Genomic DNA, 72089 nt, shown 5'->3' with positions numbered 1-72089 from the left:
CCTAGGACCCTGAGGGATAAGAACACTCCACCACCGACGCACAGTAGCAGCAGTGTATACCATCTACAAGATGCACTGCAGGAACTCACCAAGGCTCCTTACACAGCACCTTCCAAACCCACGACCGCTACCATCTAGAAGGATAAGGGCATGAGAGGCATGGGAACACCACCACCTTGAAGTTCCCCTCTAAGCCACTCAACATCCTGAATTGGAAATATATCGCAGTTCTTTCACTGTTACTAGTTAAAAATCCTGGAACTCTACACAACCAGTGGGGTGAGGTTGCATCAAGCACCACTGACAACAATAATAGAAAGAGGTCCCCAGTGGGAAACCCAGAGGTGCTAGATAGGTCTGTACAAACATAAAGATAAAAGCAAAATACTGCGGATGCTGGAAATCTGAAACAAAAACAAAAACCACTGGAATAACCCAGTGACAGATAAGTATGACCCTTGTTAAGAGCTCTGAATAAAGGTCATACGGACTTGAAACGTCAACTCTGTTTTTCTCCCCACAGATGCTGTCAGACCTGCTGAGTTTTTTCAGCATTTTCTGTTTTGTTTCTGTGTAAACACATTTGTCTTAGCAAAAAGGGACAAAAATAAGCTTTATTTTTAGAGTGGCACTGGGTTTCCCTAGTCACTGCACTCAGAGCAGCCACTTGTCAAAGGTGCATCACTTGGGATGCAGGTTCCTGGCCCCTGAGTGTTTTACGTTGGTCATGATACATCACCTACATTGTATGAAAGGAAGATTTCCACAGGAGGTCTCTCAACCATGATATCAGTGGAAAAGGCCCAGAAAAGTGATGTAACTAGCAAACATGCTTTTACAGCTAATCAATTACTTTTAAAGTGCAACCAATGTTTTGAGATGTTTGATATGAAAAGAGGGACTATTTCTTGTTAAATTTTAATTGTTGTACTCATAATATCCAGTAGAGGGCTCTGATACATTATAAGCCACACGTTCTAAATTAATAACAAAACAAAAATAAAAATACCTGGAAAAACTCAGCAGGTCTGGCAGCATCTGCGGAGAGGAACACAGTTAACATTTCGAGTCCATATGACTCTTCAACAGAACTAAGTAAAAAATATTTGCTCCACAATGCATGTATGTTGAGTCCTTGCCAGAACAATATGGCACTGGTCAACCAACTACAACCAGCCAACTACAACCAAAAAATCTCAAATTTTTGAGGTGTCTTTTCCTGAACAACAGGTAGCTGTTTCACACTGTCACTATGCAGTAGCAACAATGAGTGGTATTCACCACTAACAGGATACTGCCATCAAGCCAAAAAGATGATCTGCCTATCACACAAATGGGTAATGTGGTATATGAATTTCAGTGCCAGTGTGATGTAGGTATGTAGGTCGTACATCCCAAAGGCTGGTGGATCATATCAAACAGCATGTCCCAGCTGCTGTTCACAACAGGCAAGGTACAGACCGTACCCACCCAGCCGTGCTTGCAAAACTCAAAACACATTGTCCAACATTAGGTGTGAGTCCATGATTGGACAACATTTACTTAAATAATCCTCAGTGTGCTAAGAATTACACTGACAACTAATTTAACACTGTCACTTGGGCTCGCAGTGTGGCGCATTTGCAGGTACTGGAAGTTACATATATTAATACACAGGGCCCTGATCTTTGCAGACAGAAAGAACATGTACACAAACTATGCCTGTTTCAGCTAAATAAAATAAATGACAGACATTCGCTGACTCATTTCTCAAGGAAATGCCTTGACAAATCAGGGTCAAGCTGTCTGGTTTAAATTTCAAGCAATGCTTGACAGTTAACTGTCAGTCACCATCAATTAGTGCATTCTCCATGGCAACGCCTCTACCAATCAGAGTCCACTTGCGAACCAATCAGCACTTTCTTCTCACACAGTAAAATTGTTGTTTTTCCCTTATATTGGTATTCTTGTAAAGTGTCCTGCTGAGTGCAAGACAAAAATCTTCGACATGTCTCTTTTTTCAGCAATACAATGAAAAGTGCAGCAGAGCATGTCAGGAGCAGCACCGGGCATACCTAAAAATGATGTGACAACCTGGTGAAGCAACAGCACAGGACTTGCGTGCCAAACAGCGGAAGCAGCATGTGTTAGACAGAGCTAAGCGATCTCACAACCAACAACTCAGATCTAAGCTCTGCAGTCCAGCCACATCCATTCGTGAATGATGCTGGACAATTAAACAACTCACTGGAGGAGGAGGCTCCATAAATATCCTCATCCTCAATGATGGTGGAGCCCATTAGTGCAAAAGACAAGGCTGAAGCATTTACAACCATCTTCAACCAGAATTCCCAAGTAAATGATCCATCGCAGTCACCTTCTGAGGTCCCTAGCATCATAGATGCCAGTCTTCACCCAATTCGATTCACTCCACATGATATTAAGAAATGGCTGAAGGCACTGGATACTGCAAAGGTAATGGTCCCTGACAATATTCTGCCAATAGTGCTTAAGGCTCAAGGGTTCCGCCAGGGACACTCAGCTCCTGACCTCATTACAGCCTTGGTTCAAACATGGACAAAAGAGCTGAACAGCCGAGGTGAGGTGAGAATGTCTCCCTTGACATCAAGGCAGCATTTGACAGAGCGTAGCATCAAGGAGCCCTAGCAAAACTGGAGTCAATGGAAATCAGGAGGAAAACTCTCCGCTGGTTGGAGCCATGCCTAGCACAAAGGAAGATGGTTGTGGTTGTTGGACGTCAATCATCTCAGCTCCAGGACATCACTGCAGGAGTTCCTCAGGGTAGTATCCTCGGCCCAACCGCCTTCAGCTGCTTAATCAATGACCTTCCTTCCATCATAAGGTCAGGAGTGGGGATGTTCGCTGATGATTGCACAATGTTCAGCACCATTCACAACTCCTCAGATACTGAAGCAGTCCATGTCCATACGCAGGGAGACCTGGGGCAGAATTTTGCCCTTGTCGGGTGGGCTCGGCGGGGGCGGGTGGGAAGCCGACTGCCGCCCGCGATTGGGGCTGGACTGCGATTTCACACAGACGGCCCAATTAAGGCCCACCCAGCGTGAAATGCGAAGGGCAGGTCTCCAAAAAAATGCAAAGGCCGCTTGTCCTTTTCACCTGCCCGCCAACCGTAAGGTTGGACAGGCAGCAAAAAATTTCTTTTAATTACCTTTTTAGTGGCCTTAATAGGCCTTTTAATTGTCGGTGGGCACTGCCGACTGAAATATCGTGCGTGTGCGCAATGACATCGGGACGCTCACCCGACGTCATCGCACACCATTTTACACTCGGTCGGGTCGAGCGCAGGACCACCTGATGAGCTAAAATTCAGTCCTTAGGCAATATCCAGGCTTGGGCTGATAAGTGGCAAGTAACATTCGCGCCACACTATTGCCAGGCAATGAGAGAGAATGTTAACATCTCCCCTTGACATTCAAAAGCATTACCATCACTGAAACCCCCACAATCAACATCCTGGGGGTTACCATTGATCAGAAACTGAACTGGCCTGGCCATATAAATACAGTGGCTACAAGGGCAGGTGAGAGGCTAGGAGTCGTGTGACAAGTAACTCACCTCCTGACTCCCCAAAGCCTGTCCACCATCTACAAGGCACAAGTTAGGAGTGTGATGGAATACTCCCCACTTGCCTGGATGAGTACAGCTCCAATAACACTCAAGAAGCTTGACACCGCCCAGGACAAAGCAGCTGCTTGATTGGCACCCCATTCACCACCATTAACATTCACACCCTCCACCAACAACGCACAGTAGCAGCAGTGTATACCATCTACAAGATGCACTGCAACAACTCACCAAGCCTCCTTCGACAGCACCTTCCAAACCTACGACCTCTACCACCTAGATGCACAAGGGCAGCAGGTGCATGGGAACACCACCATTTCTAAGTTCACCTCCAAGTCACACACCATCCTGACTTGGAAATATATCGCTGTTCCTTCACCGTCGCTGGGTCAAAATCCTGGAACTCCCTTCCTAACAGCACTTTGGGTGTACCTACACCACATGGACTGCAGTGGTTCAAAAAAGCAGCTCCCCACCACCTTCTCAAGAGCAATTAGGGAAGGGAAATAACTGCTGGTCTAGCATGCCCACATTAATGAATGAATAAATTTTTTTAAAAGGCCTACATTTTCCATGCAACTGAAAACTTCCATTTAAAGCATCCGATGGAACATACAAACAAACCTATGATGGGACATATTCTGCACACACATTGGGTGGAATGTAATGCTCTCCCTAGAGCGGGCTAGGAGGCAAAGCAGGTGGCTGTATAATGGGACGGGAAGGCTCAGTGGGGACAGACTGTCACCATCCTGGCAACCCCCCAGTTAAGACCTGGCAGGAAGAGTCAGGAGCAGCCTTCCTGCCCAGCGGCCAGCTGAGGGCCACTTAAGGGCCTCATCCCACTTCCACTGGTATCCAACCAGCGGCGGGCAAGGGCCATGCCATGGGGGTGGTGGTCATGCTTGCAGCCTGGTGAAGGGTCCTTCCTTCTCCATTTGTAGAGCTGCTGCCAGTAGTGGAAAGCTGCCAGTCTGTGATTGGCCGGCAGCTCTCAGAGGCAAGCCATCCGCTCTGCAGGAGAAATTCCTACGGGAAAATCCCCCTGCTGGAATGATATCCCTGACTGCAGCCAGCAGATTGGCTGATTGGAATTTAATCCCATCAGGGCTCCCGGAAATCAGTGCAGCAGATTTGCCACCAGCTCTCCAGCCAGTGGTCAGGCCCATCACAGTGACCATTAAATTCTGTCGATCATTTCTACTGAACAAAGATGTATGAGTGTCTAGTCTGTGCTGCGGCCTAGTTTGGCGATTTGTCCATTACTACCTCAGTAATAGGAATATGTGAGGTGGCTGCCTGCTCTGTGTATGAGCCTCTTGGACTAGGTGGCCATCCAGCAGCTGAGTTCTGAGAAGAATCTGCTGCAGTTTGTGACATATCCCCTGCTGTGTGGGCAGGCTGGTTTGTGGGGTTCACAGCATCTGTGCTAGCATCAGGAGGATTAACCAAAGGGTCCTGACCATTATAGCCATGTCCCAGCAGCAGAACTTTAGTGGTGGCATTCACTGATGAAGAAGTTTCACTTCTTCCATCTCTGTGGCCACATCCAAGAAATACATCGAGCATCCTGAACTTCTTTCATGTGGTGGAGTAGGAATTGTAGACCCCTGCTCCTGACCCCACTGGAGGGTGTGTGGGACCTTCCGCAGGCCTCCTCAGATCCTTGTTCCCTGACTTATGCTGGGAGTGCACCACAAGCATTGAGGAAATTTGGGGGAATTCACACAGCTTCAAAGGAGTTTCAAATGTGATGAAGCAACATGCCTGTTCCTTTAAGCTGCTGCAGGAACGGGTGATTTTGCTGCCACCAATGGGTGAGCTCCTAGTTACTGGCATTCTTCATACATGGTGCCCACCCACAATACCACAGTGAGGATGATCCCAGGAATACATACGTGATCAGCAAACTGAGCAGGCCTGATTCTCACACCAGCCTGCTATGCTTGTGGGCTTATACCCAATCAGAAAACCCATATTAAGGCATGAGTTTCCTCATCAGATCTGTAAGGAAGCAGTTTCCCTCCATCCTTTGACTTTTCCAGGCATTCTTAATGGAGATCAAGGGTGGAAAAGCATGTGAATTCACATAATCCCATTAGGTCTCTGGGGCAGTACACCACTCCAAATATTAAGACAGAGATAGAGGAGCAAATCTGCTCGGAATTCACAGAGAATTAACAAAATATTGATCGGGATCACGTTAGAATAAAGGGAAAGAAGGGGAGGAATTTCTGAATGTGTTCAGGAGAACTTTCTTGACCAGAAGGTTCTCCTCGGTCCAATGAGGAAGCAGGGATTGCTGGATCTGGTGCTGGGGTATGAGGTGGACCAAGTGGGCCAAATGTCTGTGGGAACAGTTGGGTACGAAAGAACATCGGTGTACAAGATTATGAAAGATTTAGATAAGGGAGACAAAGAAAAAGCTGTTCCATAAGTTGATTGGACAAGGACTAGAGGATGTAGATTTGAGGTTTTGGGAGAGGGGTATGGTGGGGTATGAGGAAGAACCTTTTTAGACAGGAAGTGGTAATAACCTGGAACTCTCTGCCTATAAGAGTGATGGAAGCAAACATGATCAATGATTTCAAAAGGAAATTGAATGTGCACTTGAGGGAAATAAACTTGCAGGGCTAGAGGCATAGAGTGGGGAAATGGGACTGACTGGATCGCTTGACAGAAAGCCGGCATGGACTCGATGGGCCGAATGGCTCCTTCTGCACTGTAATGACTATGGCACTGTGCTATCATTACAAAGGCGCTACTCAAAGGTTGTATAGACTATTTCATAATGGTTTGATTACTTGGTACTTGTTATGAGTTTAAAATGCTGAAATTGTAGAATCATATTGTTAACATAGGAGCCACTTTATTTTTGGGCATTTCCTCCCGAATTTTCTTCATTTAGCCTTTCTTTCTTTTAGGTCATGGATCATATTAGACATGACTTCATGAGTGGCGGCAGCCTTTTGCTACCTCTCTCAATCTGCCAGCCTTCACTTGTGCTTTGCTGGATAAATATTAGCAGGCCATTTATTTTGGTGCAGGGTTGGAGAGGAATTAGAGCTGAGCTTGATCCTCTCCCCTCCCTAATACTACCACCTAGGATTATTGAACATTAATCAGGAGCAGGAATTCTTGAAGACGGCAATCCCCTCACTAATCTATGGGCATGGAAACAAATTGCCCTTTAAAATTCATGATTTAGTGTTTACATTGTTTTTCTGTGACTCGGAGAAGAAATTGAGCTTCTTAGTGAATGCTTAAAGAGGAAAGGAAATAATTAACCCCTTTGTGCTCAATAGTATTCCCTTTGTGCTAAAAGATACATACGTAAATATGAATTTTTACAGATCCTTATTCAAGATCCTTCACACTCTCAATTATGAGATGAATCCTTTAAATATACAGATAGAGGGCTTATAGATTTTTACAGAAGCTAGACAAATAGTATCTGAATATAAAATATGCTCTAATCTCCTTTCTTAATATATTTTGTACAATGTGGTAGATTTTTTTATTGTCTTCACTGCTCAGAAATAATCTGGTAGAGTGGATTTACTGTCCTTTATAGATTTCAAATTGTCAAATTGTTGCCCAGATTAAAACCTATCCCAATGTGTCTTCAAAGAAGATGGGCAAAAACCCACTTAATTTATTAAATACACATGATAGGTGTGTCATACTAGTCTCAGAGCAGTGGCGTTGGAAAAATTGAGTATTTTGTACACAGAAAGGTCTATTTTGTATGTAGAAAAATATGAGGTGCGCCATCTGAATGAAATGAGTTTCATGTAGAAGTCATCTTCTATCTCAGCAACAGTACGGAGACTCATCTGTATCCTAGCTGTAATATGTGGTACATTCAAAGTTTACAAGGAAACTTAGACAAACATCTTGGGAAACAAGTACCTTTTAAAAATTAACTTGCAACTTAAAAGTATGATTCTTTGGGAAATTATCTCTGCCACAAAAATTTTGTTTTATTTCTTCGGACAAGAGGCACCATGCTCGCTAGGCTCTAAATAACACTAGGCTCTAAATATTTTTTTAAAGTATGTTTGAATCATGTTTTCCGTGACACCGTGGCTTTCATATATGAAGCAAATTTATCAGCGGTGGGTTCTCTCCCATGCAGAAGGAGGGGGTGGTGGTATAGTGGTACTGCCATTAGAGTAGTAATCCAGAGTAATGCTGTTGGACCCAAGTTCAAATCCAACCATAGCAGATGGTGAAGTTTGAATCCAATAAAAATTTGGAATTAGAAAATCTAATGATGACCATGAAGCCATTGCTGATGGTTCACTAATGCCCTTTAGGAAAGGAAATCTGCTGTCCAGACCAACAGCAATGTGGTTGACTCTTAAATGTCCCCTGAACAATGTCCCCTCCAGGCCGGTCATTCTGGGCGGTGACTTCAACTGCATCATCGATGCGGCTGGACGATCCAGCAGGGCCAACAGCAGATTGGACGCTATGTCCAGATCCCTGATGGAAACAGTTAAGGATGCCAAGCTGCACGACGTCTTCAGCAACCCTGCAGACGGAGCACAGCGTAGATACACCTGGTCGCGGCCAGACGGGTCCATTCGTTCCAGGATAGACTTCCTGTTTGTGTCCCGTGCATTCACAGTCAGATCCACTGACGTCAAGCTGGTGTTCTTCTCTGACCACTGCCTCCTACTGGCGGACTGCCACTTGGAGAAGGACCTGAGGGTGGGCAGGGGGGCATGGAAGCTAAATGTGCAACTGCTGACCCCAGAGAACATTGAGGAGCTCAAGAGGGATTACAAAGGTTGGAGAACCGTGAAACCCCTCTTTGAGTCCCTGACACACTGGTGGGAAACGATCAAGGGAAACATCAAGAGGTTTTTCATCCTCAAAGGCACCCAGAAAGCTAGAAAGGAACAGAGGGAAATGTCCCGACTCCAGAAAAACATGCAGAATCTGCTCAGGCTGCAGTCGATGGGGGTCGATGTCAAGGAGGAGCTCCAAGAGGTGAAGAGCCAGCAAGCCTCGCACTTTGCCTCGGAGGCCTCCAAGATCATCTTCCGTTCCAGAGTCCACTCCGTGGAGCAGGATGAGACGTGCTCACGTTTCTTCTTCCAAAAGGTACACAGAGAGACTCTGTGATCAGCAGCCTGAAGGAAGAAGACGGCTCAGTAAAGTCATCACGGTCCGACATTTTGAGGATCAGCAAATCCTTTTATGCCGGATTGTATGACGTGAAGCCCACGGACAGCACGGCCTCCCAGTCCTTCCTGTCCTCTATCACGGAGGTCTTAGACGACAGTACACGGGAGAGCCTGGACAAACCGCTAACTCCTGATGAACTGACTAAGGCCTTTGAGTCCTTCGAGAAGAGTAAAACTCCCGGAAGCGACGGCTTGCTGGCGGAGTTGTATTCGGCTCTGTGGGACTTGATCGGCCCAGACCTGCTAGGAGTGTACGAGAGTATGCTCCTGGCTGGTAGTATGTCAGAATCCATGAGGAAAGGCATCATCACCCTCATCTACAAGCACAAGGGGGGAAGGGAGGAAATTAGAAATTGGCGACCCATTTCACTGTTGAATGTGGACTATAAGATTCTGTCCAAGGTCATCGCCAATCGGGTCAAATCCACTCTGGAATTGGTGATTCACCCTGACCAGACCTGCACTGTGCCAGGCAGGAAGATCTCTGACAGCCTCGCGCTGCTCAGGGATACGATTGCCTATGTACAGAACAGGGGTGTGGATACCTGCCTCATCAGCTTGGATCAGGAGAAGGCCTTTGACAGAATATTGCACACCTACATGGTGGATGTGCTCTCCAAAATGGGGTTTGGGGAGGGAATTCGAAATTGGATCCAACTGCTCTACACTAACATCAGTAGCGCAGTCTCAATCAATGGGTGGGAAACAGATAGCTTTCCGATTAAATCTGGAGTCAGGCAGGGCTGTCCTCTCTCGCCTGTTCATTTCGTGTGTTGCATAGAACCCTTTGCCGAGTCCATCAGGAAGGATCCGGGCATAAGAGGAGTGACGATCCCAGGCAGCGGAGGCACTCAGGTAAAAGCCTCCCTGTACATGGACGACGTCGCCGTCTTCTGCTCGGATCCGCTGTCGGTGCGCAGACTGATCCACATCTGCGACCAGTTCGAACTGGCCTCGGGAGCCAAGGTAAATTGTGGAAAGAGCGAGGCCATGTTCTTTGGGAACTGGGCTGACCGATCCTTTGTCCCCTTCACTGTCAGGGCTGACGGCCTGAAGGTGCTGGGGATATGGTTCGGAGGGACCAGGGCATGCGTTAGAAACTGGGAGGAGCGAGTGTCTATGGTGAAAAGGAAACTGGGCATGTGGGAGCGATGCTCCCTCTCCATTGCGGGTAAGAACCTGGTCATCAGGTGTGAGGCACTCTCGCTGTTGCTGTACGTGGCGCAGGTCTGGCCCATTCCACACTCCTGCGTGGTGGCGATCACTCGAGTCATCTTCCGCTTTATCTGGAGGTCAAAAATGGATCGTGTCCACAGGGACGCGATGTACAAGCCTCTAGATAAAGGGGGAAAAAACGTGCCCAACATCGCCCTCATACTGATGGCCACCTTTGTGTGTGGCTGCATCAAGCGGTGCGTAGACCCTCAGTACGCAAACACCAAGTGTCACTACGTGCTGAGGTTCTACCTGTCCCCGGTGTTGCGAAGGATGGGTCTGGCCACGCTGCCGCGGAACGCTCCAAGTAGTTGGACCGTGCCGTATCACCTGTCCCTCGTTGAAAAATTTATGCAGAAAAACACCTTTGACCACAAGTCCATCAGGCAGTGGTCAGCACGTAACGTCTTAGAGGCCCTGAGAGAAAAGGAGAGGGTGGATCCTGTGGGATGGTTCTCCAAGCAGACTGTCAAAGTCATTTGGCAGAATGCCTCATCGCCAGAACTTTCCAACAAGCACCAAGACGTGGTTTGGCTGGTGGTGAGAAAGGCCCTCCCCGTCAGATCCTTCCTACACGCCAGGAGTCTCACCCCCTCTGCACATTGCCCTCGAGGTGGCTGTGGTGGGGAAGAGACCGTTGTTCACCTCCTTGTGGATTGTGCCTTTGCAAAGAAGGTCTGGAGAGAGATGCAGTGGTTGCTGTCGAGGTTCATCCCGAGCAGTTCTGTGACACAGGACTCTGTGCTCTATGGGCTGTTCCCAGGGACTCACACCGAGACAAAAATCAACTGCAGCTGGAGGATCATCAACTCGGTGAAAGACGCGTTTTGGTCTGCCCGAAACTTGTTGGTCTTCCAGCACAAAGAGTTGTCCCCGATCGAGTGTTGCGGACTGGCACAATCCAAAGTCCAGGACTACGTGCTGAGGGACGCACTAAAGCTTGGGGCAGCTGCCGCAAAGGCGCAATGGGGAAGGGTCACTGTCTAAGACCTTTCTGCCACAGTGCACCGAGGGGCTGGGAACTGTTTAAACCCCCTCAGGCTGTACATCTCAAAATGAAAGGCTGTAAATGATTGTAATATTGTTTGTACTGATGCACCTGGTGATACATTTTGTAAAAGTTGAACCGGATTGTACCCTTGTAATGGTGTTTTTGGAATGGTTTGGAATGTGATTGGAGATGTTTTATGAATAAAGTATATTTTTGCAAAAAAAAAAGTCCCCTGAACAAGGGCAATTAGGGATGGGCATCCAGCAATGCCCACATCCCATGAACGAGTAAAAAAAAAGAGTAGGAGGGGGAGACAAAAAGGGTGTAAATTTCCAGAAGAGGATGAAAGAAGCACTTTAGAGCCACTACAGTACCTTTTGAAGTGCTCTGGGGTGTTCAGATTTATGTGTCAGTAGATTTCTATGCTGTGTTATATTGATCGACTTACCAGAAAGTTATTTTTATTGTTCTGTGTTTATTTTTCTCAAAATTCCGTGTGCCTTTGCTGAGCTGAACAGTCTTGTGCACGCTAATATTAGCAGGAAGTCCCCCACCCCGCACAGGGAACTCTGAGCCGAGGCGAGGGGGAATAGGAGGAGGAAGCTTTGGGAATAAAACAACTCGGGAATAGGAGGCGGATAAGCATTGAAAGCAACAACAGGCTGGAGTCCAACACACGTGATAAACCTGTTTATCAAACACTATAAAAGGGAACAAAGCTATCGCGAACAGAGCGAGTGGTGTGCGAGGGCTTAAAGTGTCTTTCAATTCGTGACTTCGTTAGGTATTAATCGGAGGGGAAAACGTCAGCATCAGCTGGTGGTAAGGTTTCGGGACAGGTTTGGAGAGGGTAGCGCCTGAAGCACTGTTGAAACTGACAGTTCCCGGGCTCCAGAAACCTGGCGGAATGGCCACTGAACTCTTCAGCAAACAGCGAACCATTCAACTCCGGCAAAGGCACATCGGGTGAGTGCATCCGTGACCACTTTATAGCCTCTACTTTCCTTTAAACTCTACTCGTTCTGTCCCACCCCCGACGCAGAGAATGACTTAAAATGTGTGTGTGTGTGTATAATATGACCTCGGGAGTTGTCCTCCCGTGTTTGGTGTGTGACCGTCCGGGAGTTGCTGCACTATTTAGAGCTCAGTACAAGTGTGAGCAGAGGAGTGTGCAACACAGAGATAAAAACAAAAAGCTAAAAGCTTTTTAGCTTTTTTGCAACACACACTGCTTTCACCTTCATTGCTCTTTTCTGCTGCAGACGAGTCCCTGTTGTCCCCTTCATCTTCATCCACATTACAGGAAGGACATAATTGCTCTGGAGAGAGTACGGAGGAGATTTACAAAATCATTGACAGGGCTAGAAAATTGCAGCTATGCATTGGATAGGCTAGGGTTGTTTTCCTTAGAACAGAGGAGGCTGAGAGGTGACCTAATTGAGGTGTACAAAATTACCAGGGGCCTGTAATGTGGTGACCAGAACTGTACACAAAATTCCAGCTGTGGCCTGACCAGCTTTTATACAGTTCCATCATTACATTCCTGCTTCTGTATTCAATACCTCACCCAATAAAGGAAAGCATTCCATGTGCTTTCTTTACCACCTTATCCACCTGGCCTGCCACCTTCAGGGACCTGTGAACACGCTCTCCAAGGCCTGTCACTTCCTCAGCCCCTCTCAATATCCTTCCATTTATTGTGTATTCCCTTGTTTGTTTGCCCTCCCCAAATGCATTACCTCACATTTCTCTGGATTGAATTCCATTTGCTACTTTTCCGCTCACTGAACCAAACCATTGATATCTTTCTGGAGACAATAGCTATCCTCTTCACTATCAACTACATGGCTAACTTTTGTGTTATCTGCAAATTTCCCAATCATGCCTCCCACATTTAAGTCCAAATCATTAATATATATACAACAAACAGCAAAGGCCCCAACACTGAGCCCTGTGGAACACCACTGGAAACCATTCACAAAAACATCCATTGATCATTACCCTTTGTAATGTATGGAATCTGTTTGGGTGGAGCTCAGAAACAGCAAAGGGCAGCAGACATTGGTTGAAGTTGTTTATAGGCCACCAAACAGTAGTGGTAATGTGGGACAAAAACAGAATTACCTGGAAAAACTCAGCAGGTCTGGCAGCATCGGCGGAGAAGAAATCAGTTAACGTTTCGAGCCTTCATGGCCCTTCGGCAGAACTGAAGCATAGTTAGAAGAAGGGAGAAATATAAATTGGTTTAAGGTGGTGGTGGTGGGAGGAGAGAGAGACACATTGAGGGTGTGGTGATTGTGGAGATGAGCAGATAATCAAAAGATGTCACAGACAAAAGGGTCAAAGAGGTGTTTTGTCTGAGAAAAGTGCTAATTAAGAATGGAGGACAGGATATTCAAAGTACAGCTCTAGTGGGGGTGGGGTGGAAAGGCTAACAAGGTTTTAGCTTTAGATTTAAAAATAATGGAAATAGGTGGGGAAAGAAGAATCTATATAAATTATTGAAAAAAAAAAGCGGGGGGTGGGGGGGGGAAGAAATGGGGGGAGGGGGAGTTTAAGATCTAAAGTTGTTGAATTCAATATTCAGCCCGGAAGGCTGTAAAGTGCCTAGTCGGAAGATGAGGTGCTGTTCCTCCAGTTTGCGTTGGGCTTCACTGGAACAATGCAGCAAGCCAAGGACAGACATGTGGGCAAGAGAACAGGGTGGAGTGTTAAAATGGCAAACGACAGGGAGGTTTGGGTCTTTCTTGCGGACAGACCGCAGGTGTTCCGCAAAACGGTCGCCCAGTTTGCGTTTGGTCTCTCCAATGTAGAGGAGACCACATTGGGAGCAACAAATGCAGTAGACTGTTAGGGGAAATGCAAGTGAAATGCTGCTTCACTTGAAAGGAGTGTTTGGGCCCTTGGACGGTGAGGAGAGAGGAAGTGAATGGGCAGGTGTTGCATCTTCTGCGTGGGCATGGGGAGGTGCCATAAGTGGGGGTTGAGGAGTAGGGGGTGATGGAGGAGTGGACCAGGGTGTCCCGGAGGGAACGATCCCTACGGAATGCCGTCAGGGGGTGGTGAAGGGAAGATGTGTTTGGTGGTGGCATCATGCTGGAGTTGGCGGAAATGGCTGAGGATGATCCTTTGAATGCGGAGGCTGGTGGGGTGATAAGTGAGGACAAGGGGGACCCTATCATGTTTCTGGGAAGGAGGAGAAGGCGTGAGGGAGGATGCGCGGGATATGGGCCGGACACGGTTGAGGGCCCTGTCAACGACCGTGGATGGAAAACCTCGGTTAAGGAAGAAGGAGGACATGTCAGAGGAGCTGTTTTTGAAGGTAGCGTCATCAGAACAGATGCGACGGAGGCGAAGGAACTGAGAGAATGGGATGGAGTCTTTACAAGAAGCGGGGTGTGAGGAGCTGTAGTCGAGGTAGCTGTGGGAGTCGGTAGGCTTGTAATGGATATTGGTGGACAGTCTATCATCAGAAATTGAGACAGAGAGGTCAAGGAAGGGAAGAGAAGTGTCAGAGATGGACCATGTGAAGATGATGGAGGGGTGGAGATTGGAAGCAAAATTAATAAATTTTTCCAGGTCCCGACGAGAGCATGAAGCAGCACCGAAGTAATCATCGATGTACCGGAGAAAGAGTTGTGGGAGGGGGCCGGAGTAGGACTGGAACAAGGAATGTTCCACATACCCCATAAAGAGACAGGCATAGCTGGGGCCCATGCGGGTACCCATAGCCACACCTTTTATTTGGAGGAAGTGAGAGGAGTTAAAGGAGAAATTGTTCACTGTGAGAACAAGTTCAGCCAGACGGAGGTGGATGGGGATTGTTGGGGCCTCTGTTCAAGGAAGAAGCTAAGGGCCCTCAGACCATCCTGGTGGGGGATGGAGGTGTAGAGGGATTGGACATCCATGGTGAAGAGGTGACCTGCTGAGTTTTTCCAGGTAATTCTGTTTTTGTTTTGGATTTCCAGCATCCGCTTTTAGCTTTTTGTTTTTATCTTAGTGGTAATGTGGGGCATGGTATTAATCAGGAGAGGAGAAAAGCATGTAGCATGGGCAATACAGTAATCATGGGTGACTTCAATGTGCATATAGACTGGGTAAACCTATTGAGCACTAATGCTTGTGGAAGAAGAGTTTCTGGAACAAAAACAGAATTACCTGGAAAAACTCAGCAGGTCTGGCAGCATCGGCGGAGAAGAAAAGAGTCGACGTTTCGAGTCCTCATGACCCTTCAACAGAACTGAGTATAGTTAGGAGAGGGGTGAAATATAAGCTGGTTTAAGGTGGGGGGCGGGGGGAGAGAAGTTGGGGGGGTTGGTTGTAGAGACAAGCAAGCAGTGATAGGAGCAGATAATCAAAAGATGTCACAGACAAAAGGATCAAAGAGGTGTTGAAGGTGGTGATATTATCTAAGAAAATGTGCTAATTAAGAATGGATGGCAGGACACTCAAGGTACAGCTCTAGTGGGGGTGGGGTGGAAAGACTGACAAGGTATTAGTTGTAGATTTAAAAATAATGGAAATAGGTGGGAAAAGAAAAATCTATATAAATTATTGAAAAAAACAAAAGGGAGGGGGAAGAAATGGGGTGGGGATGGGGGGAGGGAGTTTAAGATCTAAAGTTGTTGAATTCAATATTCAGCCCGGAAGGCTGTAAAGTGCCTAGTCGGAAGATGAGGTGCTGCTCCTCCAGTTTGCGTTGGGCTTCATTGGAACAATGCAGCAAGCCAAGGACAGACATGTGGGCAAGAGAGCAGGGTGGAGTGTTAAAATGGCAAGCAACAGGGAGGTTTGGGTCTTTCTTGCGGACAGACCGCAGGTGTTCTGCAAAGCGGTCGCCCAGTTTGCGTTTGGTCTCTCCAATGTAGAGGAGACCGCATTGGGAGCAACGAATGCAGTAGACTAAGTTAGGGGAAATGCAAGTGAAATGCTGCTTCACTTGAAAGGAGTGTTTGGGCCCTTGGGCGGTGAGGAGAGAGGAAGTGAAGGGGCAGGTGTTGCATCTTCTGCGTGGGCATGGGGAGGTGCCATAAGTGGGGGTTGAGGAGTAGGGGGTGATGGAGGAGTGGACCAGGGTGTCCCGGAGGGAACGATCACTACGGAATGCCGCCAGAGGGGGTGAAGGGAAGATGTGTTTGGTGGTGGCATCATGCTGGAGTTGCTCTGTTCTCCGACAGGATTTCCGCCTGTCTCTTCTGCCTTGTTCACCTTCATTGCTTTCCATTTCTCTCCTGGTGTTTGACAAGGTGTTTACTGAAACCCGCTTTCACAGCCATATTTCCTTTCTCAGTGACTGTCTCCGTCTCTGACTCACCCCGCATGGATTTCAACTGAAATTCCATCCCTCTTGTTTCGAACCCACCCAGGATTACAGGTATCTCTGGGACATAAAACATTTCTCAGACTGCTGTTCCCATCGCATTCAGTCCCTACAACCACACAACTTCTCTCCCCCACCCCCCCACCCTCCCCCCACCACCCCACCTTAAACCAGCTTATATTTCACCCCTCTCCTAACTATACTCAGTTCTGTTGAAGGGTCATGAGGACTCAAAACGTCAACTCTTTTCTTCTCCGCCGATGCTGCCAGACCTGCTGAGTTTTTCCAGGTAATTCTGTTTTTGTTTTGGATTTCCAGCATCCACAGTAGTTTTTTGTTTTTATGAAGCGTTTCTGGAGTGTGTTACGGATGGTTTTCTAGAGCAGTATGTTGAGGAGCTGACGAGAGTACAGGCTATTTTAGATCTAGTATTATGTAATGAAAAAGGGCAAATTAATAAGCTTGTTGTAAAAGAACCTTTAGGGATGAGTGACCACAATATGATAGAATTTTACTTTGTTTGAAAGTGAGGTAGTTCACTCTGAAGCAAGGGTACTAAAGTTGAATAAAGGAAATTATGATGGCATTTGGGACAAATTGGCTGAGGTGGATTGGAAAAATACATTAAAAGGCATGACTGTACTTAGGCAATGGATAGTCTTCAAAGAACTATTACATAGCTCATAGCACCTATACATTCCTTCAAGGTGCAAAAGCTCAAAAAAGTCAGTCAACCGTGGCTGACAAAGGAAGTTAAAGTTTGTAAAAGATTAAAAGAAAAGGCTTATAAAGTTGCCAGTAGTAGTAGTAAACCTGAGGATTGGGAGGTTTTTAGAATACAGCATAGGAAGATTAAGAAACTGGTAAAGAAAGGGAGAAATAGAAAATGAATGCTATCTAGCAAAAAACATAAAAAAGGACTGTAAAAGCTTCAATAGGTATGTAAAAAGGAAGTGTTTTGCTAAGACAAATGTGGGCCCATTACAGGCAGAGTCAGGAGAATTAATAATGGGGAAAGGAGAAATGGTAGAGAAGCTAAAAGGTTACTTTGTGTCTATTTTCATTGAGGAAGATACAGGTTTCGAGATCTAAGGGACTAGGGAGAATGAGGGGTTGAAGGAAATTAGTATCAGTAAGAAGGTTGTATTGGAGAAATTAATGGGACTGAAAGTTGTTAAGTCCCCAGGACCTGATATTCTGCATCCCAGAGTGTTGAAAGAGGTTGCTATAGAGATAGTGGATGCATTGGTGATCATTTTCCAAAATTCTATAGATTCTGGAATGGTTCCTGAAGATTGGAAGGTAGCAAATGTCACCCCACTGTTTAAGAAGGGAGGGAGAGGGAAAACGGAACTACAGACCTGTTAGCCTTACATCAGTAGTAGGGAAAATGCTAGAATCTATTATAAGGGATGTGATAAATGGATACTTGGATAACCATGATCTGATTAAACGTAGTCAGCATGGATTTGCGAATGGGAAATCATGTTTGATAAACTTGTTGGAATTTTTGTGATGATGTTACTAACAAAATTGACAAAGAGTCAATGGATATAGTATACTTGGATTTTCAGAAGGCTTTTGATAAAGTATCCCACAGGAGGTTGATTAGTAAAATAAAAGCCCATGGGATAGGAGGCAATATACTGGCATGGATTAAGGATTGGTTAACAGGCAGAAAACAGAGAGTAGGAATAAATGGGTCATTCTCGCGTTGGCAGCCTGTAACTAGTGGGGTACCACAAGGATCAGTACTTGGGCCCCAGCTATTCACAATATCTATCAATGATTTAGATGTGGGGACCAAATGTAATATTTCCAAGTTCGCAGATGATACAAAGCTAGGTGGAAATGTGGGTTGTGAGGAAGATGTAAAGTGGCTACAGGAGGATTTGGACAGACTTAGTGAGTGGGCAAGAATATGGCAGATGGAATATAATTTGAAAAAATATGAGGTTATCCACTTTGGTAGAAGGAACAGATGTGCAAAGTATTTCCTAAATGGTAAGAGATTAGAAAATGTAGATGTACAAAGGGACCTGGGTATCCTTGTCCATAAGTCACTGAAAGCTAACATGCAGGTGTAGCAGGGAATTAGGAAGGCTAATGGACATTAATGGAACATCTTTGCCTCAGGGAGATTTCTGCGCTCTTTCGCGCGTTTGTGTGAAAGAGTGCGCTCCCGACTGGGGCAACCCGCTTCTGGTCGCGCGTCACGCTGGGCAGGCCTTAATTGACCTGCCCATGTAAAATGGTGGCGCAGACCCGCTCCCGCTCCACCCACCTGACAGGCAGAAAATTCTGCCCATAAGTTACCCTGTACATCTTTGTTAGGCCCTACCCTTTCCTGAGTTATCCTCTTGCTTTTAATGTACTGGTAAAACATCTTTGGATTTTCTTAGATTTTACCTGCAAATATTTTTTTTGTATCTTCTCTTCGTTTTCCTGATTTCCTTTTTTACTTCACCCCTGTACTTCCTATACTCCTCTAGGCTTTCTGTAGTATTAAGCTTTTTGTGACTGTCATAAGTTTTTTCTGCTTTATTTCACCCTGTATGCTTCTGGATAACCGGGGGGCTCTAGATTTGGCAGTACCATTCTTTTTCTTTATGGGGATATGTCTACACTGCGCCTGTAGAATCTCGCTTTTGAATACCTCCCACTGATTTGACACCATTTTCCCTTCTAGTAGCTGTTTCCAGTCCACTTTCGCCAGTTCACCTCTCAGCTTTGTAAAATTTGTTTTCCACCAATATAGAACTTTTACTCCTGTTCTACCTTTGTCCTTTTCTATAATGATGCTAAATCTAACTTGTATTATGGTCACTATCTCCAAAATGGTCCCCCACTACTACTTCATCTACTTGCCCAGCTTCACTCCCCAAGAATAAACCTAGAATTGTGGCCCCTCTCGTTGGGCTTGTTACTTGCTGGTTGAAAAAGTTCTCTTGAATGCAGCTCAAGAATTTTGTGCACTCTATGCCCTTCACACTGTTCGTATCCCAAATTATATTAGGGTTATTGAAGTCTCCAACTATTACTGCCCTATTGTTTTTGCACTCAGAAAATTGCCTATGTATTTGCTCTTCTAGCTCCCTTCCACCATTTGGAGGTCTATAGTATACTTCTAGCAATGTGGCTGCCCCTTTTTCATTTCTGAGCTCAACCCATATGGCCTTGTTTCATGTTTCATTTAGCATACCATCCGTCCTCACATCTGTAATTGTTTCTTTAACCAATAATGCTACACCCCACTTTTTTTTTTATCCCCCTCCCTATCCTGCCTGAAAACTCTATATCCATGGATGCTGTGCTGTTATTTTTGCCCCTCTTTAAGCCAAGTTTCCATTATAGTGATGGTTTCATGCTGCCATGTATCTATGTGTGCCCTCAGTTCATTGGCTTTATTTGCTATAAGCCTTGCATTCACATGTACACCTTTTAAAACTGCCAAATTCCCATGCTGTACACTATTTAACCTGTTTGTCTTCAATCTTTCAGGATGACACCAGTTCTCCATCTCCCATTCCCTGCTCTGAATTTGCCCTCAGGTCCCAGCGCTCTGCCAATCTAGTTTAAATCCCCACCCAACAGCACCAGCAAATCTTCTTGCGAGGATATTCATCCCAGTCCTGTTCAGGCGTAGACCGTCTGGCTTGTACAGATTCCAGATCCCCAGAACCAGTCCCAATACATCAGAAATCTGATGCCATCCCTCCTACAGCAGGGCCTGAATCTTTGGCTCAGTGGGCAGGGTCTGCCCCTGCTCACCGAGGCGTAAAATGACACGTGGTGACGTTGGGCATGCGTCCTGATGTCACTGCGCGTCATTCAGATTTTCAGTTCGGCGGGCGTGCACCTGAGTCGGCTGGGTGCCTGCCAAACTGTCAAAGGCCTATTAAGGCCATTTAAGTATCAATTAAACTAATAAACTGAGCTGCCCGCCCAACCTTAAGGTTGGCGGGCAGGCAAAGAGCCCAGGCGGCCTTTACATTTTTCATGGAACCTCATCCACAGGCAGGATGAGGTTTCATGTAGTGTTTATAAATTGAATAAAATTTTTTATAAAAATTCATTGACATGGCCCAGCTCATGTAACACTGTCACATGAGGGGACATGTCTTAAATTTTTTTTTTCTTTATTAAAATTTTGGGAACTTAAACTAATCTCCCTGAGGCAGCTCTGTTCCTGGGAGATTTCTAAGAGCGCAGGCCCCGACTCAGGGAACGCTCCCCCCACTGCCCGCACAGGGAGCGCTCAGTGCTTCCAGGCGCAGGTCATGCTGGGTGGGCTTTAATTGGCCCGCCCATGTATAATGGCAGCACGGACCCGATCGGCCGCCCCCGTGCGCCCCTGCACAACCCCACTGACGGGGGATAATTCTTCCCCAGCTATCCAGCCAAGTGTTCAATCGCTCAATTCTCCTATTTCTATACTCACTTGCATGCAGGACTGGGAGTAATCCAGAGATTACTGCAATAGAGGTCCTGCTTTTCAATCTCCTTCCAAGCATCCTGAAATCTGCTTTCAGGACCCCATCCCCTTTCCTACCTAAGCCATTGGTACCAACATGGAGCACAACCTCTAGCTGATAACCCTCCACTAGAAGAATGTCCTGCAGCCGCTCTGTGACATCCGTGACCTTGGCACCAGGGAGGAAACATACCATCCTGGAGTCACATCTACAGCCACAGAAACACCTGTCTGTTCCCCTAACTATCGAATGCCCTATTTCTACTGCTCTTCCCCTCAACTTCCTCCCCTCCTGTATATCAGAGCCACCTGTGGTGCCACAAACCTGGATCTGACTGCACATCTCCTTACCAGTATCCAAAACAACAAACTGATTGGCATGCGGGACCGCAGGGGACTCCTCCACTATCTGCCTAATTCTCTTGGCTTGCCTGGTGGTCACACTTTCCCTTTCTGCCTCCAGGCTCTTAAGCTGTGGTGTGACCACCTCTCTGAATGTGCTATCCACATAGCTCTCAGCCTCGCAAACGTGCCACAGTGACTCCAGCCATTGCTCAAGCTCCAAAACCCAGAGCTCTAGGTTCTGCAGCTGGTGACACTTCCTGCACGTGTGGTCACCTAGGACAGCAGTAGTGTCCATGATTTCCCACATATTACAGGATACGCATTCCACACAACCAAGCTGTCCTGCTATGGCTTCAATTTACTTCCTTTAAGTTAACTTTATTTTACTTTGGTTTACATATACTACTTTATTTTACCTGACCTTGACTTAACTTTACTTCCCTATTGCTTGCTTTTCTTACTTAAATCTAAGGAGCTCCTTCTTTTAAAAAGGATGTGTTTTTCTAATTTTCAGCTGCTTGAAATCCCTCCCTAGCTGCAGTTTCTCACCAACCAAAAAGAATTTGTGTTTCTCCTGTGATGTCATTCTTGAATGTTTTCAAAACTTAGCCCTCTTGTGCAGCTTTCAACTCCTGGTCTCCTGCAGGCTGACAAAGACAGGAAAAGAAAAAAGCACATCCCTCCCCTCCCTCCTCACCAAACTCACCAGTAATTCCACTCTGTACCAGTGCACTCTGTGACAAGACACTTAACCTCTCTTCTTTATATTACTGACATTCAGATGAATCTTGTGGTTACAAAACCAGATTAGACCAGTTACCTAATTTGCTGATCTCGCTAGGCTTGATTTGCTTGATTAGCCCTGCCTAAGCCGCTAAGAAACTTAAAACTTAAAAACAGTAAATTTAAATGCTAAATTGCAAGCACGCAGTCCTAGATTTCATAAAAGTATAAGCCTTAAAGTTTAAAATTTCACTCCCTTTTCCTCAAATTTGAAGTAATTCCACTCTGTGGAAACAGTGCCGTGGGATCTTGTACATTCACTTGAAAGAGCAGGTGATGCCTGGTTTAGCAACTCTCCTGAAAGACGGCAACACCCACAGTGCAGCACTGCAGCGTCAGCCTAGATTTTTGTGCTGATACGAAGAGATCAGGTGGGGTTGAGTTGATAGTACTCTTTGAATCAGAAGGCTGTGTGTTCAAGTCTCTTTCCAGGGACTTGAGCACAAAATTGAACCAGATTAAAGAAGTTTCACAAAGGAGCCCTGACTCCTGTTCCACAAAGATGTGTTTTGCTGGTTCACTAAGTACCCATTCTGTGAAGAACAGTAATATATACAATATGCATGGTGTGCCTTTAAGGAGTGCACTGAATAAGGACACAAAGGAAGAATTTGATTTTAATGTGAAAAAATAACACCGAAGGGGCAGAATTTGGAATGCTATCTTCCATGCAGGACTTTCCCATGAAAATGCGCCAGCTGCCAAATTGGAAGTTCATGTTCAGGGTATCTGTAGGATGCCTTTCATATGTGAATTGGGGTCCTAGGGCCAATGCAATATCGTTCATCAAGTAAGCAGAATTTATGCTGCTCATGCTCCAACCATTTCATCCCATTCATCAGTGGCCTAACCAGTAGTTAAATTGCTCCTCCTGGCTCCATAGAAATATTACAGGCTGCTCTGGGCTGTGAGCGCAAACCCAGTTTGACCCCATCCCACATCTATGATGTACCTACATGCCGCCCTGGCATCAGAGCAAATGAAAACCCCAAAGTCCCAACTGGCAAGCTGCATCTAGTCATCCAATTTATTTTCTCAAAAATATATCTTATTCATAAAATGTGTAAAAGTTCTTTACATAACAGTTCAAATTTGGCATTCCATACAGTGCAATACAAACCAGTTTCTTTCAACACAGTACATGGGGTGCCTCATTACCCTTGTCATTATGGGCTACGTTTACATTGTACATTCATCTTTCATGTCAAGCATTCTCTGATGCAAACAGCTCGAGGGGTTTTATGTGCTTTCCAGCCCCTTGGTATACTGTGTATCTGGCTGCCCAACTTACACCTGCAGTTACCCAGTTTAATCCAGTTGAGGGCCCAATGCCAAATTTACCCGGTAACTTGGGCCTCTCAGCATTAGCTTCAGACACACATTTAGGTTAAAAGCAAAAAACTGCGGATGCTGCAAATCCAAAACAAAAATAAAAATACCTAGAAAACACATTTAGGTTGTGCTGCCTATTTCATGTTGGTAACCAACACTAGTTGGATTTCTCCCCCATGATGTTTCAAGAGGCAACGTGCAGTTGCAATGGAAAGGGAGTCTGAAGTCTTTCTGGTATACAGTACCCAGGACAGTCTTGATCAAAAGGTACAGGATATTCCAAGTGCTTTCATATGGACTGTTAATGGCTTTAAATAGATCTTAACAGGCAAGAGAGTGAGGTAGAACTCTGTATGTGATACAAAAATCATTTCAGTTAGCTGTGAAAACTCATTCAAACAGGAACAAAAGGTCAATTAAATAGCTCAAGAACAGGCAGAAAAGCAGTGGAATATAAATGAGAGAATTTAGCAGGAAAGTCAAAGAGATTTGTTGGAAACAATATTCGAGCCAGAGGGCTGAAGAGCGTCTGAGGGGAAATTGAGGGACTGTTTGTATTAAACTTGGCCGAAACAGTGTGGGAAGTTAAAAGGATAATGAGAGGGGGAGTTGATGTGCAAAGCAGCAAGGGGTAAATTTTGTCTTTTGCAGAGCTTTGCGCACAAGTTGCATACATCGGATGTGACCTTTGAAACATGGCAAGAGGGAATGCCTCAATTCCCAAAATATACTCTCAACAAAGAAAGCGCTACATCAGAAGTGCTGAAATTTAAGATAAAAGCAAAAAACTGCGGATGCTGGAAATCCAAAACAAAAATAAAAATACCTGGAAAAACTCAGCAGGTCTGGCAGCATCCGCAGAGAGGAACAAAGTTAACGTTTCGAGTCCCTATGACTCTTCAACAGAACTAAGTAAAAATTCACCTCTCTTCTATTTTTACTTAGTTCTGTTGAAGAGTCGTACGGACTCGAAATGATAACTGTGTTTCTCTCCGCAGATGCTGCCAGACCTGCTGAGTTTTTCCAGGTATTTTTATTTTTGTGCTGAAATTTAACATTGGGAAGTCAGGAATTTTTTTTTCATTGATGACTCTGATGTATTCAACAAAAGTCAAATTAAGCACAATTATTTCTCAGTTTCCCAAACTGCTTTCAATCTCCCTAGTGGAAGGTTCAGAATTAATATTGCCAATGTTACAAAACCGAAATTCACATGGAGATTTGTTTTCTTCCAGAGGTAATTATCGTTGGATCTTAAATAGGTCAACACCTCAATTAGAATGGCGGACAGACGTGAACTACTAAAGCACCGGCATTGATTTCCAGGCTAGAGTGGAGGCCATTCCTTGGGAAAGATCCCAGGGCATAACACCAAAACTTGTGTTGGTATTTACTGTGATGACCCTTGCACAAATTGACTGGTGATGTTTCCACATCTTCAGCCTTCCACAAGTTATGAGTCAGTCCTCAACAGTACAAATTATTTTTCTTAACGTCCAAAATGTACAAAGGCTTCACTTGTATTTCTAAAATTGTACATTTCATTTTGTTTGGATATGATGAGACATGAACATCTACAATAAATCCAGTTTCTCATGAATGCTTTTTCCCAAGAAAACATGTTAGTATCCAGCGCAATCTCACTCCAGTGGGTTAACAGTGGAAGCCCCAGGGATTAGGTTAAGACCCACAGACACCAGCTCCCAATCTATGCTGGTAGATTCTAGGAGGCATTTTCTGGGATGGACCTTCCTTGTCTGACGCATGGCCTCTTCTGTTAGAGGAAATGACTTCTCCCTACACCCCCTGATCTCAGCAGGTCCTGGCATTAAGTTGAAGCTGGAATACAGAGCGAGACCAGGCAAACCAGCCTCCAAGAAGGTTCAAGTAGGACTTTCCAGGCTACGGAAGTAGCTTGGACCCCAGAAGTAAAGGTCATTTTTGTGGGGGGTGGGGGGTGGTGTCCTTGTAGGAGACCAGGAATATTTTCCCTGGATGGAAACAGACACCACGGTTTCTAATTTATGCAACATGATGATCGTACGAGATGTGCCCATAATGGTACGGGTGCCTGCCACCTCTACACTCAGTATATAAATCTCCCCTTCCAACTTTCCTTCCCTCTGCGCCCCCCCACACAACCTCCACCCTCGCTCCCCCACCCCACCACTGACCACTGATTCCATATACTGTAGCAGGGTCCTTGGAGTGTAGAAACAGAAGAACAGGAGAGAGCCATTCAGCCCCTCGAATTGGCTCTGCTTTTTAATTAGACCAGGGTTGATTTGTACTACAATTCCATTTATGCTCCTTTGCTCAATATGCTAGATACCTTTACCCATCAAAAATCTACCAATCACAGTCTTGAAAATTTCAGTTGATCCAGCCTTTTGGGAATAAGGGAGTTTCAGATTTCCAATACCCTTGATGTGAAAATGTGCTTCCTGATTTTCACACCTTTTCTGGCTCTAAGTTTTAGATTGTGTCATATAGTTCTGGAGTCCTTCTGGGACCAGAAGATCCTGCCGGCAGCAGAGGTCAATTGGGATCAGGTCAGAGGTTACATTTTTTTAAAAATCTCAAATGCAGCCCAACCAGCCCACCACCCACCCACTTCCGGGTTTAACAGAGGAGCAGCAAGGGGCGGACAACCAGCACATTCCCAAGGGGCAGGTCAGACATTTACATTTTTTGATGTGGCTGGCAGCCTCTGATTTAACCTGCTTCACAGCTCTAACTGTGCTCCATTGGCTTTTCCAGGCATCAGGCATCTGGGAAGCTGAAGGCAAGGACAGCTTTGGAAAGAAATTAACTGCTTTCATACCATTGCTTGTGGCAAGAGGGGCTGGAGGGCTTTCCCCACATCCCCCAAGCCCCTCCCCATCAGGTGTCTCACCTGTACAAATATCCCTAGGGTCCGTGATCACTCTCTCTCTCCCTCCCCCCACCCCATGCCCCCGTGACCTCAGAGGTCAGGGATCAGATTTAACACCCCCCACCACCACGCCCTACAACTGTAATTGAAGACCAGGCCCCAAAGTTGTGGATTTGACCTACCTGCTCATGTAGCCAGCTACTGAGTGCGCCCCACTGGACTAGAAGCCAAGCCTGTCAATCAGGCTAACTTCTAGTTGGGGAACATGTTTAGGGAAAGAGAGGCAAGCTTTTTAAAACTCTAAAGCAGAAAATGCAGACTTTGAGGTTTGCCAGTGGAAATTCCACACCTCCTGCCTAAGTAATCTGCCACTGTTAATACCCAGACCTCAGCGGTCAGATTCTATTAACATAGTCTCTTATTCCCTCAGTTTTAATATCTTAGCTAAAAAAAGGTGATTTTAAAACATAAATCCTTTGATCATCACCGTTCTCCCAATGAATCAACCTCCAATACCCTTTTCCCTATTCGGCCTGCAATTCCCCCACTCCTGGCCTCAACTTCTTCAGTTACTCATTGGGCTGTGGCGACACTGACTGCATCCCAATCTTGGTTTGCTCCTCGCTCACTCTATTGAAATGAGGCCTGAGGCCCAATACCAGAGTTGTTGTGGGCCTCATCATTCAGGCATCCTTGTGTCTTGTTATGTTGGGCTGCTGTTGCTGCTGCTACTGCTGCTTGTAGCTACTCCTGACAGGAGATCTGCTGTCATGGTGTGTCACACTCGTGTGTCTTGCGCCATCCTCACACATCCACTGTAACTCGTCTGCAACTGCTCTATGCCATCTGTCACCAGCTACACCTAGGTCGAGACATATTGGGCAATTGTCAATTATCTTATTGCCATCAGACTATTCAAAATAAGGCACCTGTGCTGATAAAATGATGAACTTTACAGTTTTGCAAAGTGGTGCTAACAACTCGTAAGTTTTTTTTTAGACTAATAAATTCTGCAGGAGTAGTGATTACAGACGTGGCTGATTCCTTTAACACACCCATTGTTAATACTTCAAAACGTTACTTGAGTAGCTGATTTGTTTCCTTAGGTGTTGATAGTCGCTTGGCTACTGGGAAAAGACTCTTTTGGGTTATATAACCTGTAAACGTTCAGATCTATTTTTCCCTTGCATTAAACTACTGAATACAGTTCAGCTTTTGACCTCTATCACTTCTTTCTATTCAGGCCATCATGCAAGGTGTTCTTTTCAAAGGACCCACTCAAGGTAATCCGTGCCCAGGGGCAGTACATGTATGATGAGAACGACACCGAGTTCTTGGACTGCATTAACAATGTAGCTCATGGTAAGGAGCTGCTGCTTATAACTTCTTCCATTGCAACACTTGTAATTTGGCGGCTACATTTCCAGCTTAGCATTGAAGCCTTAAAATTCAAAAAAGCTGAATGATATAGGTTGAATATTTTTTCAGCTCTGTAATTTGCTTTTGAATCCAGCAGAGGCCAAAGGGATGAAAGCTCAAGCTACAGCACATTGTGAGGGATTTTTAAAAATATTCGTACATGAGATGTGGGCGTCACTGGCTAGGCCAGCATTCATTTCCCATCCCTAATTGCCCTTGTTCAGAGGGCATTTTAAGAGTCAACCACATTGTAAATGAAGTGTGGCTGGCCACCTGCTAGCCTGATTTCTAAAGGATGAAAACTGTTGACCTCAGTGTTGTAATGAACTGGCTTGCTTTTATCAGAAATTCCTGGTATAGAAAGCAACAGTGTTGCCTAGGTGTGGCTAGGTGCACTTTTTTTGAGGTTAAGTAGAGTGAGATTGTTAACCATGGCAAGAATTCAGGCTTTATTAAAAGCATAGTCTCAAAGGATGCAAAAAAAAGGATGAATGTCTATATTACACTATCATTAATGGTAACCTGACAGTACTCCATTCAAGGTATTGCATTCCTGTGATTTTGGTAGTGGTTTGTCAATCGTGGCAACAATCAAGCATTCTCTGTTTATTTTTGGTCAAAGGGGAATTACTGATTATGCTTTCATTTGTATTTGAATATCCTTATTTCTTTTTCCCCTTGTTTTTTTAGTGGGACATAGCCACCCGGACGTGGTGCAAGCTGCTGTCAAGCAGATGGAACTGCTGAACACAAACTCGCGTTTCCTGCATGATAATCTCGTCCAGTATGCTAATCAGCTCACTGCCACTCTCCACCCAAAACTTTCAGTTTGCTACTTTGTCAACTCAGGGTAATGTTGGGCTCACATTTGATACTGTTTGCATGTTTTTGAGAGGAATGGGAAATAAGGGGAAGTACGTTTATGTATTTTTTTGAAAGCATTTGTGGGGCGGGGGGGGGGGGGCTGCAATATGTGACCTGTAGGACCCAGTGTGGTGAAGACATTGGTTTATCTTTAAGTACAATTTTATTTCAATACAGGCAATAATGACATTACCCTTCACGTACATTGGTGCAACCATTGGGATTTGGGGTCCCTGCTCCCTCAAGTCTGCACATGAATTATGTCCTCCTCACTTCACTCCATGGAAAACCCCTGATTTGCTTTTGGTGTGTCCTCTCCCAAACTTTGGGCGGAATCGACCAAGATTTGCACAAAGTGCTTTGCTTTACCCGCCGGCCGCAATGGCAGCTTCTCACACCGTATCGTCCCAAACCCGCTGCGTTAATTATGCATTCCTGGGAAACGCTTTCGCCCACCACGCCATCACCTCGCCGCTTCATCACGCCAGGCACCATATTTAAAGTGCAGCCGTGCGCACACCTCTCAGTGCTTCCAGCCCAGGACTGCTTCATGGAAGACATGGCCCCGAAAGGCAAGAAGACTGCAGCCCCCAGGTTCAATGATGCATCCCTTGAGTGCCTTTTGGACACGATGGAGGCCCGCCATGATGTCTTCCATGCAGCAGAGGAATGTCTCCCTGCCTTTGGCTCCTTGTTCTGATGAGCAGTGTTTGTGTCACTCAGGTGTGAAACCTTTCTGTGCAAGATAAAGGCAGGTGTCTCAGTCCAGGGCCTCTCCCATGTGCTCTGTGCAACCTTTAGACCAAAGTGATGGTCCAGCCTCACACTCCCTGGACGCATTACTGATGTCTGCACCTTAATGGTGCTTGTCATTGCTGCCAGAATGTTGTGGGCAGGCGTCACAGAGTTCCGTCATTCTCTCTGTGTGCTCTCAGTACCTTTTAAGGTGGGGCTGGCCCCCATCTCTTCAGCATCTGTGACCAATGACGCTGTGCTCCTGAAGGGCTCGGGTGCTGAAGGTGAACAAAGGATCAGGTGCTTCTAAAGTTTCATGGCTGTGACTCTATGGTATGACCCTGATCAGAGCACAAGCGAGCTGCCCTCAGCCAGACAGGAGTCAGACATTCTCAGATGCTATGTGGAGATTTATGGAGTATCCTCACTGCATGTCATCATCATCATCCTCCTGCAATCGGGCGACTATTAGGGCCTCCACTTCGTCTCCATGACAGGAGCATCCTCACAGAGCATATGTGCGCTGCCATAAGCCAGACTGGGGTCAAACGTTCACAGAAGCAATGTGAGGATCTATGGTGTCTCCTCACTGCATGTCGTCATCATCCCCCACAAATCTAGCAGCATGAGGTCCTCCCAAGCCTGCCTGGTCTGGCAAGTGCAAGGGCTTCATCGCCGTCATCATCGCCTTCAAGGACTTCCTCACCCTCATCACCATCTACGTCCTCCTCATCAGAGGAGATCTCCTGCTCCTGTACCTCCTCCTCAGCCAGCTCCTCTCCCTGTTGCAGCGCCAGGTTGTAAAGGGCACAGCAGGCAACAATGATGCGTGATACCATCTGCAGACTGTATTGCAGGGCTCCACCAGGCTGGTCCAGGCACCTCATTTTCAGCATCCCGATGGTTTGCTCCACCAAGTTGCGAGTTGTAGCATGAGCCTCATTATACCGTCGCTCTGCTGCAGTCTGAGGCTGCCGCACTGGTGTCATCAGCCACGTCCTCTGCGGGTAGCCCTTGTCTCCGAGGAGCCATCTCTGCAGCCTCTGTGAAGACCTCAGGCACCTGTGACTAACTGAGGATGTAGGAGTCATGGACAGTCGTTGGAAATAATGTACAGACCTGCAGGGTGCGTTTCTGGTGGTCGCACACTAGCTGCACGTTCAGTGAGTGGAATCCCTTGTGGTTGATATAGTTGACCCCTTGTTGCGACGGAGATCTGAGCGCCACATGAGCGCAGTCGATCGAACCCTGCACCTGTGGGAAACCTGAAATCTGGGCAAATCCAATCGCTCTTGCATCCTGGCTCTCTTGGTCTCGGGCGAAATGCACAAAGTTGTGTGCCTTTGCGGAGACAGCATCCGTGACGTCATGGATGCTTTTGCGGATGGAGGCTTGTGATATCCCACAGAGATCATCTGTGGAGCCCTGAAAGAAGCAACTGGTGCAAAAATGGTGCTGTCACTTTCTCGACCACTGGCAGTGGATGCCCTCCATGTCCCCGTGGCACCAAATCCTACAGTGGCTGGCAGATGACCAGTTCCCTAGATATGCATAGCCTTCGGCGACACTGGTTCTCGGTCATCTGCAGGAATGAAAGGCAACGTCTATAGACCCTGGGTCTAGCTAGGTGCAGGCCTGCAACAGCTCACAGTGGCTCTTCAGCAGCATGTGCAGGAGCCACAGCCTCCCCTTCTTCCTGAGGGTACTGCTCCTTCCTCTGTGCAGCCAGGCACTTCCGTCACTCTCTTCTCTGTCATCTTCACTCTCTCTGTATGTAACGAGGCATACAGCTTGTTCACCAGGCTCCATGCTGCTGATGTACTAATCCTGTAGGATGAAAGAGAGATGCTTGGGTATACTAAGAACCTCTCTTCTTTAAGTCTGAAGGCCGCTTAATGCTTTCCAGAGAGTGCTGGCCACCACTTGGATAGTCAGAGATTAGTGCGCTGCATGGCTGCCCAAAACCCCACCCACCTTCATCCCACTCCACCTGACTGATTGATTGGCATCAGCTTTGCCCACTGGACTGCATGCTGTGCTCTCAGCTTAAGCTCAGGCATTCTCCTAACCCGCACTGCAAGGCTGCACTGTTAGCTTGAACCATGGGGGACACTGGTCCAAACCAGGATGATGACATTGCAAGGGGCTGTGAGCACCTCCACCAGTGACTGCTCCATGGCCAGTTTTAGCAAGGAGATTGTACAACATGCCCAGTCATCCAATGTGACTTGTGTTGGTCCGTGTTGAGTGCAATGCCTGACGTGGCGGCTGCGACGAAGGGCGGTGCGTCCCGCAAGGCGTCGAAACAGTCACTGATTAAAGTCACCAAGAAGCCGCCTAAGAAGCCGAGAAAATCTCGCAAGCAGAGCTATTCCATTTACATGTACAGGGTGCTGACCCAGGTCCACCCTTCCACCAGGATCTCGTCCAAGGCCATGAGTGTTATGAATTCCTTCGTTGTCGACATTTTTGAGCGTATCGCCTCCGCGCCTTCACACCTCATTCACTACAACAAGTGCCACACCATCTCGGCCCGGGAGATCCAGAGCACCGTCTGCCTCATGCTGCCAGGGGAATTGGCCAAACATGCCGTCTCCGAAGGCACCAAAGCGGTCACCAAATACACCAACTCTGTTTAGGTAGACATTTCTAAAGATTATATAAAAAAAAATGCCCAGTTGTCCAACTGTTCTGCAGTCCACTAAAACGCTCATTAGTTTGCAGTCTGTGCCCGAGCGAAAAGCTCTGGAGCACTTGGTGGCACTTTTCATTCCCCTGCATTGCTTGAGTGGGCAGATCAGCTAGAGGCGCGACTCCAATCATATCAATGTGACTGTACCGGACCTGTCTCAGCTGCAGAGGAATGGTCACTTTGTACAAGGTTTCCCTAAAGCATGGCTGCTTCCCTCGCCCACCCGCATGTGTTTGTGCACTACCTTCAACCACAGGGCTGCCCTTGCCCCAATGCCTCCAACGTGCCTCAACCTTGAAATCCAACAGGCGCCCCGGGCAAGCACTGCGCAACGTTACTGTGCACTCACCTCCATGTTCCCCCTCCAAGTGCAGCCTGCCAAATGCACACAACTGTTTATATGCTGTTGTGAAACATGTCGGCGTGCAATCACGCCAACGTGGGTGGACGATTCAGCTGGGCGGGGGATGATTCTGGCCTTATAATTATATGCAGATTTATTATGAGGTTCCCAATGTCCAATGGCGGGAAACGCAGCCTGTGGGCAGAGTGGACGATTGCAAACTGGTTTCACAACATCGTGAAACCAATTTTTGGCCTTCCCTCCATATTGTCCGCTCACACCACTGAACACGTCCGACGCCAGCAGGCACGGACAATTTCGCCCTTTGTATGTGATTGCACATCTGCATTAATAAATGCAAGAGAGTATATTGAATAACATGGCCTCAGTGTTGCTATGCTTGAGTTTGTACTAAAGTTGAAATGAAAAGAAAATCAAATTGATGACTAGAATTGTCAGGTTTGTTCAACTTGACCTCCACAGTATGAAGTAGCTAACTGTGCTCCTCGATTTCTGCCAACATTCACACTTCATGCTATATACTGAAAGGCTATAGTTTTAGTATAAGATGTTCATTTTTGTTCGCTCAAGTTTCACGTTTTTCTCCCTCTTACAAACAGCGTTATTTGCAGTCAGGCACTTGAGGGTGTTCAGTCACGTTAAGTGAAGCATGAGAAACTTGCCCATTTGACTCTCTCTGTGTAATGTTGTAACTTGAATATTTACAGGAGTCTCCTGCACTCATAAACCTTGTACTGACTGTGAACCTGGCAACACATGCATCTGCATGTTATCATCTTGTTGCATTTGTTAAGTCCATTCTTGTGATCTTGTATTTTCTTGTAACAGCTCCGAAGCTAATGATCTTGCCCTTCGATTGGCTCGCCAGTATACAGGTCACCATGATATCATCACCCTTGACCAGTAAGTAGTAGAAATTTGTTAATTGTCATTTTTAGTCCTGAAAGCGAGACCAGAAGTTCAACCAGTTTTAAACTAAGGCTCTGGGACCTGGGTTCAAATGCAGACTATTATGCCTTTATATTGGTGCTTGTTTAGTTTGGACTGAGTGAAAGACCCAGCTTTGAGCGGGTTCCTTCATTTTACGCCAGAGTAAAGCGTTTCTCTTATCCTAGCTACTAGAAAATTGCCAAGCTATTTGTTTGTGTCAAGGTTAAAGTAGAGGAATAGAATTCTACCTTAGTGTTCTTGCTGTTGGACCATAAGAGTAAAGGGCAGGAGGTTCAAAAAATAATCCGAGTTGTGGTGCGCTACAACATCAGATACTTGCAGAGTACAAGTCTTCATTACCAAGGTAAATGGACAGATTTCTTTCCTCTGTTTCAACCAGAAAATATGTGTTGATTGTTTACAGCATGAGATGGGAGCAGGAAGTCTTCTAATATTGTGACAGTTTACTCCCTGCAACAGGAAGTATAAGACTTGTAATAACAATGCTTTCCATTCTTGTATCTTGAATATTTAGGTGTGTTACATCATTAAAATCTCAGTTCACCTCACAGAGGCCTCCCAACCTTTCAGTCAAGTCATAACTTCCTCCTACCCATCTAGTGTCTCCAATTATTCCTGTTTGCAACGTCAGTGCATCTGTTTAACCCTGAGCTAAACCTCCAGCCCCATATGTTCTTTTACAAGGATTACATCTACCTTCACCTCCATGACATGACTCATCTCAGCCCCTTCCTCAGCCAACCTGCTGCTGAAAATCTCATCCATGCTTTTTCCATCTGCATATTTGATGATTTCAGTGCTCTCCCGGCTGACCTTCCGTCCTCCATCCAGCATGAACATGAACTCACCCAGAACTCTGCTGCCTATAGCCTTACACGCACCAAGTCTCGGTCATGAATCCCACTGTGGTCATTGGCTTCTGGTTGATCAATTGAAAGTTCTCATCCTCTTGTTCGAATCCTTTTGTATCCACCTCCAGCCCTACAACTCAATGACAACTCTGTGTTCCTCCAACTCTGGCTTCTTGAACATCCTGCACCTTCACCCCACCATTGGTGGCTGTGTCTTCAGCTATCCAGACCCCAAACTGTGGAGTTTCCTTTTTAAGCCTCTTTCTCTATCTCAATTTCTCTCTCTCTTTTTTTTTCTCTCTCCTCTCTCTTTTTCTCTCTCTTCTCTCTTTCTCCCCCTGCTTAAAGGCTACCAAATTTTTGATCGTCCGTCCTAATGTAGTGTCTTGAGACAATTTCTTACATCAAAGGCACAATGTAAATGTTATTTGTTGTCACTAGCATTTCAAAATTATCCACTTTTCTTTCTGTGCATTTTGTAAAAGCTGCCTGGAACCATCTGACCACATTGAGTGTGGGTGGGCGGGGGGTGCAGAATTGCTGAAAGCCTTTGGTTTACTGAAAACTTCCAGTCATGTAAGACAGAATTTTGTGATGCAGTTGCTCTCCTGACTGTCCAAATTCCATGTTTTTGGATTGACCCTGGATTGCTTTCACTTTCCATACAGTGCTTATCACGGACACATAACGTCTTTGATCGACATCAGCCCCTATAAATTCCGTGAGCTTCCCTCAGGAAGTCAGAAGGAGTTTGTGCATGTTGTGAGTATTGGTAACAGTTGAACGTTTGTTGCCTTTTACAAATGGTGTTAGCGAACACACGTTAGGTAGATACAGTCCCGAATCTTCCAAGCAGCGGCAATGATGAGCGGATTGCCACGGCACGAAGATTTTCCTGACCCAATGCTGCTGGGTTGAGGGGGTAGTCTGGTTGGGTTGTGGGGGGGGGGTTAGTCAGATGGTCAGTGGGGTGTAGTTGGGTGGTAGGGGGTGGTCGGATGGTCAGGGAGGAGTTGGTTGGGCAGGGTAGTAGTCAGGGGCAGTCAGGGTGGGGGGGGGGGGGGGGGGGGGTGATTGCGGGGGGTTCAATTGTGTAGGTACCCAGGTGTTAGACTAGTTTTTAATCTTTCTAACATTTCCAGGGTAATTATTCAGGTAAGTACCGTGGAACTGTTCAAAGTCTCCGACTCCCGCTCAGTCAGAGTCATTTGCAGAGGGTCCCAGGGAACAGGGGAAGTTCTCATCAGAAGTTTAAACTTACCAGGCAAATCCTACGTAAATTCATGCATCAGAACCTCTGCAGGGCCCCGACCCGCAACTTACAGTCAGACGTCTGACTCCCGACGATCCCGAGAGCAGAGGATTTGGCCTACTGTAACATACAGAATAGCTGCCAAGATTCTTAAAACTTTTCATCATTCCATTGTAAAAGCAGTACAGAGTCTGGAACTGCGCTATGTGCACCAGCTGGGATCTCTCTTCTACCGCTGGTCTGCTAAGTAGCTGATCTCAATTAGTGTGCCTAGGAAGGGCAGAGGAAAAATCAGTCAAGTGTCCTGCTGCTAATTTTCAACCATTGAATTGTGAAGAAATGCAAGTGTTGACAGAATCAGGCTTGTTTGTGAATCTGTGTAAGCTCATGCATGAAGAATGGCCACTTGGGTGAGTTATCTGGCAGTGGCTGCTGCCTGTGAATCTGCACCCAATCGGCATCTTCTGAAGAGAACTGAAGGAGTAAAAATAGTGTGCCTTATCAGTTCAGAGTAGCCTGAATGCCTGGCCATTTTAGTCATATTTTACAGGAAGGTTTCTTTATTTTTGCCTTACTGAGCCACCGGATAAGGATCCAGCACTTTCAAAACCTAAGAAATTGGATGCAATCTAGTTTGGACTGCTTAGGGTTATAAGCGCCTGAAACTTGTATTGTTTTGCTATTCTGTTCAAGGTGGGTTTGTAAATGGAATTCTACATTTTACTTTATCCTCTTTTAGGCACCATCCCCAGACATCTACAGAGGAAAGTACAGAGAGGACCACCCTGATCCAGCATCAGCCTACGCAAATGAAGTAAACTTGCTGATTCAGGAGGCGCAAAAGAAAGGCCGCAAGGTTTGTAGAGAGTTGAACAATAATGGCTATGCCATGGTGGATTAATATTGCCTACATCAGATTTTACATCAGAATTCAAAATTACCTAGGAGCAAATGAGATTAAAAACATGTCTCTTTTCTCATAGCTATCTGACATGAAGCAGGAACACCATTATTTTATGTTACTAAACTTGTGACAGTATTGATATGTAATTTGCTGTATCATACTGTGCATATGTTTACTCACAGAATGACAAAAATTTAGTTCTGACCTTTTGTGATAAGCTTTATTTCTTTGAAGTATAATTTTTGCAAAAAGACTTTCCCTGCACTTTTTTTTGGTGGGACTTAGTGTTCATCTGCCAAAGAGGCCATGACGTGATATAGGTTGAAGGTTTTAAATTTCAGTAATTATCCCAAGCCCTCGATAAAAGTTGTTTTGGAAGGAAAGCCTGATAAAGCTGTAAAGATGATGTATAGTTGTACTGTAATGTAACAGAGATGGTAGTTTGCTGTATTTAGTGCATGTACCTCAAGCTTTCCATGAAATTCTGAATCTTTCAATCCTGAAAGCTGGGAGCAAAAGCAATGCAGCCTGATGGGATGGAAGTCTCCTCACTCTGTTTGCTGGAAGGGTGCAATTTGAAATGAGTTGGGGCAGTCTTAGTCCAACATAAACTCTTTCCAATTTTGCACTGATTGGCAAAATCACTTGGGCAGACCCAACTTTGGCTGATGTGGAAACGGAAGTAAAACATTGTCAAAGTGGAAAGTGTTTTTCTGAGTTTTGGGGGATTAAAACACATTGTTGGTAGTCAAGGGACCTTAATTCTTTGTCTGTACTGTACCTCACTGAGAGTGTTTATGTTTACATGAGGTAACAGAATTGGGAAGTTTCTAAGTTCCACTGAAGCTTGGAGAGTTGTAAGAAGAGAGTTGGATGGAAAACACAGAAGAAATGGATTTCCGTGGCTGGGGATAGGGAGTTCTTTGATTGTCAGCTTAAACCTCGGTAGAAAACCTGTGAAACCCTGAAAAACCGCAATCTCGGTGTCAATTCATCCTCAGATTCTTTGTGTGAAATATGACATGTTGCCAACCCAATTGCACCATAACACGTAAACTTATTTCTTCACAGTGCTGTAATGTCAAACTCAAACTGGAATGATGGCATTCAAAAATTCTGATTGATTTGTGTCATGGGCCTTGAAATGTCAATGAAAGAATTGGTCCTGACATTATAACTGTCCACAACCCTTGTGTTACAGAGTGATGCTAATAACTTACTATCTGGGGATTATCTCAGAGCTACTCCCACTCTCTCACACCTTTGCAACTTCGCCAGATCTGCAATGGGAATCCCGTCCCACTTCTGGCAAAATTATGACGATGGAGTGAGAGGAACTCTGAGGAAATTTCCTGCCTGTGTCCTGACACGCTGATTGTATTGTAAATAGAGTCAACCATCAGCAGGGCAAATGATTTGTTGCAGTTTGCATTTTACCAATTCGTTCCCTCAGACACCAGTGGTTCCACTTCCTCCAGCACTTTTTATGCAAAATGTGAAAATTCGGACTGCATTGTGTCTTACCAAATTACTTGTCCTAACCATCAGTCCAAAAGGTTAGGTAGGTCATGACATACTTATCTTTACTAATGGATAGTTTTTTTTTTCTTTTTTCCCCTTTCGTTGGATATTTTTGCAGGTAGCCATGATGTTGGTCAGTCGCAGAGAGAGTAAAAGCTAGTGCCAAGTGTGCAAATGGCATTTGTACAGTAATATATTTGAAGCACCAGCTTGCTCAGTTACTCTCTTACTACTTCACCAAGGCCAGAGACGTGGTTTATTTCCAGGAGCACCATCTACTGTGGAACTGTATCCAGGGAGGGCTCTTAACTTTTTACCTAATATTTGATAACTTTGCAAATTCAGACAGAGAACTTGTCTTTTGTGATTTAGGGAAGTGAGCAAGTAAAATGTACTAAAATGGATTCCTTGTCTATCAAGGAGCCTTGAATGAAGCACATTGCATATTGTGCCTTTGACATTTCATGTGAAACATTTGCACTATTGCTAACAGACTTTCTCTTCATAGCAACATGTGCAAAACCAGTCAGGGTTGAAACTCCACTGAAACTAACCAAACCAGTTAACAATTTTGTTGAAGTAGTGCTTAAAGAAATTTTACTCGGGGACATTAACCAATGCACTCAAGATAGCAGGAGTCAGTGGATTTTCAGCCCTAGCTACAGAAACATTCTTTATGACATATTTTTACAAATGGCAATGCAACCTTGAAGAAACAATGGATTACTCTGGTTTGCAGAGTGTGCTGAAGATGTACAGTGATTTCAAATGTCCTTGCTTGGTTGTTTAAGTGACTGTGGAATGATTTAACTGTTCTGTCCCCTGGCTTTCAATGCAAGCACTGACTATTTAATTCCTTTTGGCACAGTGCTGGAGATGTGTAGTATTGATATCATCTTCTTTTGTACAGATGGCTGCGTTTATTGCTGAATCCATGCAGAGTTGTGGAGGCCAAATAATCCCACCACCTGGCTACTTCCAGAAAGTGGCACAGTATGTACACAGTTTGTGATTCTCTTTAAGGAAAGAAGACCTGACATAGCTTTTAACTTACTTTGTCATTAAAATCTTCTATGTTTCTTTCCCCAGAATAAGAGTAGATGGGGCTTTTAAAATGCACTGAACTAGCCTCTAATTTGTGTTTTGGGGTGTGATCATTTGAAATTTGTGAATACTATTTATATATTCTTTAAATTATTTTATGGAAAATCTGTCTTTATATTTTCTGCCTTGACATGTTGTATTTCCCTATTCTACATATTTATCTCCTGAAGAAGAGACATGGTAAATAACCTGTACTCAGGCCTTTGTCACAGCCTCTTCTGATCCATCTGCTAAGAAGATCTCAAGAACAATTTAAATGCTTCTTTATGCATTTTCTTTCTTCCACCCCTCCCAGGTATTTCCTGGTTTCTACTCTGCCTCGCTCTGATAATGCGGCATCGATAGAAAGGCTTTTCAATGGCGTGATCTGGGGGGGTGGGGGAGACAGAGTGCAGGATAGAGTTGGACCCGCCTCTCCCGGAAGCAGAGCATAGGCAGCCACTGAGGCAGGCGGCTGTGGAGGCGGGCTGTTTAAAGGGCTGCCTCGGTTCTCTGGGACTTCATCCCAGTTGCATTCTAACATTTTGGGCCCCCCCCCCCCCCCCCCCCCCACTAGCCATTCACCATGCCTCCTTGATGCCAACTCATGCCCCCACCTCCCAATGGCCCCTTATAGGCTCATGCCCATTCAGCAGTGAATCCTATGTATAGAACTAATGAGCCCTATAGTAATAATGGCATATGGGGAATTGTTCAGAAAAAAAAACCCATTCACAACCTTCTTTGGAAAACAAACTGCTGTTCCTAAAACTCTAAAGTGTCAATCAGACAGACCATTAAATCATCAATAACAGAGGCTTAAACACATCATACCGCTTAATCTAGTGCATATAAATATTGGGATATTGACAAAAGAGATCACAGAAAGAAGCACTTATTGGAACCACTTAAAAATGTCAATCAAGCAAAGTCAACAGTTCTCTTCAGCTGTTAAAACACTGAGAATCCTTTTCAATCTGGGCTCTCAGCCAAGGATGTATAATGAGGTCTCTGAGTTGGCACTCAGTTGAATGGAGCGGCAGGGGTAAAGGGGGGCATTGGTAAGACCTTTTTACCTCACCTTTCAAAATGTCCCTCATCCAGACTGTGGTTCACAAATCCTTTGAGGGGCTATGAACCATGAGTCATGGAGAATCTGGCCCAACTCCACAAAAATTGATGAGGTTTAGAGATACCTATCGCTGCAGCGGATGGCCAGGTCTAGAGTGTAGTGCGCAGGGCTTGTTACCCACACACTTATCCTGTGCCTGTGAAAATTGAGGACGACAGGAAAGGGGGCGGAAATCCCAGAATTTGGTCCTGTCTGCCATAGTTGTTCTGGCTTTGTGAAAATCCAGGCCATAAACCTTTTTACTTCCACATTTTCAGTTCATTTTACAAAATAATAACCCTCTATTTTTTCCTACATCCTTTTTTGTCTTAACATAATAATTTCAAAATTCCACTTTATAACTCATATTGAAAGCCAAATTCTTAGTAAACCTTTTTGAGTATTTATCAGGGGCATCCTGAAGGAAACCACAAATCTTGGGGAGGAACATGATTTGTCGTTCCTTTACTGGGCTTATAAAAGAAAGCTGTTTAGCAGCATTTGATTTCTCCGTGTGTTTGGTGTACAATAAAAACTGGCTTTTATTGCTCGAGGACATTACATTACAGTCAAAGCAAGAGATTTCCATTTGTAAAGCACTTTTAGCACATGGGAGGAATTTTAATTAGTACAAATAAGAGGTTTTGTGTTGGGTGGGCAGATAAAGTGTTTAAAAATCTGAAACCCAACCCTTATTTTTTAAGGAGGCAGAACAAGGGGACAGGCAACCATCTGCATTCAGGATGAAAGTTGGCAATTTAAATATTGTAATGAGACTGCATGCCTCATATTTATCCACCATTTTGAATTGAGCATTGGCTGGCCAGGTTTCTCAGGCCTTTGGCCTCACTCTTCCCATCTGCCTCCGACCTCTCCCCACCACCCCAGCCTCCGATCCTTCAGGCCTCTGATTTCCAACTGCACCCCCAAGATCAGAAATCCAGCAGAGTGTTCTTAGTTCTTGCATGGGCTCTGAAGAACCAAATTAGAAATTTCTCACATTTCAACTTAACATTAGAACGCTCAGAGTTGGATTTTAGATCTTGGCTACCGAGGGTGGGAGCTCAAGTAGGGAAATCTCCCAACTCGTGGACCCACCTCGGTAATCAGTACCTGAATTACACGATTTCTGCTCCAGTTGGGTGGGGTGGGTGCAGGATGGAGTTGGGCTCACTGACCCCAGAAGCAGAGCACAGCCGGCCACGGGGATGGGCAAGTGCCAAGGCAGGCTGGTTAGAAAGTCCACCACAGCTTTCTGGGCCTTGTTCCCAGTTGTTTTAGAAGTTGTTAAGCCCTATAGCTCTCACCCCTAATGCCCTCTCACCACTAGCCCCCACCTCTCTATGGCCCCTCATACCCTTAATGTCAACTCATGCCCCGCCATCCACCCTCCCCCATGGCCCCTCATACCCTCCATGCCACTTCCATAGCCACTTACTCAGTATCCACCATGGGCAGACCTCAGGGGCAATGTGAGTTTGAAAAGAATAAACTTCTAACAACCCAATAAAGCTCCCATTCCAAGACACTTAATAGTGAAAAAACTTGCATTCATAAAATCCATTCTAAGTTTTTTTTTTAATCTCCTCAAGTGATAAATATGTTATGAAAACAAACTTCAATTAAGATCCTGTATCAAAGGCAGCTAATTCTTTAATAGCTTCTTTAAGCTGTCAATCAAACTGAACCCAGGCCCCTTGCTGAGATAATTGTAGCTTTTGAAGCTTGCCAAACTTTCATGATGACACAGTGATGGCTCTTGGAAATGTCAACATATAAATCAATTGAAATTACCTGGCCAGATGCTCCTATTTTTTTTCCAATCTGTGTCAATCAAAGTAGTTCAGCAAAGGGTTTTTTATGTGACTCTTTGACAGATGCAGCCTGTTTTTTTGTTTAAGGTTGAAGAGCACGTCATTTGAAAAACTTAATATCAGGACTGGGTTATACAGACCTTATCCTCCTTTTTAAGAATGTTTACATCTAATCCCTCAATTTGTGACTCCCACACTGTGGGTTAAGGTCCTTGCAACAGCCAGAATTGGATATGATTGAACTGAGCACTGAGTTCAAATGGCCCTGCTGAGTTCTGGTTCCCTGCCTGTATGAATCACACCCTGCTGCCTTTCACCTACCGGCAAAAATTGGATATTTCGGAAATAGGGACAGGACTTCCACATCCAGGTCCTGCCCGCCATTTTTAAAGGTCCACGGAATCTTCCCAACTCTGCAGAAATCTGGCCATTAAACTCGAGTTCTAAATCCACCACCATGATTCTCATAGGTTTAATTGTAAATCACAGTTTACAGGCAAAATGTTCCTTATGAATTGATGATCTGAAGAAATCTACCAATCTATAACTGGGGCGGGAGGTACACTTTCTACAAACCCTAATTTCTAAAGGATCTGTGGTGCTGCTTGTGGGATTGTTACCTCGTGTAGAATTGGATTGTGGGATTGTTATCTCGTGTAGAACTGGATTGTGGGCTTGTTACCTCGTGTAGAACTGGATTGTGGGATTGTTACCTCGTGTAGAACTGGATTGTGGGCTTGTTACCTCGTGTAGAATTGGATTGCTGCATTTGTTTTCAGATACGTACATAATGTGGGGGGCGTGTTTATAGCCGATGAAGTCCAGGTGGGCTTTGGCCGTGTCGGAAAATATTTCTGGGCCTTCCAGTTACAAGGAGAGGACTTTGTTCCAGACATTGTCACCATGGGCAAACCCATCGGAAACGGCCATCCCATGTCCTGCGTGGTTACAACCAAGGAAATTGCAGAAGCGTTTGGAGCATCTGGGCTTGAATATTTTAACACGGTAAGTTACTTTCTAGTCCACTAAAGATTTTCGAGAATTCCAAGTGTAAAATTGAACCCTCCAGTGTTCGAAGGTCCTGGATCCTCGGTCAGGGTTGCGTTAGCTGATCTTAGCTCGGCTGGTGAAAGGCCCACTATCGTTGACCAAATATCCTGAACTAGGGAGTAGAAAAACTAGCTTAGAGTTCCTGTTTTTGATCGCTATCCAGTGACTCCACTCTCCCACCCCAATGGAAAGTACATGTTTATGGGTATTTACTGCTGTCATAATCTTGTTGAATAACCAACCAATACTCACTTCCAGGCTCAAATTTAGAATGGGTGAGGTTGTAGAAGCTGCTGCTCTTTGTAATACCAAACCCAGTAAAATTTTGTGCTCCAGTGAAAAGAGGAGAAATCAGGGGCTGTGTTGAGTTGGGGGTGGGGGTGGTGGGGTTGCTGAGTGTTGGCAGGGTGTCGGTCAATGCTATACAAAGCTTTCACTTGTGTAAAGGAAACTTAAAATAATTTTTGAGTCTTAAATTGTAAAGTAACTAATGCCTGATCATGCATTTTCTTTTCTGTAGACTTTTTGAAAAAAATTAAACTGAACAATAAACATATTGTTCTGGAGGGAGTTTCAATTACCACAAAAAACTGGTTCACAGGAGCAACTGTCGCTGACAGTGCAAGGAACTCAATTAGTTGTAGCCAAAATAACAGTTTCTGTTAAACCTTTGGAATGTCAATTGTATCTCTATCAAACCAATTCTTTCCCTGTCTCCTCTCACCCTTTGAAAACCTCCCCCATGCTCATAGGATTCTCTGGTGGTATTTTTAAGATTTTTCTCTTTTTTCCCATTTGGTTCGAGAATATAGATATGGATGGGCAAAGAAGAGACGTCATCTAGCCCAAGGGCGGAATCATGCCAGATTTGTACTAAGTGCGATAGTGGGCGTGAAAAAAGACATTTCACCTGCCGGCCACAATGGTGGGCTTCTGTGCCGTATTGTCCCCTTCCAGCGTGCCCACCTCACAAATTATGCAGTCACAGGAAAATGCCAGATTGCTAGCGGCCGGCCTCTGATTTGCCTGCCTTGCTGTTACCTCGCCACTTCCTCGCATTAGGCGCCATATTTATTGGACAAGTTATGCAGCTCTTCCATCTCCTCCTCAGCCAGGTCCTCCCTCCATTGCAGCGCCAGGTTGTGGAGTTTGCAGCAAGCGACGATGATGCGCGAAACCCTCTGGGGACGGTATTGCAGTGTCGAACAGACCTGTCGAGGCCCCAGAGCCTCATTCTCCAAATGCCTATCGTTTGCTCCACCAAAGTCCGTGTCCTGGCATCAGCCTCGTTTATACTATCCTGAGGTTGCAGCACGGGTGTTATCAGCCACGTCCTCTGTGGGTAGCCCTTGTCCCAAAGGTGCCAATTCTGCAGCCTCTCTGGACCCTGGAAGATTTCAGGGATCTGAGACCTGCTAAGGATGTAGGAGTCGCAGACCAGCTGAACATTCAGCGAGTGGAAGCCCTTGCAGTTGACGTTGTTGACTGCTCGTTGCCACGGAGATTTAAGCATCACGTGAGTGCTGTCAATGGCACCCTACACCGATGGAAAACCAGAGATTTTCACAAATCCCAGCCCTCTTGCTTCCTGGCTTTCCTGATTCCGTGCAAAATGCACTAAGTTCTGCGCCTTGAAGATGGCGTCCGTGACCTCCTGGATACGCTTGTGCATGGATCCCACACAGGTCACCTGTGGAGCCCTGGAAACAGCCACTGGTGTAAAACTTGAGCACCGCTGTCACTTTCATGGCCACTGGTTCCTGTGGCACCAAATCTTGCAACAGGTGGCATATGTGACCAACCAGTTCCCTAGACATGCGCAGTCTTCGGTGACACTGGTTCTCAGTCATCTGCAGGAATGATAAACGCCTTCTATAAACCCTGGGTCTAGCGAGGTGCCTACAAGTGACAGCTCTCTGTCGATCTTCAGCTGCATGCACAGCAGGCCCTGCCGCCCCTCATCTTGAGGGAGGTGCTCCTTCCTTAGCCAAGCTAGGCACCTCCATCGCAATCTTCTTCTCTGCTCCCCGTAAGCCATGAGGCACACTGATAAATCACCAAGCTCCATGATCCTGATGTTCTCTTGCAGGATCAAAGTGAGAGATGTGTGGTTTAGCATAGGTGTACTAAGAACCTCTCTTGGTTAAGTCTGAAGGCCCCTTCATGCATGCTGGAGAGTGCTGGCCACCACTTGGATGGCTAGTGTGTAGTGCACTTCATGGCTGTCGGAAACCCCACCCGCTTGACTGATTTGCAGCAGCTTTAGCCACTGGACTGCGTGCTGTGCTCTCAGCTCAGGCACAGGCATTCTCCTAACCTGCACTGCAAGGCTGCACTGTTAGCTTGAACCATGAGAGATATTTGTCCAAACCTTAATAAAGACATTACAAGGGGCTGTGAGCACCTCCACCAGTGACTGCGTCATGTCCACCTTTCACAAGGGGATTGTACAACTTGCCCAGTTGGCCAATTGCTCTGCTATTCCCTAAAATGCCCATTAATTTGCAGTCTGCGCTCAAGGGGTGGAAAGTTCTGGAGCATTTGGTGGCATGTTCGTGCCTTTGTGTTGCTTGAGTGGGCAGAAAAACTTGAGGCCCAAATCCAAGCATGTCAATGGAACTGCTGCTGAGTCAGCTGTGGGAGAATGCTCACTCTTGACAAGTATTTTAAGTGCGTGGCTGCTTCCCTCAAACCAAACCACCCCCCCCATTTCCCAGCATGCATTTGTATACTTGCTTCAGTCTGTACTGCCTTGCCCCCCACCCCCTGGCCTCACCCGCTTTGGAACCCTTGCCCCAGCACCACACTGAAAGCCAGCTGGGAAAAAGTGACTCGCCTGAGCCCCCTCTGAATGCACAACACCTCTTCCTTGATGTCCTATGGGCGATGTTCATGAACAAGGTTGTGTCACTCATTTCTGAGTTCAGCTCGCCAGGCGCATGCCTTTTAAAGGCAGCTGTGAATCACGCCGTTCTGAAGTCTCACTGACGTGTGCGATAAATTTGACGTGATTCTGGCATGAGGGCACAATAATGAGATGCAAATGCATTAAAATTAAGTTCTTGACATTGAATGGTGGGCATCGTGGCCTGGCATTGACGGGCAGAGTGGACGAAGGCAGACTGGCTTCATGACAGTGTGAAACCGATTTTTTTTTTTCTTTTTGTTTTTTTTTCTTTTTGTTTTTATTTTGGCCTTGCCATATTGTCCGCTCACGCCTGCCATGACACCCACCGCCAGTAGAACTGGACAATTCTGGCCCAAGTCTTCTTTCAATATTGTTCTCAAGCCAACTTATATTTGATGTCCAACACCCAGTACTTGGTTGTGCAGCTGAGTTAATTCCAAAAGTGTTTGCTGTTAAGTCAACAATAATAATTGCATTTATTTAGCACCTTTAACATAGTAAAGTGTCGTGAGGTGCTTCTCAGGAGTAATATCAAACACAGTTTGACACCAAGACACTTTAGGAGCTATAGGGTGGAGCTTAGTCAAAGAGGTAGGTTTTAAGGAGTGTCTTGAATGAAGAAACAGTTGAAGACATTTAGGAAAGTAATTCCAGAGTATCAGTCCTTGGCAGCTAATGGCATGGTCACCAATGGTGGAACGATTCAAACTGGGGATGCTGAAGAGGCCACAATTAAAGAAGTGCAAATATCTGAGGGTTGTAGGGCTGGAGGAGATTAGAGTGATAGGAGAGATGGGGCTCTGGAGGAATTTGAAAACAAGGATCAGAATTTAAAATCGAGGCATTGCTTAACTGGGAGCTAATCTAGATCAGCAAGCACAGAGTTGATGCATGAACAGGACTTGGTGGAAGTTAGGACATGAGCAGCAGAGTTTTGGATGACCTCAAGTTGTACAGAAGGTAGAATATGGGAGGCTGATCCTGAGCGTGTTGGAATAGACAAGTCTAGGAGTGGTAAAAGCATTGATGAGGGTTTCAGCAGCAGATGAGCTGAGGCAGGGGTGGATTTAGACAAAGTCATGGAGGTGGAAATAGGTGATCTTAGTGATGGAAACACAAAAATAAAAAATACTTTCTAAACTGCTATCTGAAATGAAAGCAGAGAACGATGGAAATACTCAGCAGGTTAGGTAACACCTATGGAGAGAAAAACAGCTAACAGTTTCATCAGAGCTGAAAAATGTTAGAGATGTACCCGGTTTAACGGTTAGAGATGAAACAGGTTTCAAGCAAATACAGAGGCAGTGAAAGATTGGAGAGGGTAAAGAACAAAAGCAAAGCTCTGGTAGAAATAAAAACAGAAAATTTTGGAAATACTCAGCAGGTCAGGCAGCATCTGGAGGAAGAAATGGAGTTAACATTTCAGGTCAATGACTTTTCACCAATCAGCATTCCCAATTTTTTGAGTATTTCTAGTATTTTCTTGTTTCTATTTCAGATTTCCAGCATCTGCAATGTGTGGTGTTTTTGTAAGGTCTGTGGTAAGTTGGAAGGCAGGAGTGATTAGGTGACAAGAGGTATGATGGTGCATGACAATTGCAGATGGTAGTGTAAAGAAGCAAAAGATAGGTCTAGAGGAGGTGCAAATTGGAAAGCAGAATCATCACCAATGACTGCTATCCAAAAACAAAATAAAAATGCAGAAATAAAAAGTGGGCAAAGGTTGTGATCTGAAATTGCTGAACTCATTGTCAAGACTGGAAGGCTGTAAACTGCCTAATTGAAAGATGAGGTATTGTTCCTTGAACTTATGCTGAGCTTCATTAGAACAGTGTAGGGAGCTAAGGTCAGAGTTGGAGTCAGGCGGAGAATTAGGTCTTCGTGATGATGCGGATATATGATTGGAAGCTCATCTCGTGGTCACGTGCTTAAAAAAATGCATCTATATTGTGTTGGCAAAATGAAGCATTTTTGTCTTAGTTCCAGCATAATTGTGGTTTCACAGAAAGTTAAATGAGCTTAACTTAATACAATTGTTGTCCAAAATAATTCATTTTTGTGAGATTTGTGTATGAGGGAGGGCCCAACCTATTCAATTCAATTGAAGGCAAGTGTACAAGTCCATTAGTCAGGGGAGGTGGGACCTTTCTTTGACACTTCTTTTGGGCAGCTCCCCACAGTCACCAACCCAGGAGCAACCAGTTTCTGCTATGATTCCTGGTCTCCCACTGGTACAAGTGCCACCATTGAAACTTAAATGAGGTCATTGCCCTTGACCCTGCACACTTTAGCAGAGTCAGTGCTGGAGGTCACCAACAGACAAATCCCAACTTTTACTCTTGGGGGTGGGGGGAAGCGTACAGGCTTTTGAGACCCTGTTATTTTGCTGTTTCGTAAATTTGGTTGGCAGTTAAAAGCTTTAAGTCAAAGTTCAGTACCACAATATTCCGCTGTCTTAAGCGCAGTAACTATAATTTTACAAACCACAATACACTTTATTGTAGTCTCCCCATCACTGTGTCCCCACAACCATGATTAACAAATACTAATTGATTGGGTTTGGTTGGATAGGTTGGGTTTGGTTTCTTTTGAACAGAAGAGGCTGAAGGGAGATTTAATTGATATGCTTAAAATTATGAGAAACCTGAAAAGAGTGCATTGGGATGACTTAATTCTCTTGGCTGAGAGGTCAATAACTAGAGACATAAATTTAAAGTAATTGGTAGAAGGATTGGAGAGGAGTTGTGGAGAAATATTTTCACCCAGAGGGTTGTATACAGACTGTAACTCACTGTCTGAAAGGGTTGTGGACAGAAAACCTTATCACACTTAAAATATGCTTAGATACGCACTCCAATTGCCATAACCTATGGACAAATAACTGGAAACTGGGATTAGGCTGGATAGCTCTTCCTTGACCGACAGACTTGATGGACTGAATGTCCTCCTTCTGTGCCGTAAATGTTGAGTTTCTCGAGGTGGTTTAGTGGTAATGTCACTGGGCTAGTAATCCAGAGGCCCAGGCTAATTCCATGGGTACACAAGTTCAAATCCCAGCTGATGGAATTTAAATTCAATTAATAAATCTGGTAATAAAAGCCAGTCTTGGTAATAGTGACCATAAATATTGTCGATTATTGTAAAAACCCATCTGGTTCACTAATGTCCTTTAGGGAAGGAAATCTGCTGCCCTTGCCTGGCCTGGCCTACATATGACTCCAGACCCACATCAATGTCATTTACTCTTAAATGGCCTAACAAGCCACTCAGTTGTATCAAACCACTACAGAAAAGTCAATGAGGAATGAAACCAGACAGACCACCCAGCATCGACCCAGGCACCAGAAATGACAACACGCCCAGTCCTGTTGACCCTGCAAAGTCCTTCTTATAATACCTGGGGACTTGTGCCAAAATTGGGAGAGCTGTCTCACAGACTAATCAAGCAACAGTCTGACATAAACATACTCACAGAATCATACCTTGCAGACAATGTCCCAGTCACCACCATCACCATCTCTGGGTATGTCCTGTTCTACTAGCAAGAAAGACCTACCAGAGGGAAGGCATAGTGGTATACAGTCAGGAGGGTGTTGCCCAGGGGAGTCCTCAACACTTACTCTGGACTCCAGGAAGTCTCATGGTGTCAGGTCAAACGTGGGCCAGGAAACCTCCTGCTGATTACCACGTACTGCTACACCTCCCCACCCCTCAGCTGATGAATCAGTACTCCTCCATGTGGAACATCACTTGGAAGAAACACTGAGGATGGAAAGGGCTCAGAATATACCCTGGGCAAAGGACTTCAATGTCCATCACCAAGAGTGTTTAATAGTGCTGCTACTGAGCCAATCTGGCCGAGTCCTAAAGGACATAACTGCTAGACTGGGTCTACGGCAGGTGGTGAGGGAACCAACTAGAGGGAAAAACCTACTTGACCTTGTCCTCAGCAATCTACCTGTTGCGGATGCATCTGTCCATGACAGTATCGGTAGGAGTGACCACCGCACAGTCCCTGTGGAGACAAAGCCCTGTCTTCACATTAGGATACCCTCCATCGTGTTGTGTGGCACTACCACCAGGCTAAATGGGATAGATTTCGAACAGATCCAGCAACTCAAGACTGGGCATCCATGAGGCGCTGTGGGCTATCAATAGCAGCAAGTTTGTATTCAACCACAATGTGTAACCTCATGGCCTGGCATATTCCCCACTCTACCATTACCATCAAGCTGGGGGATCAACCCTGGTTTAATGAAGAGTGCAGGAGGGCATGCCAGGAGCAGCACCAGGCATACCTAAAAATGAGGTGTCAACCTGGTGAAGCTATAACACAGGACTACTTGCATGCCAAACAGCATAAGCAGCAAGTGATAGACAGAGCTAAGCAATCCCACAACCACAACGGATCAGATCTAAGCTCTGCAGTCCTGCCACACCCAGTTGTGAATTGTAGTGGACAATTAAACAACTCACTGGAGGAGGAGGCTCCACAAATACCCCCACCCTCACCAATGGGGGAGCCCAGCACCTCAGTGCAAAAGGCAAGGCTTAAGCATTTGCAACCATCTTCAGCCAGAAGTGCCAGGTGGATGATCCATCTCAGCCTCCTCCGGAGGTTTCCAGCATCACAGATGCCAGTCACTCAGTCTTCAGTCAATTCGATGCACTCCATGTGATATCAGGAAGCAGCTGGAGACACTGGATACTACAAAGGCTATGGGCCTGGCCACATTCTGACAATAGTACTAAAGACTTGTGCTCCAGAACTAACCATGCCCCTTGCCAGGGTATTCCTGGCCAGCTGCAACAATTGCATCTACCCAGCAATGTGAAAAATTGCCCAGGTATGTCCTGTACACAAAGCAGAACAAACCTAACCCAGCCAATTACTGCCCCTTCCGTCACCCTCAATCATCAGCAAAGTGATGGAAGGTGTCATCGACAGTGCTAACAAGCACAATAACCTTACTGATGCTCAATTTGGGTCCAGACGGGCCACTCAGCTGACCTTATTACAAACTTGGTCCAAGCATGGACAAAATAGCTGGACTCGAGGTGAGGTGAGTGACTGCTCTTGACATCAAGGCAGTAACATTTGCGGCACACAAGTGCCAGGCAATGACCATCTCCAACAAGAGGGACTCTGACCATCACTCCTTGACAATCAATGTCATTACCATTGCTGAATCCCCCATGATCAACATCCTGGGGTTACTATTAACCAGACACTGAAATGGACTAGCCATATAAATACTGTGGCTACAAGAGCAGGCCAGAGGCTAGGAATCCTGCAGTGAGTAACTCACCACCTGACTCCCCAAAGCCTGTCCACCATCTACAAGGCATAAGTCAGGAGTGTGATGGAATACTCTCACCTTGCCTGGATGAGTGTAGCTCCAACAACACTCGAAGTTTGGCACCGTCCAGTACAAAACAGCCTGCTTGACTGGCACCCCATCCACAAACATTCATTCCCTCCACCACCAATGCAAAGTGGTAGCTGTGTGTACCATCTACAAGATGCACTGCAAGAACTCACCAAGCCTCCTTAGACAGCACCTTCCAAACCCACAGTCACTACCATCTAGAGTGACAAGGGCAGCAGACACATGGGAACACCACTGCCTGGAAGTTCCCCTCCAAGCCACATGCCATCCTGACTTGGAAATACATTGTTGTTCCTTCACTGTTGCTGGGTCAAAATCCTGGAACACCCTCCGTAACAGCACTGTGGGTGTACATACAGCACAGGGACTGCAGCAGTTCAAGAAAACAGCTCACCGCCATCTTCTTAAGGGCAATTAAGGATGGCTAATAAATACTGGCCTAGCCAGCAATGCCCGCATCCCATGAATGAATTTTAAAAAAGCATTTGACCAAGTGTGACATCAAGGAGCCCTAGCAAGACTGGGGTCAATGGGAATCCAGGAGAAAACTCACCACTGGTTGCACTCATACCTAGCACAAAGGAAGATGGTTGTGGTTGTTGGAGATCAATCATCTCAGTCCTGGGACATCACTACAGGAGTCCCTCAGGGTAGTGTCCTAGACCCAACCATCTTCAGCTGCTTCATCAATGACCTTCCCTCCATCATAAGGTCAGAGGGGATGTTTACTGATCGTTGCAAAGTATTCAGCACCACTTGTGACTCCTCAGATACTGAAGCAGAGCGTGTCCATATGCAGCATGGCCTGGACAATATCCAGGCTTGGTATGACAAGTGGTAAGTAACATTTGCGCCACACAAGTGCCAGGCAATGACCATCTCCAACAAGACAGAATCTAATCATCTCCCTTTGACATTCAATGGCATTACCACCGCTGAATCTCCCACTATCAACATCCTGGGGTTTCCATTGACCAGAAACTGAACTGGATCAGCCTTATAATTACTGTGGTTACAAGAGCAGGTCAGAGACTGGGAATTCTGCGGCAAATAACTCACCTCCTGACTCCCCAAAGCCTCTCCACCATCTACAAGGCACAAGCCGGGAGTATGATGGAATACTTCCCAGTTGCCTGGATGAGTGCAGCTCCAACAACACTCAAAAAGCTTGGCACCATCCAGGACAAAGCAGCCGCTTGATTCCACCACCTTCAACATTCACTCCCTCAACCACCAACGAACAGTGTGTACTATCTACAAGATTCCCTGCAGCAACTCATCAAGGCTCCTTAGACAGCACTTTCCACGCCTGCAACTTCTACCACCTCAAAGGACAAGGGCAGCAGATGCATGGGAATACCACTCCCTGCAAGTTCCCCTCTAAGCCATTCACCATCCTGACTTGGAAATATATCATCGTTTCTTCACTGTCACTGAGGCAAAATCCTGGAACTCCCTCCCTAACAGCACTGTGGGTGTACCTACACCGCATGGACTGCAGCGGTTCAAGAAGGTGGCTCACCACCACCTTCACAAGGGCATTTTGGGATGGGCAATAAATGCTGGCTTAGCCAGCGGTGCTCACACCCCTGAAAGACTTTTAAAAGATGAAGCTTAGCATAGTAATCCAGCAGTTAGGTACTTTTTGTTGCTTTTGCTATGACATGTACTCATGCAGTTAAATTATCTGCTTTATGGGAATGGCTGTAGATTTGTAAGTGGGTATCACTTGCATTTGTTAACGTCAATATTTTGAAAAAGCTTTTGTATATTTGAAATTCCATTTTGGTTTTGAGGGGGAGAGTTCCACACCCTAACCTACCTGTACATATCTCAGTTTGGAGGTAACCCAGTCTCATGCGCTATTGGTCTGGCAGTTCTGAACATCATCGAGAAGGAGGATCTCCGTGGTAATGCAACCAAAGTAGGAAATTACCTGATGGATTTACTGAAAGAACAACAAGCCAAACATCAGCTTATTGGAGATATCAGGTAATGTTTTAGCCAATCGAGATTGTTAGCTGTATGTCAATAAATCTAAACGCTATTAGAGAGGATAAATAAGAGATGGAAGATTACTGTGGTGCAATCTTAACATAATCCAGCCAGTGACTGGTGGCAGGGTTCTTCATATAGTTTCATGGAAACGAGTGGGTGATTTTAACCCGCCCAGAAAAAAGGGTTTGAGTTAGGTGGAATGCTAAAATGTTAAAAATCCTAAACCCCATCCCCAACCTGCTTCAGCCCTATCCACTTTTTGTTTTAATGGGCAATATGGGGAGAGGCAACCAACCCACTGCCAGGAGGAGATTAGCTCATTTGAATATTTTAATGAGGCTGCTTGCCTCAGGTTTCACCTCCATTTTAAATTTTAGTTCGGCCAGTCTGTTTTCCCCTCCCCAACCTTTGCTTCCCGAGTCTCAGCCCAAACTACTCTTGCAATTGGTCGCCTTCCAATCACTTCCCTACCACAATCTCCCACCAGTCGGTCTTTCTGATCTCTCACTTCCTCCCCATCTGCAGTCTGGTGCTAAAGGCCTACCCGCCTCACAGACTGTCTACTAATCAGGCTGCACACACTCAGGAAACTGAGGCAAAAAATGTTAATCACATCCAACCATTAAATTTTCCTGTACCTGAGGGAACCCATTCTTCCTGGTTCCCAATTAGAAAACTGCACCCTTCCCCTTGCACAACCCCTCTTCCCCCTGTTTGTTCTCCACCGCCCCATAAACACTGGGGCCATTGTTGCTGGTTACTGAGCTACCCTTTTCATATGTAACAAATCACATCACTAAGTGATGTGCTGGACCGTGGACGATATTGAGTCTAGTAGCAGCCAGGCCAATGAAGTGAACTGCTCTGTCCTGGATAAAAGCAAAATACTGCGGATGCTGGAAATCTAGAACAAAAACAAAAATACCTGGGAAAACTCAGCAGGTCGGATAGCATCTGCAGAGAGGGATACAGTTGACGTTTCGAGTCCATATGACCCTTCATCAGAACTAAGACAAATATAAATGAGATGAAATATAAGCTGGTAGAGGGGGGTGGGTGGGACAGGTAGCGCTTGATAGGGGGCCTGTGATAGGTGGAGGCCAAGAAGAGACTGCCAGAGCTGTCATAGACAAAAGGACAAAGGGGTGTTGACGGTGGTGATGTTATCTAAGGAATGTGCTAATGGGGACTTAAAGGGTAGCAAGCAGGACAAGCTAGTGGCAGGTGGCCCTAGTGGGGGTGGGGAATTTTCCAATAATTTATAATTTTTTAAAAAGTACATTTTTCTTTTCCCACCTATTTTTAAATTTATTTTGATCTATTGTTTTATCTCTACCTTTTAGCCCATGTCGATCCCTTCCCCCCACCCACCCCCACTAGGGCCGTCTGCTACTAGCTTGTCCTGCTTGCTATCCTTTATGTCCCCATTAGCACATTCCTTAGATAATATCACCACCGTCAACACCCCTTTATCCTTCTGTCTATGACATCTATGGCAATCTTTTCTTGGCCTCCACCTATCAGTGGCCCCCTATCAAGCTCTACCTGTCCCACCCACCCCCCTCTACCAGCTTATATTTTATCTCATTTCTATATGTCTTAGTTCTTATGAAGGGTCACATGGACTCGAAACGTCAACTGTATCCCTCTCCGCAGATGCTGTCAGACCTGCTGAATTTTTCCAGGTATTTTTGTTTTTGCTCTGTCCTGGATGCTGTCCAGCTACTTAAGTGGAACCGAGCCCATCCAGACCAGCCAATTATTCCATCAAATCTTCTGATTAGATCCTTGTAGATGGTAGCTTTAAGGAATCAAGAAATCACTTATTGCAAAGTACCTAGCTTCTGCCCTGTTCTTGTAGCTACATTCTTGATGGGATATTCAATTAGACTTCAGGTCAGTGGGATGCCTAAGCCATTGCTGCATTGATTGAAGTGAGGGTGGTGCTGCTGAAGGCAAGGGAGAAGTGGCTGGGCTTCTTTGGTAGGAGGTGGTTTTAAGTGGCATAGCTATTATTTGGCATTTACAATACCAAGTCTGGATGTTAGCCTGTTGTGGGGCCAACCTGGACTGCTTCATCATCCGAGGAGTTGTGAATGCATCTGAGCACTGGAATCGATAGTGTGCAACCCCACTCCTGGCTTTCTAACTGAGGGAAGATCAGTGAGGAAGCTGAGGGTGGCTGGGCCTAGAGTGCCCTGAGGAACTTCTACAGCTATGTCCTGGGACTGTGGTGATCAGTTTCCAACTATCACCATTACCTTACGGGCTTCGCTGCCCCAAGGGGGGAGATTCTGTACAATTCCCGAAGACTGTAAATGACTGATGGATCTAGGGCAGAATTTTACATCCCACAGGCAGGTGACCCGATCGGACATAAAATCGCATGAAATGACGTTGGGCAAGCATCCCGATATCATTGCGCACTTGCGCGACATTTTGCTTGGCAAGCACACGCAAAAGTCGGAAGCATACCCGCCAACAATTAAGTGGGCAGTTAAGCCCATTAACGGTGCGATTGTCTGCAATTCATGGCCCGTCCATCCTTACGTTTGGCGGATGGGCAAATTGGCCAGGCGGCCTTTACGTTTTTCATGAAACCTCATCCAAGGGAGGGATGAAATCTCCGTTAGGAAATAAAATGAAAATAAATACCTGTGGACAGCATTTTTGAGGTATGCTTTCAGGTGCCTGATTGTGCTGCATGGCCATTTTTTTTATATGTTTTATTTCATTATTTGCAGGCCTGCAGCTGTCTGCCTTCAGGGCGCTCTCCCGCAGTGCTTACCCGCGTCCGCGGTGATGTCGTCGCCCGCCCTCTTCCCGCCCCCCACCCTGGCAACGCTGAGCGTTAATTGGCCAGCCAGTATGAAATCGTGGTCGGGGCCCAATTGCAGTTGGGAGCCCCTTTCCCAGCCACTCCTGGGCCCGCCAATCACACGCACCCCATGAGCAAAAAATTCAGGCCCTGGTCTTGAGGATGCGGTTAAACATTCTGTTTCTTTAATAAGCTTAATATTTCTTTCACTGCAGAGGTGTAGGATTGTTTATTGGAATTGACCTGGTTAAAGATCGTAAGAAGAGAACACCAGCCATGGCAGAAGCACAATATATAATCTACAGGTAAAGAGTGAGCAGGCATCCAAAACCCTTTGTTTTTGTGACTGTTAATTGAAAAACCAGAGGTGACAAAGTCACAAGGCCTGGAAGTGTGAAATTAAACAGCAAAGATTTGAAAGGCACAGAAGGTCAGTGTGCACTTGAAAGATAGATTCTTGTTTCAGATGTCAGCAGCACTGATCGATAATTTCAATTCATACTTTGGCCCTCAATCCAGAATGTTGTTTGCCAATAGATTGAGCTGATATTTTGAAACAGTCAATGGGTGTCTTGGAGTCTGGATCCTGGGAATATTTTCCCACCTCTCTGGGTGCAAAGTTAATGGAGATGCTACTCCACATGTCCATTTGTGCTGGAGTAAGGCCCAAACCAAATTCAGGTTCTACTCCCTGTTTCAGTGACGCTAGCAAGTTTCAGGTGCCAAAAGGGAACCCTGCTGTAACTCACTGCTTGTGCCGGGGTGGGAGATCAGACGGCTAGACCCGTTGGGTGTTCCTTGGATTTGAGGGAAGGAAATTGGACGTACAAGGGAGGACAGTATGGCTGAGATCGAAGAGAGTGAAGGTTTTGCTAGGGACAAGGCTATTACAGCTGGAAACAAGGCTACAAAGAGAAAGTCGCTCCTTGGTCAATGCAATAATCCTTTTTCTTTCACTCCCACAGGCTTAAGGAACAAAATGTATTGTTGAGTGCTGACGGGCCCCATCGGAACGTTCTGAAATTCAAACCACCAATGTGTTTTACTATGGAGAATGCCAAGTTTGTGGTAGAGAAAATAGATGGAATTCTCTCAGGTATGCTACACTATAGGAAAATGAACCAGTGTCGTTAACTAATACACTGTAAAGGGGCAGATCAACTACTGACGGCTCCCACCCACACTGATGCATTCTGTTTGTTGAAATTCAGGGTCATCATATTTTGAAAACTGCTCCAATTGGTTTTGATCCCATTTTTATGAGCAACATTTTCTTTGTTCCAGATTGAACCGCAAACACCAAAAATACTATCAAGAGTGTAAGTAAGCCCAGATCGATATCCAGTCCACTGTGTATAAAGTCGGTCTCACAAAGGGTAGCACTCGTATTCCAGCACGATGCCCTCTGTTCCAGCTCATGTCTGCCTAACTTCCCTTTGCTCTAAGACCTGGATGGGAAATGGGGTACAAGCTAATAACTGAGTTCTCCCCTCTTCCTATTGATGGTGACTGCTCATCCTTGAGTATTATATGCCTACCTGACTTTGATGCAAACTCTACCCTTTTCCACATTATGACAGGTGTACCCATTTCATTCTTGTGGAGGACTGTGCTCCATAACACCCTTGGTTCTAAATATTTCTGTATTTTAAAAACCTTACCAAGAAAGGACTGGGTGATTTAGTGGGGTTAAGATACTGGCCTAATATAATCTGACATCTGTATCTAAATCTGGTGCAAATGATGGATGCAAATCTCCCATTTCAGACTGTAAGTACCAAATGTAAAATGAGTTTGGGCAGTGGTCAATTCAATCCCTGGTGGATGTGGGCCCAAAGAAACACTGAACTGGGAGTCTCACTCAGAGAGACCATAAGGATCGTTATTGTGGGAAATGATAACGCCACATAAGACCATAAGACGTAGGAGCAGAAGTAGGCCATTCGGCCCATCGAGTCTGCACTGTCGTTCAATGAGATCATGGCTGATCTGATAATCCTCAACTCCACTTTCCTGCCTTTTCCCCATAACCCTTGATTCCCCTACTGATTAAATCTGTCTATCTCAGCCTTGAATATACGTAACGACCCAGCCTCTACAGCTCTCTGCAGTAAAGAATTCCACAGATTCACTACCCTCTGAGAAGAAATTCCTCCTCATATCTGTTTTAAATGGGCACCCCCTTACTCTGAGATTATGCCCTCTGGTCCTAGACTCTCCCATAAGGGGAAACAACCTCTCAGCTTCTACCCTGTCAAGCCCCCTAAGAATTTTATATGTTTCAATAAGATCGCCCCTCATTCTTCTAAACTCCAATGAGTGCAGGCACAACCAACTCAACCTCTCCTCATAAGAAAATCCCTCCATACCCATGATCAACCTAGTGAACCTTCTCTGGACTGCCTCCAATGCCAGTAGATCTTTCCTTCTAATGTGGTCTAACTAGTGCCTTGTATAGTTTTAGCAAGCATTTTTATACTCCATTCCTTTTGAAATAAAGGCCAACATTCCATTTGCCTTCCCTATTACCTGCTGAACTTGTATGTTAGCTTTTTGGGATTCATGCACAAGGACTCCCAAATCCCTCTGTGCTGCAGCTTTCTGCAGCTTTTCTCCATTTAAATAATATTCAGCTCCTCTATTCTTTCTGCTAAAGTGCATAACGTTACATTTTCCCACATTATATGCCATCTGCCAAATATTTGCCCATTCACTTAACCTGTCTATATCCCTCTGTAGACTCCTTATGTCATCCTCACCACTTGTCTTCCCAACTATTTTTGTGTCATCTGCAAACTTGGCTATAGTACATTCACTTCCCTCACCTAAGTCATTAATATATATTGTAAATAATTGAGGCCCCAGCACTGATCCCTGTGGCACTCCACTAGTTACAGGCTGCCATCCCGAAAATGCCTCCCTTATCCCAACTCTCTGTCTTCTATTAGTTGGCCAATCCTCTGTCCATGCTAATATACTCCCCCCAACACCATGGGCTCTTATCTTATTAAGTAGCCTTATGTGCGGTATCTTATCGAACGTATTTTGGAAATCCAAATATATTACATCTACTGGTTCCCCTTTATCTATTCTGCTTGTTACCTTCTCAAAGAATTCTAATAGATTTGTTAGGCATGATTTCCCCTTCATGAAGCCATGCTGACCCTGCTTGATTAGGTTATGTATTTCTAAATGCTCTGCTATTGCATCCTTTATAATAGACTTCAATATTTTCCCAAAGACAGATGTTAAGCTAACTGGCCTATAGTTACCTGTCTTTTTTGTCTCCCTCCCTTTTTGAATATACTGGGGTGATGTTGTGACATTGGGTGTTAAAACACATTTTCGAGGCAGAGGAGGTTCATTCATTTAACTTTTGCCCTACTTGACCTAGTTGACGCTGAATGCCCCAAAGGGAAGATGTTCCATTGCCAGCACTATGTTCCATCATCAGCACAAAAATACAGCAAAAGTGATAATAAAAACTACTTAAGCATGCATTATTATGGGTATTACTTCAAAACAGCATTCCTGGTTTTATTCTGCAGTCCTGTGGAGCACGTGATCGCCGATTCATAGAAGTCATGCATAAAAGTTTGAATTAATATAAGTCGAGGTTCAAAGTTGCAACATGAGATAAAAGAAAATGCTTAAACTGTAATGGAAGAAACCCTGAAATAAATAACAGCTTTCTAATGTATAAGCAGAATGTGTACTTGGATTTTTCAAAAGCCTTTGATAAAGTGCGACACAAAAGGATACCAAGTAAGGTTGTGTCAATGGGATTGGCAGACAGATATTTGGTTGGATAGCAATTGTTTACATTTGTGTAGATAGAGGTTAGTTAGAACAGTAATGGTTCTACTTGAGGAGAAGTCACCACTGGGACCTAAATAATGTTCATTGCCCTTCACCATCTCTATTTAAGAATTTGGATGAGACTGTCGGGGTATGATATATATTTGGGAATTCCTTCATGGAAAATTAGAATCTTAGTCTCCATGATCAATGTCATAAGACTATTGCAAAAGTATTAATGGGATGCATAACTAGGGCAAATAAATATAAAACTGGTAGTATATTTCTGACCAGGTATGAGGCTTGGTCCGGCCACATTTACAATACTGGACTTTTTACTGGCAGTGTCATCCAATTGAGGATTACCCAGCGTCTCCCCACACTGTGGTGGCCCCTCCTGACGCCAGTAAATTGCCTCAATTGACCATCCAGCGGCAGCCACAGCACTGAGGTTCCCGCCACTGACAATATACCATGGCAGAGGGCAGACATCAGGCTCCCCTCCCAATACCTTCCTCCGCCATATTATGAGCCCTCCCTCCTCCCAGCCCACCACCAAAGAGCTGGTAAAATCCAGCCAACTGTGTCCAGTTATTGCCCCCACATGGTGTGGCCATAGAGGCCCTGGAAGATGTTCAGAGGAGGACCAAGTAGTAGTTAAAGTGTCCTTAGTTACCAGAATAGACTTGGTGACCTGAAACTTCTTGCATTGGAAAAGTGTAGAGCTCAAAGAGATGTGAAAGAGATTGATGAAATTCAATCCCTTCATTATTTTAACAAAGTGGAGAGGTTATTCCAGAGAGTTAGGCAAGGGAGGACCAAAGGTTATTAGTAAAATTTGCAAAAACATGGTTTGGTTAGGTACCAGGAAATACTTCTTTTAACAGAAAGTCATCAATCCCTGCAACACTTTGAGTATTAGGAGTGTGGACTCACTGCACTAAAGGCCTTCAGAAGAGTGTTACAAGTCTCTGAGTTGTTAAGAACCATAGAAAGGTTACAGTGCAGAAAGTGGCCATTCAACGCATCCTGTCTGCATTGGCCGAAGAAAGAAACTGGCCGCTCATTTTTAATCCCACTTCCCAGCACCTGGTCCGTAGCCTTGCAGGTTACAACAATTCAGATGCATATCCAGGTACCTTTTTAAATGAGTTGTGTTTCAGCCTCAACCAACAATTCAGGCCGTGAATTCAAGACACCCACTACCCTCTGGGTGAAAAAGTTTTTCGTCACATTCCCTCTAATCTTTCTACCAATCACCTTAAATCTATGTCCCCTGGTCCTCCCTGTCTACCCTATCTAGGCCCCTCATAATTTTGTACATCTCAATTAGGTCACCCCTGGGCCTTCTCTGTTAATAAGGGAAACAACCCTAGCCTATCCAATCTTTCTTCATAACTGCAATTTTCCAGCCCTGGCAACAAGAAATCTTCTTGTGTCACAGAAGGAAGGTAGATTAACTGATACTGGTGTTATCAGTCTGCATATTCTCTGGAAGTTCATTTCGTTCGCCTCAGTCAGAGAGAAAGTTCCCATAGCTGTTTCCTAGATTGATCTACAGTTATTTCCTCTTTGTTTTGCCTCTGCCAGGAAATGAGTGGAATGCACCATATTAGGATGAACCAGGCTTAATAGAGCAACTCATCTCCCTGTCCTTTTGTGGTACATTTGTAAATTAGCAACCTTTTTTTGTTTACGTTTATAGATCTCGAAAAAGGAACCGGGGTGGGAGTTCCAAATGAGGAATCAAAGCCGGTGGACAATGGAGTACCCTTGACACTCAGTGGCAGTAAGAGAAAGGCACGCGAGTTCCTATTTTCATTAAGAAAATCTTCTTGGGTATTCACATACAATGAGAATTTAAGGAAAAGGATAGCATTAGAGTTGAGACTGGGTCCAGGTTAATCACTTTCAATCTTGCTTCCAAAAAACAAAACACAACCGCATAAGCCAAGTGAAGTTTAGAATCCCATGTATTCTGCGCGCAGATTTGGATTATCCCAATTACAAGGGTTTAAATTCCTAACACGGTTAGGAATTTAACATAAGTATGTGTGGTACACTAAATTTAGTGCATGGACAAAATTAAATCCTATCATACGTATCGTAGATCATGTGGTCTGATGCTGAGCCATTGAAAACCAAGAAGCCTTCCAAGTTCAGTCATTGCTCTGTGATGTCAGTCAGGACACTGGTGAGGGAACTGAAATTGGCTTCTACACCTCTGAGCTTGGTAAGGGCTAAATCAGCTACATCTGTTTAGACTCAAACAACATCTCCCACAAGCAATTACAGCCACCCATCCACCCCTACAACAAGATTGAGCACTTGTGGATGGCCGGTGAGAACACAACACTCACTGTGCAGGGTCAATTATGATTCTCGGTGATATCTGATGGTCCAAGGTCAGTTATGATTCTCGGTGATATCTCACTGTCCAGGGTCAGTTATCATTCTCAGTGATATCTCACTGTCCAGGGTTAGTTATGATTCTGAATGATATCTCATTGTCCAGGGTCAGTGTGGTAAAGTGGAGTGCTATGTACCTTAAAAGAGAATGTAGTTAGTTGACCATGTGACTGTATTGACCAATCGCTACACAGCAGCAGCTTCTTGGGTAACTGGAAGTCTAAAGCTGGAGGTGATTGAAGAAGCACACATGGTCTTAGTGCTCTGGTCTTAGTTCCAATAAACTACCAGTGTTTGTTTACTCTGCCTGTATTGTTTCAAGCACCAACTAATGTGCTAATATCAAGGGCACAGCTAACATTCACCGGACAAAGCAAACCTGATAACCAAAAACATGAAAATGGTGATGAAGATAAATCGAATCAATTGACGGCAATCAAGAAAGCCGCGGTAAACCAGCTACGTTACCTCACCACTATCTTGAAATCTGTTTGAAAGCACAGTCTCCTTAGTCATCGAGTATGCCACAGTTTGGGCATCTTGAACCATTCAACCCCATTTCCGATGACTGGTCTCATTACGTTGAACACCTAGCGTTCTTCTTTACCGCTAACAACATCATGGGGGAGGACAAGAAGAGGGCGATTCTTTTGTCCACATGCGGGAGCAAAACATATGGGCTGATCCACAGCCTCACGTCACCTAACACCCCTGATACAGACTTTCGATGAGTTAGTAAACATGGTAAAGAAACTACCTGAAGCCAAAGCCCTCAGTCACTAAGCAGCGTTTTAAATTCAGTTCAAGGAATAGGCTTCCAGGAGAGACATTCGCTGGCTATGTAGCTGCTTTAAGGGAATTAATGGAATATTGTGAATTCGGAGCTTCAATTAATGACATGTTGAGAGACTGATTAATGTGTGGATTTAGGGACGATGCTATTTAAAAGCGATTGCTATCTGAAACTAATCTAGACTTCAGTAAGGCATTAGAATTGGTAACAGCCATGGAGAGTGCTGTTAGAGACTCGGAGGCAATAAAAGATGCACAAAATGGCACCGTCCATCTTGTCGGGTGGGAAGGGCCGATAACAAAAGGCACGAAAACGTCGGATTCCGCAGAAAGGTGGGGAATGCCCTCTATGTACAGACCGTTGAAGAACAACAGTACTACAGTGAAATCCCACAACATTAATGAGAGAAATGCATCTAGGCAGCCTGCAGGTGATCGACAGTTCAGAAATATTGAATGCTTTTTCTGCCACCACAATGGTCATATAATGTGGCACTGTCAAGATAAGCTGAGACAGCATTTTAAAAACAAAGGTAGAAATCATAAAACCTGTCTCATTGAAGAACCAGAGGAAACAGAATCTGACATCTATTCATTATACAGTCTGAAAGTGGGTAGAACTGAGCCAATCCAGGTAGTCATTAGAGTCAATGAACAACCCATCAAAATGGAGGTCAATATTGGGGCATCAATGCCTGTCATAGGAGAACAAACGCTCAGACACTTGAATAAAGGAGTACATCCCTTTAAGTTTAGAATAATCGGACACTAAATTAAAAATATATGAGCAAAGAAATAAGAGTGGAAAGGATATGTTGAGTATGGGGATCAGTCTGCAAATTTACCCCTTACAGTAGTAGCTGGGTGGGCCCCAGCTTAATTGGTCGCGCTGGCTCAAAAAGGTTTAAATTGCAATGGGCTGAGATTTTTCAAATCAGAATGAGAAACTTACAGGAATTGTTACAAAAGTACGCTTCCATTTTCAGTGACAAGCTAGGAAGGATTCATGAGCTACAAGTCAAAATCCACGTAGACCCTAACGCAACCCCCAGATTTATCAGAGCCAGACCAGTCCCTTATGCTCTACCGGACAAGGTCGAGACCAAGATAAACAGGCTGGAAAAGTTGGGTATCTTACAACTGGTGCAATTTTCCAAGTGGGCAGCACCCATAGTACACCTACTGAAGCCAGGCCAAGGTATTCGCTTATGCGGTGACTATAAGTTAACTGTAAACAAAGTGGCCAAACTTGATAGACACCCAATACCAAAGATTGACAAATTATATTCGAAATTGGCAGGGGGCATCACATATCCAAAACACGACATGGGCCATGCCTACCAACAGGTAGAGTTGGAAGAAGGCTCCAGGAAATTCGTGACCATCAATACACATCGGGATTGTATCAACATACTCAACTACCCTTTGGGGTCTCATCGGCGTGTGCTATTTTCCAGCGTACCATGGAAAATCTGCTTCAGGGACTGCCCCATGTCATTGTTTATCTGGATTATATCTTAGTCAATAGACAAACTGACGAAGTACACTTAGCTAATTTGGAGGAGGTGCTGAAATGTTTCTCCCAAGCTGGGGTGCGCTCAAAGTAAGAAAAATGTATTTTCCAAGCCAAAGAGATAGATTCAATCCAAGTAGCTGTTACAGTTAACGGACAACACATTAAGATGGAAGTTGATACTGGAGCATTGATGTCCGTTATTTGAGAGCATACATTTAGATATCAGAGTAAAGGAACCCATCCTTTGAAGTTAGAATTTTCGGACACAAAGCTGAGGACATACACAGGCAAAGAAATAAATGTGAAAGGGGTATGTCAAGTCAAGGTGCAGTTTGAGGAACAGTCTGCAAAATTACCCTTATTTGTAATGTCAGGCAGGGGATTGAGTCTCCTCGGAAGGAACTGGCTGGGAGGGATAAAACTTGAGGGCCCACTAAGTTCCCAATTCGAAACCACAAATGGTGCAAGAAAAAATGAGTCCGCAAAGACCCAACGGGAGGAGCCTGTAGAAGTGTTACACTGGGACAGAGTTCAAACTGACGTCAGCATCCTTCGAAAGAAAATGGAAAACCTATTAAAGGACTTTCGTGCATTACAAAATTCAATCTACTCCCAATTTTGCCACAGAGAAGATATGGAGAAGAAAAGGAAGTAAGCCTGTCTCTGGCCGAGTTAAGGAACAAATTAGCTGAGAAGGGGCAATGATATGCGATTCTCCAGGAAACTATTAATGAGAATAGGAAAGAATTAGAAGGGCTGAAGCAGCAGCTGCGTAAAAGCCTGAAGTTTTAAAGCCAGAAAGCCCTGAATTCTCGGAAGAGCTGTCGGAAAACCCAATTACTGAGCACGTTCACGTTCAGCTCGTGCCTGAGTCTAGTCCAGTCAACAGCGAAATTAAAGAGAAGACAGAAATATGGGTCAGTGCTCCCAAGAAAAAGACACACATGACGAAAAAGAGAAATTATTGACAGTCCTTAGAAAGAAAAACAAAGATTTTTTTTTCCCTTTACCTCTCTCTCCTCACATCATGTAGCTCATCGCTGTATTACTTTGTGCTTGTTGCCCTTTATCTATTTCAGCTTGGAGGGGAGGGGCAACAGGAGTGAATGTGTCTGCACCTGGAAGATGGTGAAATCATCCACTGAGGGACATAGTGGGCAACTGCCCCTGAAAAGGAGGTCTCGGAAACACCAGCCGAGGTTGTTGGGCTACGACACTGAACCCGTCAAATGAGGCCTCCTGAGAGACTTGACCTGTAAATAGTTATTATGTAAATAGTTAATGTGTTTTAAGTTTGTTAGCTGTACAATAGGTGAGAACATAGGAAGGCATGTAGTTAGAGTTTGGTTGGCCAATTAACTCATTCACCCAAGGCATTAAAAAGTTGAGGGTGTGGCAAATTTTCCTTTCTTTGTGTCACTGTTGAACATATTTTTTGCCATGAGTGAGTGGTGAAGGAGAAAAATCTGTTTGTTCATTGATTTTCTGATTGTGTTTTAAAACAGCCTCTTCAAGCCAGCATTTCTGAACTGAACAACAGCAGCATAAATGAGCTCCACGTTACTGAGGCTTTACAGAGTGAAGAGAATCCAGATGGAAACAGTAGCCATTACAACGGAATTGCTTGTGGACAACAACAAAGTTCCTATTGCAATGAACATGGTGCTGTGTCGTGCAAAAGGATTAGGACGTGAAGTGCATGTCCAGTTATTTTTATGTGATCTTCCTTGCTTGTTGCATTCTGGTTGCAATATGAAAGGGTCTATAGTACTTTGTTACATGCATCATTCAGACTGAGTTTTAACAGAGTTTTTCTATTTTAACAGGTTTGCACTCTGACTATTATCTATTGCTGAGAATCTCCTTCTGGGCTGTGCTGCTCAGAAGCCATTTAGGTGGTGTATCCTGGGTTTGTACTGAAGCCATAGCACCCATTCAGGAGGGGACAGCAATCCCAACCATCCCTCCCCCGCCACCCCCCCCACCACCCCCACCCAACAGCCCTACAACCCCCAGGAAAACCCTGGTGTATATTTTGAATTTGAACAGGTTTAATCTTTTCTCAAAAGAAATTTGTCTGTTTACTGAACAATTTTGTCAAGACTATTAGTAATGCTGCTGGTAACTGTGCTGAAATCATTGTTCCTGTGCCAGACTGGGTGTGCTAAGTTCTGTGAATTTGTTGCAAGTCTCAGACAGCTCTGCCTTTCCTCCCTGCTCCCACCGCCCCCGCACCCCCCCTCCTCCCAAGGCCAGTAAGCATCATGAGTGCACCAAGGTTTTTAACCTGCAGCCTCAATTTACAGGCATTGCGATCCTCTATTGTACTTACATGGGTGGATTTTATGAATTCACCCACAATGGTTAGAAAGTTCTGTATGGGGACTGTTGATCTCCACACTGAATTCCTGATGAAGCCCTGTGCCACTGGTGCAGGATCATTTAATTGCTCCTGACCTTTGTGGGATTTAAACAGCAACGCATTTGGGGCAGCTGCTTGAATTGTGGATAAATCAGCATACATAGATCGGTTAGTACCAACAATATAACATGTATGCAAACGTTGAAATATGAATTTAGACTTTATACATGTTCCCTGAGGCTCCACTATATGCAGCTGTGCAACTCACTAAGATGAAAGCTTTTGAAAGCTCGGCAGTTACATTATCAGAATAAAGGCTCACGATCATGTCTGTCACTGTAAATCAGAAGGCACAGCACTTGAAAACACTTCAATTATGAAAATAAAATTTCTATTTTCTAATTTAAAAATATATGGGGCCTATATTACATAGATTATGTTATAGTCACAGCTTTATCACTGACTCCCCACTTATTATTCAATGGGACAAACACTAGTTGAAGCTCAATTCTGCAACTAAAAAAATCATAATATTAAAATCTCGGGGAGAATTTTCTCCCCGTCATTGTGGGGGGGGGGTTTGTGCAGCCAATCGGTGCCCCTGATCGGCTGGGTGCCGCCATTTTACGTGGGCGCGTGACGTGCACCCGGAAGCGCTGAGCGGAGTGGGGGGATTGCCTGAGTCTGAGTCGGGGAGTGCCTCAAGGAGATTACTTTCACTTATAAAACATTGATTAAAGGTAAAAAAAAATTTTAAGGACATGTCCCTTCATGTGAAACTGTCACATGAGCTGGGACATGTCCATTAATTTTATTAAAGGTTTTAAAACACTTTAAAAACGTTCATGAAACCTCATCCCACCTGTGGATGAGGTTCCATGAAAAATGCAAAGGCCACCTGGGCTCTTCACCTGCCCGCCAACCTTAAGCTAATTGCTTTATTGGCTTTTTAAATGGCCTTAATAGGCCTTTGACAGTTTGGCGGGTGCGCAGCCAATCCGGCTGCGTGCCCGCCAAACTGAAAATCTAAATGACGCGTGGTGATGTCTGAACGCACGCCCGACGTCACCACGTGTCATTTTACGCCTCAGCAAGCAGGCCCCACCCCCGCTCGCCAAGCCAAAGATCCTGCCCCAGTTTGCAGAAAACATCCATTTCCATCTTCAAAAAATTTATTTTTAAAAAAGGTTTTAAAAACAGATTGTTGTGATTTTGAGACTGCTACATGTGTCACATCTTCTACATACATTAGCCAGAGACAGCACCCCTTTCAAATGTTGTAGCAAATTTGCACTCACCACATGAACCAGAAACTTGTTTTAAACATTAATAACTCGATATAGCTAAAAATCTCTGATCAGATCTGACCTAATTCAATGGCTTGTACAGATGACACCTCCCTTTCCCTAACTTATCTACTTAAACTTATATGTCCACGGAGACAAATGGCCGAATTTAATGCCCTCCCCTGAGATGAGTTTGGAGGCTCGGAGGGGTGGGGGCAGTAAATCAGGCAGTAGCTTGCCTGTTGGGGTCTCTGTTTTCTTGCCTCTTCCCTGAAGCCTGTAGATGGCCTTCCCAACCTACTGCCAATTAAGGACCTTATCCCACTGCAGCTGGTATTCAACCTCGGCAATCCCAGGCCTCTTCCAGGGTGCATTGCCGGCAGCAGCCACTGCTATCACTGGCACTGCCTGCAATGGACAGCTGCTGGTCTCTGATTGGCTGACCAGCTCTTGGGATGTCCGTCCCTGAAGTCCTTGATCCTGGGGAAGGACTGCCTTTGGCCACTTAAGTGCCTGAGAGAGTGAAGTTTATGCTTTTCTAGAATAAAGGGCCCAGCTCTCTATCATGATAACTAAAGGCTTTTATTCTTTGTTTAAATCTAGTGACACTTCAAATTATTTCCAGAGCCTCTATGTCACCATATCATTGGAGTTTTCTTCAGCCTCCACATTGCAAATGACTACTATGTTGGGCTGAATGCTTATCAGTTTACAATATTCATCATTAATGTCTCAACTACCTCTTATAAATTTAACAGGAGCTTTTTAAGGTAGCAGTAACATTTTACTCGTGTGTATTCAATCTATAAAATCATATCATTCTTAACTAGTTTTTCATTGAAATGGTGCTGTAATACTGTAACAATTTTACTGAAGTGGTTTTTCCTCACATTATGATGTCAATGGTGTAACACCAATCTATGCATATATAATAAAATATTTGGCATAGTTCAGTTAGTCTGGTAGTATGTACTGGGCTTAGTCGGCACTCGATTTGTTGTCACCTTCAAAAGCAAAATTAGCAAATGGTGATGTGTAATTTAGTGTGGTATTCTATCACTAAGGTGCCATTTCCCAAAATCTTCTTGGGGCCTTTAGGTGTGACCGTCAATTGAAAGCTGTTAGTTTGTATCCAGTAGCAACTGGGCAAAGAGCCCAAACTCATTTGAGTAAAGACCTTTGCAGTTGGTAAGGAACATACATTTATTCCATCAACATTTCCTGGATTTCAACTCAGGTCCTGAAATGAAAGGACAGCATTGTTTATGAACTATCGCCGGCCATCATGTCAGCAGATACTTCAGGAGCTCAAGGCTGGGGGACATGGAGATTTTAAAGACCAATCGCCAGAAATCTGAAATATATCAGAAATTCTGCTAGCACATAGTAGATCATTGAACGTCGGAAGGGAGAATTGATCAGTTGACATTTTGGATACAGACAGGTCAGCCGATCTTCACTTTCAGCTGTGGCGACACTGAATCATGCAGCCAGTCATGGTGGACTGCCAGGTTTTCCTTCCCATTGAATTTGAGGTGTTAACTGGTGACCAGTCTTTTATTGCCAATTGTCTGCCCCTGCCAAAAGTGAAAGTGAGACCCTGCTTCCTGCCGGAAGTCCTGTGTGCGACTGAAAAGCTAATACTGCAAATGCTCAAAATTTGAAAGAAAGGCAGAAAAGGCTAGAAACACTCAGTCAGCATTTGTGGAGAGAACAGGCAAGTCAATGTCTTGGCTCCACAGCCTCATTTTAATTTTAAATGCTGTTCATCTGTAATTTCTTACTAACAGAGGATTGGCATCCAAAATATAAACTTGTCCATTACCCCCACAGATGCTGGCTGATCAGTTGTGTGTTTCCAACAGTTTCTGTTTGTGTCTTGTGTACAATCACACTAAGCTTTTTTCTGTGATTTAACCATCAAGGAGATGAACTGGTCAGACTGAATGCTTTTCATTAGCCATAAATCAGTCACTCAAAATCACTCATTTTTGACTTGGCATAAAGAATTGTGGCTTAGTACAAAAATATTCCTCGTGTTATACCCCTTCACTGACCGAGCTGTTGCAGCAAGTTAAAAACGAACTTCTATAAATAACCTGTTTGCTGCAGCAAACTGCTGAATCTCAGAAACAAAATACAGAGAGGGAACCTGAAACTGCTAATTAACTGTCTGGTTCAGAATGACCTTAGCATTGAGACATGAGTTTATACCAAAGGCCAAGATCTGCAATATATATGTCAATCTAGGATCCACAGACCACAGAGGGATCGGAGTGTCATTAGAATTCTATTTTTTTCTGGAGCCGCACATGGTAATTAATGCAAGAAATGTCTCAACAAATCTGTACTTTTGTACAAGTTTCTGTTGCTCTATAATAATTTAAGAACTTTTTCTGTGATGGAACTATCTAAGAGAAGCCAGAATCTGAGGTCGCCAGGAGTGTCAAATAATGGCAAGGGGTGTCAAGTACACTAAAGTGTGGAAGCTGCTGACTTACAGGCAAGGCAGCAATGCTGCAACATTACAACGACCATGTTTAAAACCTGCATCTTTAACCAAAACTTTAGTTACCATCCTAATACGCCCGTCCTTGGCTCAATTTTTGTTTTCTAACGCTCCTGTGAAGCACCTTGCAATGTTTTCCTACATGAAAGGTGCTATATGAATGCAGGTTGTTGGTGGAATAATGGTGCAGAATAATGACCATTGCTTGTTATGGAGTTGAGAAAGAGAGAGAATGATTAAGCTGCACCAAACGGATATCATTCCTCAGCTAGACAGAAAACATTCCTTTAATTTTTCCCTCTCCTCTCACAAAGGCCCAGGAACTCTGTAGGGGTTCCACCTTCTACTGATTCAGATGGGACTCCCTAAGCGGAGAGGTTCTGCTCCTCAGGCTCACATTGTGGGCCGGAATTTTCCGGCCCCGTTGGTGGTGGGCATCATGGGGAACGATGGGGAGGAACAATATGGCAAGAAGGCCATAAAACGGTTTCACACCGTCATGAAACCAGTTTGCGATCGATCGCTCCACCCGCCAATCGCAGGCCATGTTCCCTGCCGCTAGACATCAGGAACATTATTTTAATACATCTGCATCTAATTATAAGCCTTGCCTGCTGGAATCATCCACCGACGTCAAATTTACCACCCACGACGACATGACTTCAGAATGGTGTGCTTCACAACTGCCTATAAAAGGCATGCACCTGGCAACCTGAACTTCGAGGGAAACTCAGAGGTGATTGCACACAACTTTACACAACGCTCACAAGCATCACCCGTAGAACACCAAGGATGAGGCGTTGCGCATTCGCGGTGGGCACACGCAAGTCATTTTTTCTCAGCTTTCAGTGCGGTGCCAGGGCAAGGGTTCCAGCGTGGGCGGGGCCAGGGGGGAGGGCGAGGGGGAGGAGGCAAGGCAACACAGACTGAAGGAAAGACAATAATCAAGCACATGCCAGGGTGGGGTGGGGGGGTTGTGAGAGCAGCAGCCACACACTTGGAAAAGCTTGTCAAAAGTGATCATTCTTCTACAGCTGAGACTTTTCAGCTGCAGCTCCATTGACGTGCTTGGAGTCGGGCATCTGAAGCTTTTCTGCCCACTCAAGCAACGCAAAGGCATGAACATGCCACCAAATGCTCCAGAACCTTTCACTTCTCGGGTGCAGACTGCAAATTAATGTGCTTTTTAGAGAGCAGCACAACAATTGGCCAACTGGGCAAGTTGTACAATCCCCTTGTGAAAGGTGGCCATGGTGCAGTTACTGGTGGAGGCACTCACAGGCCCTTGCACTGTCTTTATTAAGGTTTGGACCAGTATCCATCATGGTTCAAGCCAACAGTGCAGTCTTGCAGTGCGGGCTAGGAGAATGCCTGAGCTTGAACTGAGAGCACAGCATGCAGTCCAATGGCCGATGGTGCTGCCAATCGGTCAAGTGGAGTGGGGCGGAGGTGGGTGGGATTTCAGACAGCCATGAGGCGTACTACACATTGTGGCCATCCAAGTTGTGGCCAGCATTCTCCGGCATGCATGAAGGGGCCTTCGAACTTAGCCAAGAGATGTTCTCAGCACATCTATA

General features: G+C 45.1%; 1 protein-coding gene across 4 annotated transcripts; it reads left to right on the top strand.

Annotated features, from left to right (window-relative positions):
• Positions 1 to 11668: 11668 nt before the first annotated feature.
• On the top strand, positions 11669 to 68960 carry etnppl (ethanolamine-phosphate phospho-lyase). 4 transcript variants are annotated; one of them, XM_078544793.1, is made up of 13 exons: positions 11669 to 11952; positions 27359 to 27398; positions 28225 to 28384; positions 33018 to 33092; positions 34660 to 34753; positions 35983 to 36099; positions 38579 to 38661; positions 42456 to 42681; positions 52862 to 53016; positions 56056 to 56145; positions 56806 to 56936; positions 61344 to 61438; positions 65861 to 68960. In XM_078544793.1, the coding sequence occupies exons 2-13, from the start codon at positions 27365 to 27367 to the stop codon at positions 66047 to 66049; spliced, it is 1449 nt and encodes a 482-aa protein (XP_078400919.1). In that variant the 5' UTR covers positions 11669 to 11952; positions 27359 to 27364; the 3' UTR covers positions 66050 to 68960. The 4 variants fall into 4 exon arrangements, 3 of the variants coding, with proteins under 3 accessions (XP_078400919.1, XP_078400922.1, XP_078400913.1); XR_013576994.1 differs by lacking the exon at positions 65861 to 68960 and adding an exon at positions 57125 to 57216 and having other exon boundaries at positions 11670 to 11952; positions 27359 to 27477; XM_078544787.1 differs by having other exon boundaries at positions 11673 to 11952; positions 27359 to 27477.
• Positions 68961 to 72089: the final 3129 nt, after the last annotated feature.

This window comes from Cetorhinus maximus, chromosome 1, assembly GCF_964194155.1.
Source record: "Cetorhinus maximus chromosome 1, sCetMax3.hap1.1, whole genome shotgun sequence".
NCBI lineage: Eukaryota > Metazoa > Chordata > Chondrichthyes > Lamniformes > Cetorhinidae > Cetorhinus > Cetorhinus maximus.
This window is presented reverse-complemented; position numbering and strand designations above follow the sequence as displayed.

Bases quoted from the DNA above. Each gene is read 5' to 3' on its own strand.
- etnppl (XM_078544787.1), top strand. From the start codon at position 11,894: ATGGCCACTGAACTCTTCAGCAAACAGCGAACCATTCAACTCCGGCAA. The intron at 11,953-27,358 runs GTGAGTGCATCC...CTTTCTATTCAG, and splicing joins CTCCGGCAAAGGCACATCGG to GCCATCATGCAAGGTGTTCT. The intron at 34,754-35,982 runs GTGAGTATTGGT...ATCCTCTTTTAG, and splicing joins AGAAGGAGTTTGTGCATGTT to GCACCATCCCCAGACATCTA.